The sequence below is a fragment of the Aristolochia californica genome, unplaced genomic scaffold, assembly GCF_029961685.1.
Source record: "Aristolochia californica isolate CCGP_79_NKW_82.1479 unplaced genomic scaffold, dmAriCali1.0.hap1 SCAF_15, whole genome shotgun sequence".
NCBI classification, from domain to species: Eukaryota; Viridiplantae; Streptophyta; class Magnoliopsida; order Piperales; family Aristolochiaceae; genus Aristolochia; species Aristolochia californica.
Genome location: NW_027181826.1, coordinates 24,740,417 through 24,801,661, shown reverse-complemented (window position 1 = coordinate 24,801,661; position 61,245 = coordinate 24,740,417). Strand labels below are relative to the sequence as shown.

The following is a 61,245-nucleotide window of genomic DNA, read 5'->3' as shown; positions in this document are numbered from 1 at the left end:
ATATCATCTGCCACGTCATTAAATAACCCAAAAGTTAGTTTAAAATATTACGTGGTAAACCATGGCAGCATCCATGTAAGCTTTGCCTCACTGCAGTAATAGAGCAAAGCAGTGAGCCAAAGATACCAATTAGAGCATACGCAATGGCACAAATGGGAAGGGCCTCAGGTTCCTTCACTGATAAGGCTGTTGTTCCCGATCCGTTGGCACTGAGACGAAGTTCACAAAACTGACCTTCAGAAACAGATTAACTGATCAAGCACTAAAACTCCAGAATTTAGTTGGATTAGACTATACCTAGAAGTTGTTGCTATTCGACGAGTGATTGGGTCAAATAAACAAAGCCTGTGAAGCATTGCTTGCACAAAGTTTGCTACAACTAGACCAATTAGCACAACCACAACCGCAATTAGAGATGCATTGGCACTTGAAGCCCTCAGAAAAAAAAGAGAAGACTTCAAGATGGAATCCAATGTTAAATTTAGGACCCCATGATTGAAACTTCAAGCAAGATGATAGAGGGAGAAGAAAAAAGGGTAAAGAGAGAGAGAGAAAACTCAGGTAGAAAGAAGATAAGAGAAAAGAGAGAAAAATATTTTAGGTTAGAAAGAGGTTATTCCACAAGTTGAAAAGTGGAGAGCATGATTGAACCCTTCAGCCAAGATCCCTATTTATATTATATCCATTAGAGATTTAAGAAAACTTCAGAGATAAGTTATGATCCCTAATATCCTAATTACATCAATCATGATTATCCAAATCTACATAAATCAAGGGAAGATAAATCAATTACATTAATCATGGAAGATTGCCAAATCTTCCAACTCACGTGATAAGGATTCCAGCTTGTGTGATGACTCATCATGCCACTTCACGTGGTCATAGTGGGTTTGGTCCCACCTTTTAACACTTAAGAACCGACAAATTCCCAGTCACTATCGAATGTAAGACTATAAATATTTTAAATCGTTAATAATAGGTATTACATGGATGATGACGTGGTTTGCCACGTAATATTTTAAATTAACCTTGAGGGTTTTTGGATCATTCAATGATGTGGCAGATGACATTTTGACGTGTTGTTCGACTCATCGATGTAATTGAACAAAGCCTACGTGTCACTTTTGACTGTACACATGTAATATTGACCGGTGAGAGTTGGGTATTTTTGGAAATAAGTTAAAAAGTTTGTCATTTGTCTAATTATATTTAAAAAGTTGGGTAATATCCTAAAAGTCCCTTTAGAAAATATGCTCTGGCTGAAGAAAGCTGGATATGACTACTATCCGTGAATAAGATTATTTCTGGATTCTGCTAAGATTATGCTATGTCATGTTTAATTATGAGATAAAATTAGGAGAGGGGTCCATTCTGGTGTGACTCAAAGCCCTTTGTAATAATATAAGAAGGAACCATTGTTGTGCATTTTGATCCTAGCATTCAGTCCTGTATACTAAAAATAAAGAAGCAATATGGGATTTTGAGTTTCTTGAATAATCAAGAAATGGTAGGAGGGTCATCATCCATTCAAGGTTTGGCAAAGGGAAGAGTTTTAATCTGGACACGAACCTGTCTAACATCCGAAACCACTAAACCTACAAGAAGCAGGAAAGTTTCTTCCCGAAACGGCTCTGCAACTCTTTTCTTAAACTGGAAGGGCCTCCATCTGCTTTCTTTCCTTTAAACTGGAGGTCATCAGTGACCAATGCAGCAGTTAATTTCTCATGGAGGATGAGCTGTGGCACGATTTCACGATCAATTCGATTGCTATTCTAGCATCTGAAAATTTTGGAATTGGGGTTTCTGAGCTGCATTCAAATATAAAACAGAATGATGGCTATTGATTCCATCCATTCGATTTGACATGAATAGATGAATGGTTTTTGACAGCTTCGAATTGCTTGTGGATAATAAATTTCGTTTTCTACATGCATATGAATCCTGCTGCTGGTGCTTGTCTAAAGTTTCTGATGAGAGGTCAGAAAGAAATTCGAGTCGATCCATCAAACTCAGTAAATCAATCCAAATTCATCGTATTGGTGGCAATGGAAATTGTCCATAAGCAGAAATTGCAGAATACACCAAAAAAATCTTCAGAAGATAAAATGAAACTGCATTATGGCGTCCGAGAACAAATTTCCGAATTTAAGAACAGAAAACTGGAGCTTCATCTTAAGCAACAAATTTTCTACGAATACGAACATAATAATAAATCACGGAGGAGAGATTAAGCATCTCGTTTCCTCATGAAACTGGGGACTTTATCTAAATAAACAGACCCTTGGCTTTCTGAACCGCTGCAATGTTGCACTCGACAGCACATTACCCCACCCCTGCCACAGAAAGAGACAATTAATCAACTGGGTTTTGTAGTTCATGGTGACATATTACTGGAGCAGGCCGAGGTAGAAGATAAACATGTAAAGTCGAAGACTAGGAACTTTTCACTGTTTCTTAGTTCCAAGTCAATGTAAATCTCTCTCCAAATTCAGGGAAATATGATCTTCTTATAAAGCCATTGCCACGTTCATAGTTTCAGGTTATAAGAGCCAAGATTTGTCTATTTAACCATGGCCTATCTTGAGGGAGCATTGTAAGAGATTATCTTCACTTAAGTTCAGAAGATAAAATCTCTTATTTTCCTTTTGATTTAGGCGATAAGATTTCCATGATTGTATTTATCTTTTTCATTCTAAATTATATAAATATAACTCTTAATCAATGTAAAGATATGGCTCAGTTCAGTATTTCATAAGATATCCGGGGTTTAAAAGTGTAAAAGGCTTTCTATAGGCAAAGAATAGTTCCAGGTTCTCGATCAAAGATGCCAAATCCAAAGTAAACCCAATTAAACAATCAATTTTAATTCACAAAAATCGTAAATTCTTCTCTTTGATGTTTTTCATGATTTACAAAATTCTGAATGAAATCAGGCCATCAAAATTCTCAGTCTCGTTGGTGATGTGAGAGACCACAACACACAAAGGGTAAAAAGAGAGTATGGTCCTGTGTTCAGTAAAGTAGAGCTACTCAATCCCCAGTTTACATTTTCGGTTGCCTGATTAAGATTTTTATACATGAGCAATCACCATGACATGACAGTCCACCATTTGAACAGCCTTTTGAAATTTATATTCAGTTATGTCACCGTCATCCCACGTGCTGTTCAACCCAGAAATCACAAAATCTGTCCTCAACTCTTTCACAGAAAGAAACAGAAGTCTCCCTTCCCCCCTTTAGTCACAATCTGACTCAGTTACAGAGCTTTTCACTGTTTTAATGGAGGTGTTTGCCTCTTTACATGACGGTTTAAGTGGGATTGATGTACAGGTATAGTTAAAAGCAAAACACTATTAATGGTGGGCAGAAACAACAGTGGGGAGCAAACACCAGCAAAAATGGTTAGCGTATTGGTTCAAGAGAAATATTTTTGATTGTTCAGTCACTGCCCATCATGTCCCAGAGGTTCCCATCTGAAAGCAGACCTTCTAAGTCTACGAACGAGTCACCTTCACCAAGGGCGGTGTCGCTGGATCCATCTCTGGAGCTCTTCTTTGCCTCTTCCTCCACCTCAAACAGTAGGCTCTTCCAGAATGAATTCTCTTCTTCATCTACAGGGTTTTGCTCTGTAGGACCAGAGCCAGTGAGCGCTTCTTCTGCCTGTTGCAGGGTTACGTCTACTCTGGTGTCCGTGGCAGGACCCATTGACCAACCAGGGCTTGGACAAGATGCTTCAGAGTTGGGTAATTTCATGGCGGGTATTGTGCTGCTGTTCTCGGAATTCAACTTCTTGCTCAAGTGAGAATTCCAAAAGTTCTTTATGTCGTTTGCTGTTCTTCCAGGAATCCTTCCTGCAATAAGAGACCATCTGCACAAAAGTATCATTTCAGTCATGAATTCACAGTAGTTTCATTTGTAAAAAAGTTTACAGAAGCTATACTAATATCAGATTATGAAAACTAATAAGAGCGCTCTTGCAAGCTTGCAGGAGACGATGGTTTCTGAATTTACAGGAGAGCTATCTAGGTAAGGCATTTTCATGGTTAGCAATGCAATTCTCAAAGAAGATTTCAGAAAGACTATTGTTTTGCTGATGCTTCTCTTATTCTGAAAATGAGAGTAAGTTAGAATTGACAATCAGCTTAGCTTGATCCTGAAATTCCCTCGAACCCATCAAAACAGTCTCATAAATGGATTTCTAGGATTTCCTGTGCTTGAGAATCTGTGCTTTTATTTATTGACTGGTAATCTTGGACTTGCCTGTTGCCCAGAAGCTTATGGAGTCTGATGATGAGGTCAACTTCATCGACTGCAAAGTCTCCTCTCTTGATGTTTGGACGAAGATAGTTGAGCCATCTCAACCTACAGCTTTTGCGGCACCTATTGAGACCTGCAAAATTTGCAATCGTACGTCCAAATTAGAATTAGAGCAGGAAGAAGAAGAAGATGATGATAATGATGACGATGACGATGACGAAGAAGATATAGAAGACCGGAAACTCTAAACCGAGCTAGCGGCTTTCAGAATGACCCGGATTAATCTACAATCATATGAACTTCACGGAAAACTGATTGACTTCAAGATATAACAAAATTCAACTCCACAACAAGAAAAACGAAACCAGAATTACTCTAAACTGAAAGCTGGGTTTTCTTTTGAAACACAAGATACTTCATAGATGATTACTATATCCTTGGGCCATGAAAGCCACTTACCAGCTCTCGCTGGAACGTGCCTCCACTTCCCTTCTCCATACTTGTCTATGCATTTTCTAAGGAGGAGGTCTTCTTCTTCCGTCCATGACCCTTTTTTTCTCACACTTTGGAGCCTACCCATTTTCAAGAAGGAAGAAGAGGGCAGAGTGGCAGAGGAGGTGAAGCTATGTGGGTGTGTGAGAGTTGCTGTCTAAGGGAAGATGGAGGCGACTCGGGTGCAGGTATGTATGCAAGGAAGTCTCATTTGAATGAGAGACCATTGGCATTTTGTTAAACAAACAGCATACTTTTCTATTGCCCCCTTAACCATCTACCGGTCCATCTACTTTTGGAATCTCTTAGACCATAAGGTGCTGAGGGCTCCCTCTCTTCTTCTTCGTTCATAGCAAAAACCCCAAAGGGTCTGTTTGGAACCTTAGAAAAGAAAAAAAAATAAAATAATTTAATCATTATTATTTCAAAAAATAGTTAGTGAAAAAAAGATAATGATTAAATTATCTTTTTCAGTAACTATTTTTGGGAATAATAATGGTCAAATTTTTATTTTATTTTCTTTTCTGTAGGGGTTCCAAACAGACCCCATAGATAGTGCATCCTCCTGGTATGGTTGCAACCATATTTGTAATTTATAATTTTTGTGCGGGACTTTTTACTTGTCGGTCTTGTCATAATTTTTTTTCTGTGCCTATAGGAAACAATAGAACAACTAATATGTGGTATTTATGTCTATTTAAAAAAAAACGATTTTTTTAAAAATAATGGTAATTCTTTGAAAATAAAGCAATTTAATTAGAGCATCATCGACTAAATATCCATCTCCATCTACAACTCAAGAAGTATATTAAGGGTATTCTATTATCATTGTACTCTTGGATGTTGTAATCGATATCAATATCATGTCTCAAAAGATTTTCTATAAGAATGACAGTCAGAGCTAGCATAAACATATTTTGTCATCTTCACCGGTTTGGTTAAATATAAATATATATAACAAGGATGACTATATATATTTTTTTAGTGCAAGTGTTGTTTTTGTTATTCAACAACACTATACAATTTGTTTGTTAGAATTTTTTTAAATTTTCAGTTTTAACTTTTAAAAATAGATAAATCGTTTCAATTATTTTAAGTGAACTCTATATTTGTGGCCAATTCCATCGACCAATACCGATTTTTCTCCTTGAAAAAGTAAAATACTAAAATTTCTATCTATACTTTGTCTACCTCATTGGTACAAACACACCCTTAATCTTTATCAAAGCCTCGAGCTAAGAATCCATGTATAAAACAAATGAACAAGACCAAAACATGCACTAGTGTTGGGACCCATAACATGAGAATCATACTACCAAAACCTCAAATTATTTACATCCTCTTAATGGTGACACAATCAATTGGGAGTGATAACTTTGACCTTGAATGGCAGGTATGACCTCTGTCTACTCTACGTTATCCTGGTCTTCTTCCTCAGCAGATAAGGTATAAAAAAACAGGAGAAGAAATCTCTGTACTGCTGGACAAAGAGCTGTTGGCGGCTAGAATGAGAGCATGGGGCACACAGCCACTCCACTAGAGCGGAAATTTAACAAACATTTGGCGTGCATATGATAATGTCTTTTTGAAATCATCAACAACTATGGGAGGATATATTTATTCATTTGGCGTCGGGCTGGGAAGATTACTGGTGAATGGATTCAAGCACGTGAAAGTGGGAATAGAAATCTGCCTGCACTGGCCATGCTCATTGGATAAGGTTTCAAAATCTCAGTTCTGGTGCAACGGCACCAGGGATTTACTAGTTCTGAAAAACAATTTCTAGACCGAAGCATGTCGTAATTTTTATAAAACGACCAACCCACTGATCGTTCTATGATCGAAGCAACTCGTCTTCGTCCTTTTTAAATACACCCAGCTGGTTGCTTTTTTATGTCTTCTGTCAGCATGGAAAGAGTAGGGAAGAGAAGAAGACAGGCTCCGTTCAACGTTGGTTTCTGTTGCATGCGTTGAGGCCGAGAATACGTGCAATAAAGAGGTCCAGAAAGACGGCGAAAGCTCTCGTTTGGAATTCCAAAAGTCGAACCCAAAAAAGCTACTTTAACTCTTAAAGGTTTACTCACTCAGCCGCCTCTCTGCGACAACCTGTAAACCCAAACTAGAAAAGAGTGAAACGAAAGAGGGCAATATCGGGTGGGTGGAAGACAGAGAGCAACAACCAAAGAGGTGTGTACTGCCTTTCAAATAGACTAAAAAGAGTGTGTGTAATGGGAAGTACAAAGATTTTTTATTAATAAAATATTCTGATAAATTTTACTTAAACTTTTAACTTGTGATAAATTAATAAATAATTAAAATAAAAATAAAAATTATTTAATTAATTATATATAATAATAAATAATAAAAAAGTCTTATAAGATAGTTGTACTTAAATTTTTATTAATAAACTAAGATAGATTTTAACTTGTGATAAATTAATAAATAATTTAAAATAATTTAATCTTAATTAATTAATTAATTATATAATAATAAAATATTTAAAAAATACTTACTTTAATAATATCAAAATAGTTAGTCAAAATTTTATTTTTCAGTATCTAAATTCTCACTCTTAAATTAGTAATTAAATATAATATTAAGTATATTTAATTTATATAAAAAGGGTATTTTATTATATAAAATTATTCTATAACTCTTATAAGATAGTTGTACATATATTTTTATTAATAAACTAAGATATATTTTAACTTTTGATAAATTAATAATTAATTAAAATTAAATAAATATTTTAATTGATAAAATATTAGAATAAAATAATAAAAATGCCTAAAAACTGGGTTATGAGAAAATTTTTATGGTAATGATAAATTTAGGACTTAGGTTAGCGAAATTAAGAGAAATTTTAGGCTGAGAGTTCAAGATTGGGGGGACCACGATGAGATGAGGGACGATGGGAAAAGAAGTCAGTTGAAGCAAAGAGGAAGATAGACGGTTGCAAACACGAAGAGAAGCTAAGGAGGGACAAGGATGCAGAGGAGAACCAGAGAAAGGGTTAGCAGGAATATGAGAGGCTTTCGATGGTGGGCAAATGGACGACGAGCACAGATAGAAGAGAGTGGAGAGCCAAAGCCAAAAAGAGAGAAAAATCAAGCATTGACTGTGAGTGAAATGAAAAGTGAAAGTGATTTCACTTATCTCATGGAGTGGATTTACTTTTACTCGTTTTTCACTTAAATGAGTGAAAGTGAATTATCGACATAATTCACTTTCACTCCCCACTTACACAACACACTAACGATTTTGGAGTCACTTTCCCCAGTGAAAGTGAAATTCACTTACATAGTGCACTAACAGGGCCTTTGGGTACGCCAAACACTTCATAAATGAGTTTGAACACCTCTTAAGCAGTCAAAATACTGATATCTACACCAAATGTTTTGGGGAATGAAATGCAAGATATATAATGTATTTTCAACCATGTTACTAAAGATGTAGTGTAAATTGTAAAGTCAAGTACCACTTGTAGCACTTTGTTTATAGGTTTGGTTATTACATAAGGGATACAATTAAAATTACATGCCCTGCTTGTTTATATTGGCATCAAATTAGATGAGGACGAGTTTGTGGCTAGGTCACTCTCGTCTTAATCTAACTAAACACAACCTTATTTTTGTTGCAAGGAAATAGAATAATGGCTGCACTTGATCTATCTTCGTGTATATTAACGGATCATGTTTTGGTTGGCTATGGAATTTTTTGGACCCTTTCAAAAGTTATGACGACAGTATATGAAACATTTTGTTACAAGGTAGGATTCACCATGATCACACGAGCTAACATGATGAGTCACCACGTGAAGTAGCATAATGAGTTTTCACACGAGCTGGAATCTTTATCTATCACATGAGTTGAAAGATTTGGTAATCTTATTTGATTAATGTAATTGATTTGTTTTCTTTTGATTTATGTAGATTTGGATAATCATGATTGATGTCATTAGGGATATTATGGATCCTAACTTATCTATGAAGTTTTCCTAAATATGTAATGAAAATAATATAAATAGGGGTCTTGGTTGAAGGGATCAATCAAGTTCTCCACTTCTCAACTCGTGGTAGATTCTCTCTCTAGCCTAAAGTCTTTTTATCTCTTTTCTCTTCTCTCCTCTCTACCCGAGCTCTCTCTCTCTCTCTCTCTCTCTTTGCTCTTTTTTCTCCCTCTCTCATCTTGCTCAAGGTTTCAATCATGGGGTCCTAAATTCAACATGGTATCAGAGCATCAAATTTAGGATCCCCACGTCAAAAGAATGCTCTAAGAAGTTATGATCAAAGCTACTTGTAGAAGGTTTTGTGTGAAGCAAGATTGAAGCTTGTGAAATAAGTTTTTTATTCTTGTTATTATTACTTCATGCTCTTGGTTTTCAGATCTTTAGAAGATGGTTCAGAGATGATCTTATTGTTGTCTTCATCTTATGAAATTATTGAGATTTATGCATCTCGGATTAGAAGAAGTTTACCAAGGCAGTTTTATTGGTTTGTAAGTTCTTGGCTGAAAATCTGTTTATATTGAGATTTTCTACATAAAAAGTTATAATTTTGTGGGATCAAGATTTTCTTGATGAAAAAAATGTTCTAGAGCCTATTATGAGTGGTTTTTTATCCATTGGATTTTAGAAATCTAATTACTTAACTTGTATGCTAAGCTTCTCCATTAACCGAGTTGTTTGAAGAACTTTACTCGATTTTGTGAGTTTTTAGAGAATTTTTTGAAAGCCACTATTTGGCTGATTGTTCTTGGAAGATCAAGAATATACTATTATGTTTTACATAAAAGGAATCAAACACAAAATAAAAAAGGAAGCGGTCCTTTGAAAGTCTAGTTGATGCCAATCCATTTGAAGAAAGATTGTTGTTTTTGAAGATCTCACAATATCTTCTTGATTAGGCCTGATTTTGTTTGATTTTCGATTAATCATTTCTTGCCTAATTCATGAGGAACTGAATCTAGACTGATTTATCTCAAACTACAGTCAAATATATTTTTGGAATGATCTTGGAAAGATCTAATTCAGAAGTGCTAACTTACCTTGATCTAATACTTATATCACACTATGACCACACGAGTTGGCATGATGAGTCATCACACGAGCTAGAATCCTTATCATATGAGTTGGAAAATTTGGTTATCTTCCTTGATTAATGTAATTGATGAATCTTCCCTTGATTTATATAGATTTGGATAATCATGGTTGATGTAATTAGGGATATTAGGGATCCTAACTTATCTCTGAAGTTTCCCTAAATGTGTAATAGAAATAGTATAAATAGGGGTCTTAGTTGAAGGGTTCAATCAAGCTCTCCACTTCTCAACTCGTGGAAGAATCTCTCTCTAGCCTAAAGTTTTTTTTATCTTTTTCTCTTCTTTCCTCTCTACCTGAGCTTTCTCTCTTTCTTTGCTCTTTTTTTTCCCTCTCTCATCTTGCTCGAGGTTTCAATCATGGGGTCCTAAATTGAACACATTTGAATGATTTGCTATACTTTTTCGTTATAAGGACACTTTTGTGATTGGTTCAATTTAGGGTGAACCCCACTTTCACATAGATTGTGAGTCTTAATCAGACAAACTTGTGTAAGCTAGGATTATATTGTCTTCCTTTAGATTGTGTTTGAAATCCTTAGGAAAAAAAAATAAGAATTTGACAATTATTATTTTCAAAAATAGTTATAGAAAATTATCAGATGCTCCTTTTCACTAACTATTTTTATAAATAATAATGATTAATTTTATATTTTATTTTATTTTATTTTTCATGGGGTTCCAAACAGACGTTAAAGAATTGTTTTGGAGATTTTTCAAACGTTTGAACTACTTATCTAAGTATTTTGGGCGTCCAAAAAAGTATTGTGACATACCTAACACCATACTTTGAAAAAGTCTGAAGCTTTAATCAAAATAAACACAATGAAGGTAGATGGTCATTTAAACATTTGACATAGCAAGTTTTTGATAAGAAAAAATTAGTATCTTGGGAACTTTGCAAGCCCTTGAAACACTTAGGTTATGAATTTAAACACAATACGAGGCTAAGCAGTCAAACAAACTAATGCACCGGTTGAAGTGTAACACAATGCAACTTCAAACATGTTGTTGGGGATTTTGTGTAAAATGTAAATCTAATCAAATACCGGACGAACCCATTTCCATTATAGGCTTCCTCCCCCATTCCAACCCCCAGAGTAGTCAACTTTTTTTTAAAGAAAATGATAATTAATCTCAATATGGTTGGTACAATTATGTAAAATTAGATTATTTTTCAAAGGTAGATATTGCAACATAAAGTAGAGCAAAGTATCATTTGATAAAAGTGGTGCAATTGTCATAACTAAATCAACTCTATGCTAGTAATTGATACATCTTAGTACTATACGACAATGTTAGATAGGGGTATCAATTTTATATGATTATCTGATTTTTTTATATTTATTAAATAAAATATATATGAAATAAATGTTTTTACTCATATATGTAATTGGATAATTTTACCCATTTACCCGTTTACTAAACAAAATAGAATCAGAAAATACCTATTTCATACCCCACTTATCTGATTATCGATTATATAAAATTATTAATATAATTTTTACATACCTCTGTTGGAGAACTTCACTATGCATGTTATTATATGATTTTTTTACTATTTTTATATGTTATTATATGCATTATAAACATATTGTAATGTTTTTTAAATTTTAAAAAACTTTTATCTGTATTATTATTTTTTGTTCAATTACCCATTTACCTTTTTTTTGGGCCAATAACCAGGTAAAAAAATAGAACTGTAATATCTTTAAAAATAATTGGATGGAATGGATGTAAAATACTGAAATGGTAATTATAACTATATACAAAATAACTTATTCTTTTTCAACAATATATTGTTTTACATCTATAGTAGTGTAATAATCTAGTAGCTTGTAACTTTTCCAATAAATAAAGTTATTATTTAAAAGATAAATTCAAATCCACTAAATGATCATTGGCTTAGTTGGATAAGAATAACTCACCCAATGTTTGGGATCAATGAGCTATGGTCAACATGTATAAATATTGATTAAACAACTGCTAGAGCCTTTGGCATAACCTGAAATATATTTTCAGGGCTTCCAAATGCTTCTAAAACTCCTGTAATGCATAAATGTCATCAAAGATTCATCCTTGAAATGCAACATAATGGGCTAATTCAGACAGAGCATAAAAAAATTGAAGTGGGGGTGGGGGGCATGTTTAGTTTAGATCAGATTTTTGAGAACCTACAGAAATTCGTCACGGTTTTGTAAATTTAATCCCATCACCATCTTATGGGATGAGTTTCTGGTTTGGTTAAGTTCATGGGTAAAGCTAAAAAAGTTTTAACTATTAAATAACACAGAATCTACAATAATTTATTCTAACAATTTAAGTAAATAAATCTCACGGGATTTTTTTTCCCACCAAAATCTAATTAGACCCCTCCAACCGATCATTCCCTGTTCACTTCGTATTTTTCTCTTTCCTCTGGATGTTGTGGTGGACTTGCCTTCCTTTTGCATCTCTATTTGAGGGTGAAGTTGAGTGTCTTGTGCAGAAAGACAGAAATGCCGGTTGCCCGACCCCAGACCCATGAAGCTCGCGTTATAGCTCACGTCGACATGGACTGCTTCTATGTTCAAGGTTATGATTCGTGATCTCCATCTTCACTGATTTTCCATTATTCTCCCCATACCTGTTATCTGCACTATATTTCTCCTAAAAGTCCAGTCTTCGCCAAGTTGGCTTTGTCGTCGTCTATGAGTTCTTGACCTAGAATGAAATTGTAATTTCTTTCATCTAATTGTCTGTGCTGGCTTCAATTCCATGACTACGCATGTGATCTTTTGAATATTATGTAGTGGTATTACTTAATTGCTGAGTGCATAATTTTGGGCTGTTTTGACACATACCCACAGTTGCCAATGCGTTTTACTCGTTAAATTTGTCACTTGATAATTCAATCAAGTGTTCTATGAATGGGTTATCTTTACTTTATGCCTAACTTGATTCGCATGCTGTGAGCAGCAACTTCGTTTAGACGGGGTTCTTAGTGACTGTTCAGTAGTCAAGCTCTATTTGATGTTTTCAGATTTGGTTTAATTCATCTAGATTGCCTTTCAGGAACATTCTTTTTAAGTGCATTCTTTCTAAGCATATTTTTAAATCACAATTTGCAGTTTTGAGAAAGTATAGTTGTTTATGCTGCCTCACCATCATCATTTTGGAAAAGAAATAAGGAAGCAAATCTTGAGAGTAAAGTGAAGGGAACTGCTCATGTTGCAAGGTCTTTTGTATTGCTTTGATAGATCCATGAAACATTGGCTGCTCCAGACAGTGGTCGGTGGGTTTGGTAAATGCAGTGAACTCCATGTCAGTGTCCTTCATGTCAGAAAATTTCAGCCAAAATGAATCTTGTAGCTTCAAATAAATTTCCCATCAAAGATAGCTGTGGGTGTTTGCTCGCCACAAAGCATCAGTAGTGTAAATACTACCTGCCCTGTAAACTTTACAGCTTTTTAAACTTCTACTCATTTTCAAATGATTACAATTTTGTTCAAAACTACGACTAACCGCCTGGTCTTACCGCCTAAAATAGTTAAAATCATCAAGACTGCAAGGGGCTATTACTTATTTACACCCAATGTGAACAGGCCCTTATTGCACATGATTAATGAATACGATGCTCTTCTTTTTTACTTTAGCTGTCTATGTATTACTACAACTGGATAAATCTTAAGTATATTTTTTGAGAAATAGAAAAAAAAGGTTCACTTTTGTTTCGAGAGCATGCATATAGAGATTGTTTCTGAACACAACCTTCTTGAGTGTCTGGCACTTTGTTGAGTTTGAAGTAGCCTAGCTACAAAGTTTTCACAAAGTCATTTGAAATATTATGTGATCAATTGTAGAAGTTTCTGTAGCAGGTAACGTATATACAGAGTGCAAAAGCAGCCCAAACAAGTGAGTTATGGGCCCAACCCTTGAATGGGCCTGTATATACCTAGTTTGGGTCGCTTTCTCATGATGAAGAAGTATCCCCTGTTTTCAAATTATGAGAAAGCTTATGGTTATCACACTATATTTAAGCCTTCATATATTTGCCCATGGACTCATGCAACCTGAAAGTACTTGTAATGGCTATCCAATTATGCCCATTTGGACTAATGTCTAGAAAACCTTTTGGTTTCTGGTTCTTGCAGTGGAGCAAAGGAAACAGCCAGAATTAAGGGGTCTACCAACTGCTGTTGTGCAGTATAATTCCTGGAAGGGTGGCGGCCTGATTGCTGTTAGCTATGAAGCTCGTAAGCATGGTGTGAAGCGGTGTGTAAAGAATTTTTTGGAGTAACCTTTGGTCTTAGCATTGAAAATTTGTAAGGTTTGTAATAAATGTGGTCTCCTTTTTCAGTTCAATGAGAGGAGATGAGGCCAAGGAAATATGTCCTAGTATCCAGTTGATCCAGGTTCCAGTGGCCCATGGTAAAGCTGACCTGAATTCATACCGACATGCTGGTTCTGAGGTTAGTAGTGGAGAAAGATCATTTCTGTGGTGTATTATGATGTACGTAGTTTCTAATTGTAGCTTTGTGATGGATTTTAATTTTGAAGGTAGTCTCTGTGCTTGCAAGGAAGGGAAAGTGTGAGAGAGCATCAATAGATGAAGTTTATCTTGATCTTACTGATGCAGTGGAATCTATGCTTTCTGTAACTCCCCCAGAAACATTAGAAGAAATCCATGAAGAGGCCCTCAAGTCACATGTTTTAGGGATCAACTCTGTAAGGGACCATTTGCAATCTGTATACAAGTAAATCTAGAAAATTAATGATGGAATTCTCTAGTCACATGTTTAAGGGTATATTCTTGTTAGAACTGCTTGAATATATCTGACAACAAGAGTTTTAACTTCTGAAGAAACTTCAATTCTTGCCAACTGTCATTTTACGGCTTCAAAATTTAAAAATTCCTTTATTCAAAAACATTTTTAATTGCCTTTGTTGATTATGACATGTTTAAGTTCTCATTCAACACTTGAATTTCATATTCTCCGCAGGAAGACAGTGCTAAGGAAAATTATGTTAAGGACTGGTTTTGTAGGAACGATGCTGATCATCGAGATAAGCTGCTAGCTTGTGGGGCCATTATTGTGGCACAACTTCGAATGGATGTTTTAAGGGAGACTCAGTTTACTTGTTCTGCTGGAATAGCTCATAACAAGGTTGTCAAAGTTACTTGAGAGGGAACTCCGTGCCTTTTGATTTACTGTATTACTTCTTGGACTAATACTAAATGAGCAACTCTATTTTTCACACTTTATGCAGATGCTAGCAAAACATGCAAGTGCCATGCATAAACCAGCACAGCAAACTGTTGTGCCTGCGTCATCTGTAAAAGACCTGCTTGCTTCCTTGCCAATAAAAAAAATGTAAGCTTTGATGAGATCATAGACATAAAGTTGCTGCTTGACATTTACTGGACTCATACTCCCTACGAAGCCAAACAGTTGGCTGGTGCACTTGTGAGAGATTGGCTCCTTGACAACACCTTGTTGTTTGAAATTCCTACCCTCTTACACATACTTAGTATCTTGGTATTTTTTGACTTCTGTTACTTTTGTTATGTATTTCAGCTTCTTTTTCATTTGTATTTTTTGTTTGCTTTCTTTATTTTTCGAACAGATAGAATAATCTTTGTTGGTCTAAGTCAGTTTATATCTACATTAAGGCCAAAAGAAAGTCAAAATCATTAGAGACGATCCACCAATTCTTATTATAGATGATTGTGAAGCAGAGGACAGCTAGCTCAGTTGCTTGCCTCAAATGACATTCCATCACTTTCTATAGCCTTTAACAAAGTTTTGCGTACAAAGACAACAATTATATCCAAGGAAAGTAAAGAAGTTAGAGGTGTTAATATAGCTACACTTAATAATCTTGGTCCATCAGAATTGTTAGAAGTCGAGGTGGAAGGGTCAGAGGCAGAAGCTGGGATAGCTTAAGTAGAGGACGAGGTCGAAGTGAATGTAAAGATGACAAATGTGTGTTCATTGTGAATCCGCAAATCATTTTTCTGATAATTGCTTGAGTAATTTTTGCTAGCCCGCATGGGCCAATTCCTTGGTTCATGAAACCTCTGATTCCTTTGTTGGATCTATGGTAGGTATTTTGCTAGGTGCTCCTGATGAGTTGTAGTAGCTTGCCCAGCGCATTGCTTACTTGACTTCAACTTCCTCCTCCTTAGCATTTGTAGCTCAACTTACACTTCCTTTAACAACCCTTGTCACTTCAGCTATGTCTGCCTTCCACGTGCGTTCTATATCTTCCTGGGTTATTAACTCAGGAGCCTCCTCCTATATGTCAGGTATGTCATCTTTGTTTACTAATTTGAGGGAGTCTTCAGTTGTTACATGTTACACTTGTTGATGGGTCCATGTCTTCTGTTGAAGGGGTGGGCAATATTGCGCCTACTCCATTCATGTCACATAAATATGTGTTGTTTGTTCCTAAATTTTCGCTTAATTTGTTGTCGATTAGTTAACTTACAAAGTCTATGAATTGTTCAAACTTTTTATCCCTCTCGTTGTGTGTTTCAAGATCTCATGATGAAGAGGATAATTGGTTCCACGCATGAGAGAGTAGTTGTCTTCACCTGCCTTTCATGTTGTTGTTTTACCCTTCTAGTGGCATTTACAATTAGGCCATCCTTCTGCAACGAAGTTGGTCCAACTATTTCCTTCTTTTCCTTCAAGTTTGTCGTTTAAGTATGAATCATGTCAACTAGGTAAACATCATCAGACTATCTTTCCTTTGAGTCAAACTAAAGGAGTAGTTTGTTTGAGATTGTTCATTCTAATATATGGGGACATTTTATGTCTCTAGAAATTTTGGATATAAGTGCTTTCTTTTCGTTATTGATGACTTTAGTCGTACTACTATGATGTATCTCCTATGGGAGAAATTAGAAGTATTTGGTGTAATTTAAATTTTTTATAATGATATCAAAACCCAGTTGGATGCCTCTCTTCGTACCTTCCGTACTGACAATGGATTGGAATTTTATGAATCAAAGGTTTGATATCTTTTGTCAGAATCATGGCATAATTCATTAGTCTTCACGTGTCTTTTCTCCACAACAAAATGGAGTAGCCAAGCATAAAAATCATCATCTTTTAGAAGTTGCACGCACAATGCTTATTCATATGCATTTTCCCAAGTCGTACTGGGGTGATGTGGTGCATACCACATGTTTTCTTATCAACAGGATGTCTTCTTATTTGAAGGTAAAATTCCCCTCCAAAGATTGACTCCGTTGGTTGCTTCGTTTCCTCTATCCCCTCATATTTTTGGGTGTGTTTGTTTTGCACGTGTTTGGTTATTCTATGGATAAAATATCCCCTCGTGCAGTCGAGTATGTTTTTCCTTGGGTACTCTTGGATATAGAAGGGATACAAATGATTTTGTCCCTCCACTAGAAAGACATGTACATCTGCTGATGTGACATGTTTTAAAAGATGTTCTTTTCTTCTCTACCTCCGATACAAAGTTTATTCTGTCCTTCACAGATATAGGAATAGTTGCTCCTGCTCCTAGTGGAAGATCTCCCTAGTCCGCCATAGCCTACTACTGCAGAAAAGCCCTTACAGGTGTATCACCAACAACAACCCACTAAGCAACGAGCCAAGGTTCCTTCTCTCTTGCTTGTACTTGAATCCTCTTCGCCTACAAATCTTGTAGTAATTGATTTACATCTCCCTATTGCCATTCGTAAGGGTGTACATATGTCCACTCGATATCTGTTGTCCAATTATGTGTTGTCTAATTCATTATCTACTCTACACAAATAGTTTGCTTTGTCTTTGTCTTCCTGTACTATTCCTTCTTTTGTGTATGATGCTCTCTTGTTTCCTTAGTGGAAACATGCTATGGCTGTTGAGATGGAGGTATTATGTGATAAAGATGCATGGAGCTTATGTGATGCCCTTTCAGGAGCTATAATTGTGGGCTGTTGTTGGCTATAGGCTGTTAAATATAGAGCCGATGGTTCCATCGAAAGATACAAAACTTGTTTGGTTACTAAGGGGTATACTCAAACCTATGGTATTGATGTTTTTGAGACATTCTCACTTGTTGCTAGATTGACTTATGTCCATATTTTTGTTTTTGTTGCAATTAACCAAGTTTGACCCTTATTTAAATTAGGCATTAAAATGCCTTCTTATATGGCGATTTAGAAGAAGAAGTATATATAGAGCAACCTCCTAGGTATGTTGTTCAGGGGGAAATTGGAAAATTTTAGACGCTAAAGAAGGCAATTTATGGACTTAAACAGAGTCCTCGGGTATGGTTTGAGAAGTTTTGCCAAGTAGTAATGTCTTTTGGGTTTTCTCAAAGCTGTTGTGATCACTCTCTTTTTGTTATGAAGTGGTTGTCTAGAATTGTAGTGCTACTTGTTTATGTTGATGATATCGTTCTATTATGGAGTAATATGAAGGAGTTGAAGAAGTTAAGGAGCACCTTGCTAAACATTTCTAGACCAAAAATCTGGGTTCCTTAGAATACTTTATTGGAATAGAACTAGAGGCAAGACAGAGATTGTATTAACATAGAAGAAGTATGTTGTGGATATGTTAAAAGAGTATGTCTTGTTAGGTGTAAAACCTGTAGAGACACATGGAAGTTGGCAATGATATTCATGATGAAAGCAGTGATGAACTCAAGGACAAAATAGCGTATTGAAGATTAGTCGAAAACCTGATTTATGCCATAGTCACTTGTCCTGATATATCCTTTTCTGTAAGTGGGTTAAGCTAATTCATGAAACTTCCACGCAAGGTTCGGGTTTGTGGAAACCCGACCTGTGCCCACCCTTACCAAAAATATAGAAGTTGACTACCACTTTCTTTGAGATGCAGTAATATGGAAAGAAGCTTACCCCCTATGTTTAGTCTAGTGATCAAGTTGGGGGTATTTTTATTAAAACCTTGAGTAGACATGAATTTGGGGCGTTTTGTAACAAATTGAGGTTTTTAGACATACATACTCCAGCTCGAGGGGAGTGTTAAATGTTGTATAAAGGGCAGTTTGGTTATTTTACATGATCTATATATTTTAGTGAGAGTACCGTCATGTTTAGAATATTTTGGTGTGTTTATGGTCCAGTTTTTATGTTGTTTAGAGGTGCGTTTTGAGAGTTATAAAGAGTATGTGTAAGAGGGGTAAATATATAATTATCTCTCAAATTAATAAGAAGGAAGAGGAATCAATTTCTGACCCCAACGAGAGCTCTTCTCAATGCTCTCTTTCAGCATCTCTTTCCTCCTTTTCTTCTTTCTCTCCTCTCATTCTCCTATTTTTCATTTCTTCTCATTTCTCATCATAAAAAAAAAAGTGTAGACCTTTTTGGAAATCACATGCAGCTCCTGTAGTTTTCTTTGTAATTCATGTTGCAGATTCAATTTATTCTTTCAAATTCCATTTCTTGTATTTTTTCCTGAAGAGGAAATAAATGCGCAGGAAACAACTTGGAGGAAAGCTTGGGAACTCCTTGCAAACAGATCTTGGAGTGAACACTGTTGGAGATCTATTGCAGTTTCCTGAAGAAAAACTACAGGAGAGATATGGCGTGAATACAGGGTATGCCATCTAAGAACCCAGTTTGTTATATCACCTAAAGGGATGCCTTGAAAAGAATACCATTCCAATGACGTTATCGTTTGTTGTTTTATCTTTGCATTTGTTATGAAAAGTTATCTTTGTGATTACAAATTCTAGAGCTTGCATTTTCATTCTCAATTCAGTGGTTGATTTGTCTTCATCTATTTTACTTTTTTGGTGTGTCATTGCATGTTTCATTCATCAATTTTCACCTGCAAAGCTATTTTGGCTATTGCACATTAGTCTGTCCGGATTAGTGACTTTATTTCACTATGGCTAACAAAAGTTAAATCAACTGTCCTCTTATTTCATTTTTAGAGATTTTCTCTGTTAAACAATAATGGAACAAGAGAAAAATAATATGGCAAGATAAAACTGTCAAGCTAATACCTGATATTTGATATTCATGGTGATATTTTGCTTATCTTCTGTTGATCCGCTTCAGTACATGGTTGTGGAATATCTCAAGGGGCATCAGTGGAGAGGAAGTTGTAGACCGTCTACTTCCTAAAAGCCATGGTTCTGGGAAAACCTTTCCAGGCCCACAAGCATTAAAGACAATTGCTTCAGTATGATCTTCCTCCCTTGCAAATGGGTACCATTTATCTTGAGTACAGATATGGCTGGGATTTCTGTGCCTGCTCCCTCTTAATTGGATTAAGCAATGTTTTAAAAGATTTCTTTAACAGTCATTGAAGTATAACTCTTGTTTTCTTCAACTGTTTTGTCACCTTCATTTAGGTTCATCACTGGCTTAATGAACTCTGTGAGGAACTGAGTGAAAGAATCCAGACCGACTTAGAACAAAATAAACGAGTTGCTCATACATTAACCCTTCATGCAAGAGCTTTTAAGGTAAAAATTACTAGTCATTATTATCGCTGTTATTGTTAATATGTTTAGTCTCCTTGATTTGGTAATGATCCTTGACTTACATATTGATTTTTTGAATCACCATATAGCCCAGCGACTCAGAATCAGCCAAGTTCCCCTCTAAGTCATGCCCATTACGATATGGAACTGAAAAAATTCAAGAAGATGCTTTGAAACTCTTTGAATCTGGTCTACGTGATTTTCTTGGATGCCAATCTGAAACACAAGAAGGTCGGAACGGTTCATGGGGAGTAACAGGTCTTTCTGTTTCAGCCAGTAAAATATATGCTACACCAGCTGTGAGTAGTAGTTCAAGATATGTTTTTATCATGTACCTCTAATACATGCCTGTGGAGCTCCGTTCGATTTAAAGCTGGTCTTCTTTGTCCTTCTGTTGTTTTAGAAACAGAATGGTAATGTGTGTTTTATTTGCCAATTGCATGAGGTATTTAGGGTTTAGGAGCAATCTAGTTGTCAAATGGTTTTCAGATTTTTTGTCAAATTGAGGTTTACTTTTTTTTCTTTTTTAAATTTCTTTTTGTTCCCTATCACTTGTTCAAACCTGTTCTTTCTAATTCTTTTTGTTTCTTTATGAAAAATTTGATCTCGTCTTCAGCTTTTTCTTGTAAATTTTGCGTTGTTCTCTTTGAACGGACCCTTAATCTATCCAATATAACACAATTTGTAGTGGACATTTACTTGGACAAAGTTATTTGTGAAGTCAATACAAGGAATCCCTAGTCTTCTTTTTGTGGATAGATTAACATGATGTGAGCATTAAAGTTGTAGTAGAAGACGAGAAAATATTTCTAGCTGTTTATTTCAAATTATGATTGACCTTTTTTATGTTAATCTCGAATGTATAATAGGATGCGTGTACTTATTCTCCCATGAATATAATAGGGTGCATGTTCTTAATTTCCCATGAATATGGCAGGGAACGTCTTCTATTCTGAGATTCTTTCAAAGTGGCAATCCTTCTACTTCTTCATCAAAGCAGGAATCTGACCAGTTCACGGAGGGAACTATTCCACTATCACCCTCAGGTAGTGAGAGCCATTTGGGCCAAGATCAAGTTGAGCAAACAAATAGAGCATCTTCTATTCTGAGATTCTTTGAAAGTGGTAATCCTTCAAGTTCTTCGTCAAAGCAGGAATGTGACCATTTCACAAAGGCAACTCTTCCACTATCACCCTCTGGCAGTGGGAACCATTTATGCCAAGATCAAGTTGAGCAAACGAATCGACCAGCTTCTATTCTGAGATTCTTTGAAAGTGGTAATCCTTCGAGTTCTTCATCAAAGCAGGAATATGTCCATTTCGCAAAGGCAACTTTTCCACTATCACCCTCTGGCAATGAGAGCCATTTGGGCCAAGATCAAGTTGAGCAAACAAATCGACCTGCTCCTGAAGAAAACACCAGAGCGAATACCACTCCTAGAGTTGGTCAAGTTGAGCAGAGAACCCAAGAATGGGAATACAAGCCTGAAGATATTGATCCCAATGTGATTGATGAACTCCCACCTGAAATCCAACGAGAAGTTAGGGGGTGGCTTCGTCCATCTAAGCGCCCAAATACATCAAAGCGTGGTTCTAGTATTGCTCATTATTTTTCTCCAATCAAAAAAGGTTAAAGATGCTTGTGTTTCCAGAATTAATCCAACTTGGTCCTCTGTACAAGATTGGCAAACTTGAAAGCTCTCGGCCATATATAGATGAAGGTTGTAGTGCAACGTTAAAGAAAGAGATCCATACCGAGCTCACCCATTATGAGAACCAGAAGCAAATGGTGAGGACTAATTTAACGAGCTTGATGGTGATTCTATCGTCTGCTGGGAGAAACGAGGTACCCATATGCCAGTTGTGTACAAGATGTCTGATGGGAGCAAGTGCTCGACTGTGTACTAGTTTGTTCATGTACCGATTTTCAATATTGTTTGACTTCGTTTTTCATGAGAGAGAAAAAGAAGAAAAATTATTTGCAATTCTCGTTTATGTATGAACGATTGTATCATATTTATTTCCAGATCAAATTATCAACATAGCTATTCACGCGACAAGCAATCTGAAAGAGCAGCTCGAGACATTGTTGCGCATACACCTGCGGAAAAATCTACCCTACAATGCACCGAATGATGTTTGAACCGTGTAGCCATTCGATCTCTTAATTGATTTCCTTCTGTTCTCATACTTGCTTAGTCTCAGCCACCATTTAGAAGTCAAATCCACCTCATGGCCACAGAAAACAGATATCTTTCAAGGTTCAAACTACAAGCGTTAAATATAATGGGTGGTGGAAAACTAATCCTTGAACACTAGGCAGTAAAAACAATATGAATCATTGGGTAGATGCCAGATCTATCATATTAATCAGAATATTCCTACCACTGCAGCCAATTCTTCAACAAGTTGATAGTACAAGTCTGTAATTCCCAGATAGCTGATCAATAAAAACATGCAACAAAATACCCAACATACTGGAATGTGAAATGCATCAAACTAAGTGTAAAGCAGTCCACAATCAAGTAGCCTCTTCAACAGGTTGTGTAACACCAGACTTCACCAACAACTTACTAAGCGCATCTGGTGAGCAAACCTGGTACTTCACCTCACCAGAAGGAGCCAAGAACACCTCAGCTAATTCAAGCTTATCAGAAGTTAGGCTTGTACTGTCCATGGTCTTACTTAAAACTTTCAAAGCTAGCTCAACGGCCTCTTCCCTTGTGATATCGTCCTTATAATCCTGTTTAAGCATAGATTGTGCAGCCTGGTTATTTGCGCCAATTGCTGCAGCCTTCCATCCACCATAGTTCCCACTTGGATCACTCATACAAAGCTGAAACCCAAAGTTTTTGTCCCAACCTGCAAATAAAAATGAGACACCAAAAGGGCGGAGGCCACCAAATTGGGTATAACCTTGTTTTGTGTCACACAGAGATTGAACCAACTGTTCCACTGGCATGGGTTCTTGGTAGGAAAAGGTATATCTTTGGGCTTGAACACGAGCAGTATTTATCAGTATGTTGGCATCAGACATGATTCCAGCAACAGCACAGGCCAGATGGTCATCAATCTTGTACATTTTTTCCGTTGTCTTGGAGGTCTGGAGGAGTTTGGAGGTTACCTTTTTCTCACCAACTAGCACAACCCCATTCTTTGCTAATACGCCAATGGCAGTTCCTGCATTGCCAATGGCCTCCATAGCATATTCAACTTGGTAGAGGCGGCCCTCTGGGGAGAATATTGTGGTTCGGCTATCATATCTTCGTGACATCTTGAAGGTTACTGAAAACCAAAAGCAAATCAAAACTCACTGCATTGATAAACAAGTTTTTTCCCCCTCTTTTTTAAAAGAGATGATGAACAGTTGTTGGCAGCTTATATATTAAGCTGAGAACAGTGATCAAGCTCTGATTTCTAACTATGTAAATAATTTCATCTACCGATTCAGAAATTGCAATAAGATTCAATCACATAAGAGAAAACATAGATCGTGGTCAGATGGGTTCTGTAACATTCATTGATTTGCACCGGAGCTTTGAAACATTTATCCCACTAATAAAATTCTACACTGCTGTAACGAGCAACATACGGTTTAGATGTTTCACTTACCGGTATAAATTCTAAAATATGGATTCAAAAAGAAAAAAAAAAAACAGTCTTTTTCATCACTGGTGGTTTCTTAAAAATTAAGCTAACACTACAGCATAGAACATAAGAAAATTCATAATGTGATGGCTAGCAGCATATAACACAGGAAATTCAGAATGTCATGGCGATAATACATCGTAACTTAGTGACATGGTCGCTGAATTAACCGTCAGATAGATTCGTTCAGGGTGACATCAAATAACACCTACCGCAACAACAGTCAAAGACAACTGAAAAGGAAAAACAATCAAATCCCAGTATTTCCAAACGAGAACAGAGGAAGAAAACCTGGTAAGTAAAAAATTCAAAAGAATAATATCTCTACAGAGAAAGATGGTTACTTGCACATAGAAAGTTCAGTAATCCAGTTGCCTATATTCATTTCTTTTCGACGGAAACCATTCAATTGAAATTACGAACTAGTTTTCAGTTCATGATCTTAAATCATCACTGGCACTCTGCGACTAGTAAAGATTGAACACAAGAAAACAGATTTGCGGCAAAAAGAAAAAAGGATTAACAGACACGTACCTCAACGACAGAAAAAGGATTCAGGAGGGGCAATACCTTGCAAGAGTGAATGTCCCAAATCGAAGACAAATGCTACTAGATCGATTTTCCCAAGCCAAAGGGTCTTCCTATCTCAGACTTCGATCTCAGTAAATGCCTCTATTCCAATTATCTAAATAGTTCGACAGTTGGACAGGTTTTAGGGAAAGCGCGACGAGATTTTACTTGCGGCCGAAGAAGGAGAAGTGCGTCAATTAGACTCACGCCCCTCAAAATTTAGAAATTACAATCTTTCTTTCAGAATTTCTTTAATTACAATAACTTTCTTAAAATATAGATAATTATAATACACTCCTTAATTTGAAGTAATCATCTGAAATTATTAATATCACCTTCAATTTTTAAAGTTTTATCCGATATTTCTAATATTAATAATTTTTATATATTTAAAAACCTTTAAAAAATAATGAAGGACACATCCACCCTTCTTTCTTCTATGAAATAGGGAAAAAAAAGGTAAAAACCAGTAAATCATAAGGAGAAAATAGGTCATCTTTTTTAAATCATATTCTAGATTTAATTGAAAGGAAATCAAAATGAATAAATTTGGCCATATTTATAAAATTAAATAAACAATATTTGACTCCTTGTGAATCTTTAAGGATTTAAGTCATTTTTCAAGGAATTAAGGGCATCTCAGCAATTAATCTAGAGAATCCACATCGAACCGCCTTGGTTCGGGCTGCTTGTTTTGAGATCTGATTTTAGTTATTGGACCATGAGATGACAAATGAACCGGACTGCGCAGCAGTTCTGTAGTGGACCTTTTTTTATTACCAAACAGAAGCTTGCCGGTTCCTCCATTGCTACAGGGCTCTTTACAGATTCGAAACCAAAATCCCGAGCTCCGTCTCTCCGTCTCGTGATTCATCATGTCGGCTCCGGATCACCTCTTCAACCTCCGCAACAGTTTCTACCTGGGGTCGTATCAGGCTGCCATCAACAACAGCGATGTCGCCAATCTCTCCGAGGAAGAATCCATCGAAAGGGATACTCTCGTTTACCGATCTTACATTGCTCTCGGATCTCATCAGGTTACCCATTTTTTTCGCCTTTCTCGCTCAAGAGGTTTGGGATGGTAAGACGATGTCTGACTTTGGTACTTAATTTGGTTTAGCTTGTCATCAACGAGGTAGATTCGTCGGCGCCGACGCCTCTTCAGGCGGCCAAGTTGCTCGCTATTTATCTCTCTGGGACGGATGACAAGGTATGTTTTTTTTTTCCAGTTTTCGTTGATCGATTTTCTTTGAGATCTTGATCATTGGGTGTAATTCGAATGAATTGTCTGAAGTGCGTATTGGAAAAGAGTTGCCCGGTATTTGGATCTGGAGTTCTGTGACCTAAAACTGATATATGCTTTTTTGAAGTTGGAAATGAATCAGCTTTGACTTGCACTTGTCGAAAGTGTTTTTGGTAGGATTATCTGACTTCATTTGAATTGGCTGGCCCCATTTACCTTTTTCTTCTTGTAATTGAGTTATTGATGTTACTGTAAATAGTATTTTTTTTTCAATAAGATAGAGAGATTGATATGTTAAAACAAGGCTCCAATCCTAGAACCATGATGGATCCTTGAAAGAGGTGACAAGGAGGTTTATCTCTGCTGAAATAGATTGGTTTGGCTTTGTGATTGTTTTATTTATTTCTTCCTTCGTATTATGCATAGTGCTAATATGGCACTTGTTTCTGATTCTTCACATCCTCCTGCTAACCCACTAGGTTCAGTATTTTGGTTCAAAATTTTTATGCAAGAGAAGTAAATCTTCTGAGTATGTTATGCGAGCACCCTGCCACCTTTTCAAATAGCACCACTTGGTGTTGTGCTTTGGGATTCTAGTGTTCATTATTAGTGCATGATTCTAGTGCTCATTATTAGTGCTTTGGTTCAAATTTTAGCTGATGGGAAGATATGAAGTTTGGTTAGATGTTGAATGATGGTTAGCTTCCAAAATTGCTGGTAACCTAATGAATGGGCCTGCTTTCTCACTGGTATAATTTTAAGTTGAAACAGATGCTTTTGGATAGGGTCTTTGGCTCAATAGCCACATGGGAATCTCACTATGGTATGCTGTATTCTGCGTGCATATGTAGTCAACAATTTTTTTTTTTTGAAAAAGATGTATTAATAAAATGAGATAAATTACAAAATTTGAGGGAGCAAGTCCCTTACAACCAGCAATTGTAGGGTAGCTCTCTGCCTGGCAAACACATCTGCTACTAAATTAGCGGATCTCGGAATGTGAATTCAAATACAAGATACAATTGAGGTAATTTCTAAAATTTCCCGAAAGGTATCCCAATGCCGCCACGGGGGAGGGGATGCACTCTCACATCATCCAATAACCACTTTTGAGTTTCCTTCGATATGAAGAGGACCGCTGCATTTGTCTCTGAAGACGCGGAGACCAGAGAGAAGTCCGTGAAGCTTTGCAGACGTAGAGTCGGATATGCCTAGAGGGCCGGCATAAGAGAAAAGCTGATTGCCGGAATGATCTGAAATAACTCTTCCGAAACTAGAAATCCTAGGATTACCAAGAGACTAGTGATCAAAGTTTAACTTAAGGTAACCGGGTTCAGGAGGAGTCCATTCTTGCAAATTCGGGATCTTCGTCCCCGAGTGCATCATAGCCAAATTTCTCCAGTTTTCATGGATAGGGGTGCCCAAAAAAGAAGAGAAGGCTTTCTTAGTCAGAAGCCAAGTAGATATATGACCCACTACTCGGTCCGCAACCCGATCTGTAGATTCACTTTTTGCATCAAATTTGGCTCATTCCAAATCCCCCACGGGATGAAACTAACACAAGCAGAGAACTTCATTTTTTCGAGGCCAGGCAGAGGGGTACCAGTGAGTGACTTACTGAAAGAGAATAGATCAGCCGCCATGTAAAATTGTAACCCAAATTTACTAAGAATGAAGGTCCACACATTCCAAGAGAATATGCATTGAAGCAGAATGTGGCTTGTGGTTTCAGCATCAGAGTTGCAGAATGGGCACATGGGGTCAATTGAGGGGTGACCTCTTCTTCTAAGCACGTTTGTCGAGAGAATCTTGCCTTGACAGGCGCTCCACATGAAGAATTTTATTTTTGGAGGGGCACATAGATGCCATACGAAATTGATTCCATTCTCCCTCCAAGACGAATTCCAACCATTTAAGAAGCCATATGTAGATGATACAGTGAATGTGACCCTTTTGTCTGGCCACCAATGAGTTTGTCTGCTTCCGAAGGACGAATTTTAACCGAGGCAACAGAGTCCATCAAACGACTGGCCTCCAGAGTCTCACTATCCGAAAGACCCCTACTAGGATGAAGGCTCATACCATCCCCTTCAAAAGCTTCGGCTACTTGTCTCTACGAGATGTGAGGAGAAAAAGACTTCTGAAGGCAACTTGCAGTGGCACCTGCCCCATCCACAAATCTTTCCAAAACTTGAGCCATCTGCCGTTGCCAACATAGAATCTACTCGCGAAAGAAAATTTTGGAAGCAAAAGGTATAATGCTCTCCATATTGTGGATAGACCTCTTCGATTACCACTTGACATCCACCAATGAGTGTCCCACCAAGCTTAGCAAGAACCATTTCCTTCCAAAGATTTGAAGAATGGGTGTTGAACTTCCATAGCCATTTTAGAAGTAGCACTTGATTCATATCCTTAGATTTCCGAATTACCAAGCCACCCATATTCTTTGGCAAACAAACATCATCCCATCTAACCAAGCTAACCAAATGATACTTAAAGGCATCACTTGATCCCCTCCATAGGAATCTTCTTTTGAGCCTATCCATAGCATATGTAGTTAACAATAAAAAAAAGAAGAAGTCTAAACAGGTAATTACATATGCATGTTTGGCTTGGCTTTTGTGCATATTATGTGGTTTTTGGGTTTGTTAATATTTATAGACCATTAGAGAGTCATTTGAGATAGTATCAACCTCTACATATGGTATGACTTAAAGTAATTAACAAAAATTTAAGGAAAATGGAAAGTAGTTTGGGTGGAAGTGAGGATTGGTGCATCAAGACTTGAAGAAGGATAATCTAGCAATGAGTGAGCCAAATTGGTAAGCTAAAGACTGGGAGGGCAGTTGTGCAAGTATATTCATCTGAGACATATAGTAATTAGAGGTGTACTTTTGTCCTAAAAGAGATATATTTGACATAGCGCAGCTATGGGTTTGCAAACAATGTTCCGTAACAGGAATGATAAGAGCATTGTTTGAGGATCACTCATCTGTGATGGGTTGGAATCCTGGCAATCAAGAGATGAACACTTCTCTTTCAACCAGACATGTTAAACAAGTCTAGGCCAAAAGGAGAGGCTTAACATTTTTAGGAACTCCTAAAAACTATTTAGGTGCTTTAGAGAAAGGTAAGGAAACTACGTGGACCATGGTCCTAGCTCAACTGACTAGACAAGGAGCATGCATCATATTTGTGAATGTTCGAGGCTTCTAACTGACTTTGATTGTGAATTTTCACTATAATATGTGCTTGATTCACTAAAAAAATTAGAGGTTCCTTTGTTTAGAAATAGTGGAAGGCTTTATTACTCAGAAAACTTAGAACAAATGCAGAAAAAGGTAGCTTAAGCTACAATTTGGAAACGTTGAAGAGCAGGTACGAAAGAGTCTTACATGACTCTCATAGCAAGAAGTTTCACAGAGCCAGAATTAATATGGTAGAGTCTAAGAGGAGTCTAACAGAGGAGGTTTCACTGAAGATTCTCAGTTAAAGGTGTTTTAGTTATGTTAGTCTTCTATTTATGTTCATTGGTTCAATTGATCTAGGACTTATTTTTTAGTGTTTAACTTTGGGTATAACTGGGATTAGGGTGGTTTAATTTTAATTGGACTCTATATGTTTCCTCAATTATAAATATAAGCTCCCTGTACTTAAGTTTCAACAAGTTAGTGAGTATTTCTCTTTTCCAAAAATTCAACATGGTTCCAGAGTGAGTTTTGTGAGTTGACTCGGTCAACCAACAAAGATAAAGTGATTTTTTCTAAGCTATCATGTCTAGTAGTTTAAGTTCATGTTCTTTCTTTTTTCTTCCTTTCCTATCCCGGTACCCGTTACTTCCATGGTGTTCACAACTTCGTACTGACGGTTTCATAATGCAAATTATATATCGACGAAAAGATCTTTGAGTCTACTTTCCAATGCAAAAAGAATTTTATCAATCGAAGTTTTCTACAAAAAAGAAATCCATATTTAAAGTAGCAGAGGTCAGACAACAAGAGAGGTTCGATTAGCAAGAAAGAGTATGCAAGAACAATATTTTATATAGAGAGTTATATGTCAAAAGAAAGATCTGTAAGTGTATTTTCTGACCTATCAAACCAATTCTAAATATGAGTTTCTAGAGGGAGATATCAATATTGAAAGGGTCAATGGTCATTCTGGCCAAAGAAGAAAGAGTACTCAATTTAGCCAGATTGCAGAATCCAAAATCTATCAGATTCTTTCTTTCAAAGAAGTATATTTGGTGAATGAATACTATGCTTGAATGAAATATATCGAAGTCTAGTTTCAAAAGGATCAACTTTCATATCAATTTGATCTATATGGAAGGAGATATTCTCATTGATGTCGACAGGGTTTATGCTACATAATGAAGTAAATCAAGTAGCCATAACAGATTCGAGAACAATTTTTTTTATGTCAAATTAGGTATGAAATGGAAGTTCTTTGAGTCTAGTTTCTGTAGAAACAAACTTTTTGTGATTCTGAGATATATTTGAGAGATATGAATATCGGAAGTACCAAAGCCAGTTCTGTTGAATATCTCTTATTTTCCTTTTTTCCCCTATTATCTCTCTATGCATTAACATGAATTGAGTTTCCTTTTTTCCTCGAATCCTAGTTTTTTAGCCAAATTTCTCTTCTAATCAAAGGGTTTTGGTTAGACTTAATCACCCCATGATGTGATTGTTCAAGGTATGCAATATCTTGGTTCGATGTTGTTTTCAAGTTTTGCGTTTTTGTTACTTGGTTGTGTATCTTTTGCATCATCAACTCCAAAAAATTGTGGTCACTCCAAAAAGTGTCATACTTGGTCAAATTTGCTAAGTTATTTTAGTTCTACCGTCATAGTCTCCCTTAGTTCTTAAAAAAGGGGTTACATTCTAGATTCATATGAGTGTTGCATAGTCGCCTCCTTTCGATTAAAGTTATTTTCCTCTAGTATTTCTTCAGTTTATCATCTTGTGTTTTCATCACTTCAAAGCAATGCCTAGATCCACCACCTCAAAGTGTAGGAGTGTGCCCAACATCCAGCTCGAGTCAAGTATTTTCTTCTTCACCCAAGAGGTGATTTGTGTTTGAGCTACCATTAAAAAGTGAATAGTCTCTTTGTTGTGCCCTAAAGTTGGGTCGTTTTTTTGCCTTCAAAATTGAGCGGAGTGATTTTTAGACTATGACCGTTTTGACTAGTGTATGGAGCTTTGTCGTACGACTAGGAGTGATTTACTTCTCCCACAATGCGTTTGTCAAAGCTGGATCTCTATGTCCTTTTTATAGCTAGCTTGAAGGGAAAAAGTAGAAGAAGTACAAGGAAGAGGTATTTTGTTCCACACATTGTGGTAATTTTTATGTGACAAATATATTCAAGAAAGGGGGAGAACAAAAATGAAGATTTTGCATCTATGAAGAATTTTTTCAACAAAAGAAGATTGATGACCAAAAATCTTTTTCCTTGTAAGCTGAAGTTATAAACTCGAGCTTGAGGGGAGTATTGAAAAACAGGTATGAAAGAGTCTTACATGATTCTCATATCAAAAAGTTTTACAGAGCCACAATTAATATAGCAGAGTCCAAGAGGAATCTCACAAAGGAGGTCTCAGTTAAAGGTCTTTTTTAGTTATGTTAATCTTCTATTTATGTTTAGTTGCTCAATTGTTCTAGGACTTATCTTTTAGTGTTTAACTTTGGGTGTAATTGGGACTAAGGTAGTTTAATTTTAATTGGATTTTAGTTGTTTCCTCTATTATAAATAGAGGCTCATTGTACTCAAATTACAATAAGTTAGTGAAGTATTTATCTTTTTTATAAATTTAAAAGGAAAGAGCTTCCAACCAACGATGAAGGCTTGGAGACACCTTCTTTAGCAAGAACATCCGAGATTTTATTCACAGGTCGGAGTGAATGTTGCTATGATACAACTTGAGAAGTACACAATGCATTGATTTCATCTAAGACATTGGGGGTGGGGGGTCAAAAGCATAATAACAGTTATTAATTTTGATGTGTTCTTCATTCTTCACGAAAGGAAAAAAGAAAGGACAGGCTCTATGGAAGTATAGATTTGAATATAACATGTGACTTCCATGTGCTTGTCCCTCAATTTATGCATCAAGCCTATGGAAACAAAATTTGCAAGCTTCAGGGTCACTTTGATGGAAATCTAGAATACTTGTCAGAAGGGGAGACCTAACTTTCTTTTGGAATGACCCATGGATTAGGGATGTGAATTTGGCAACTACTTTTCCAAGGGACCAACCTGTTTCTGTCAACAACTCGTACACCAAAATTAATATTGATTGTCCCTGCGATTTGAATCTAAGGAGCGCAATGATGAAGAAACATTTGAAGCTCTGGGGATACTCCATTCTGGATGACATTGACAGTCATGGTAAGGGAGTTGACACAATGATTTGGAACTGTGACCCATTAGGATCTTATACTGTGATTTCCTAATACTCTTACATCTGTGGCTATAACTTTGACGATGACGCTATTGTTGGAGCACTTTGGTGCATTAAAATGCCCCGAAAGTCATTCATTTCCTGTGGTACACCTTGAAAGATAAAATTCTGTCTACTGATCACTTGCAAAAGAGGGGGAAAGTTCTTGAAGACCAAAACTGTAAATCCTGTGCTGTTCATTCTGAATCATAAACGATCTCTTCATGCAGTGTTCCCTTGCTAAACAGGTTTAATAAGCATTCACTTTAAAGTTGGTCTTTGTTTTTGTTTTCCCCCCTTCCTGCAATCATTTTTTTTTCTTCCATTGTTCCTTGGAGTAAGTAGGGAAAACATTCTGGAACCTTAGGTTTGCTGCCATTTTTTGGAGTTTACAGAAAGAGTGTAACTGGAGATTTTTTGAAATAATTTCAAAAAACTCTAGAATTTTTGTCTGAGTCCCTTGCAAGGGAAGGAACCTTTCTCGAGCTCAGCATTTCATTGCCCTTGTGAATTATTTGTGAAACTTTGCTAACGTCATAGCATATCATTTTGTTCTTCTTTGAGCCCTCTTAATGAATTATGATTCTCATTGCTTTAGAAAAAAGGCTGTCCTATGCAGCTGTCCCTTGTGGATTACCATTCTTTGATAATTAAAGATGGAATAGAAGGCTCCTTTTATTCTAAGCAGTTGGTGTCTCATGTCGTTTCTTGCTTTCAGGAGCATTTGTCTTACTTTTTTCCTCTGGTGTGTATAAAACAGGAAACTGCACTCTCAAGCATCAAGGAGTGGTTGGATGATGCGGCAATTGCAAACAATCCTGTTCTACGATTGATTGCTGGTATCATATACATGCATGAGCAGGATTACAGTGAAGCTCTCAAGCACACCAATTCTGGAGGGACCATGGAACTGTGAGTCCAACCTGGTGTTAGTTATCTTATTATTTCCTGCTCTTAGTGATATGATCTTTTAGTTATTACTCTGTGTTATTACTCCTTGTGTTATTACTCTGCGTATTCATTCACCCTACCAAAATAAGCATTTTCAGAATTCTTCCTTAGTGCATGCTGTCTACCAAAATATTCATTTTCGCTGCTCTTTTACAGCATCTTCTCTATCGTTTTATTGTTATTTGTTTTATCGTTTTATCTTGTTGACTTGAATTCTTTGGACGGTGTCAAGGCATATATTCCTGAACTGAACTTAAAGTACCACAGTTCATAAAATGTAAAGATCTGTATTATTTTGGCTAAAATTGTGCTCTGCTTTTGTCATTCTGATATTCTGGTTTATGTCTCCCACATTAGAACTGCATAGTGCAATTTGTGGTGTGATAAATCCTTTTCTTTTAGATGCATAACTTTTTTAACTTCCTTCAATTAAATGATAAAGTAACCTGTCAGTTATAGGGTAAAATGACATGGATGGAATTAGTTAGGAAAGACTGAAGAAAAGGTTGACCTAGGAAGGGACCTAGTATACAATTTGATCATGAAGAAGGAAAAAGCAGACAGCTAACTCAAATATTTGAGGCCATGTCTTGATGATGATGGTAACCATAATAAAATTGTGAAATAAAAAACAGTGTAAAAAAAAGTTTCTGGATGTAGGACTCATCACATGCAGGGTGGGACAACACAAGAACAACAGAATAGACCTTCTAGTCGGAGGTAGAGTGTTACTGAAAGATAGGGTGTTACTATGTCATGATTGTTGCATAAAATTGCATGTTATAGGTGTGTATATAAACTTGGTTACACAAAAACAAGTGTATATAAATTTACAGTATTAATATTGTGCCATTTTTGTTATATGTGCCTATGTGCTAAACAACTTTAACAATGTGCCAAAAGCTAATTGTTTAATCTTTTCAGACATGCTTTGAATGTACAAATCTACCTTAAGATGCATAGGTCAGACTATGCAGAGAAACAACTGAAGATCATGCAACAGATCGATGAAGACCACACGCTTACACAGCTTGCGAATGCATGGCTAAACTTGGCTGTAGTAAGTGTGACTTATGATTTTATGTATAAGACTAGTAGAAAATGAAAAAAAATTGAAGTGAAGATGTTAATGTTCAATTCTATTGTTTCATTGATCTCAGGGAGGTTCAAAGATACAAGAGGCGAATCTTATCTTCCAAGATTTCTCCGAAAAGTATCAGACAACTGGCATGATCCTGAATGGCAAGGCTGTTTGCTGCATGCAGACGGGAAGATTTGATGAAGCTGAATCACTGTTGCTTGAATCCCTGAACAAGGCAAGTTCAAGTAGTAAAAAAGTTATAACATGTGGAATCCACTAAATAATTTTGCGTTGATCCTATCCTGAGATTGTTCAAGGAACTATGTAACAAATAAAAGAAAAAGATTTTTTGAAGAAGACTAACTGAGTAATTGCTTCATTCAGGATGCAAAGGATGCAGAAACTCTTGCAAATCTAGTTGTGTGCAGCCTTCACCTTGCCAAACCCTGTTCTCGTTATCTCAGGTAAATGATGAAAGTGTCCCAACCTTAAAATCCTTCAATGTAAACTGCGAAGGATTGAAAGGAACCCTATAAAGCATCATCTCCTTTCGAAATGTGATGTTTTCATTGCATTTAGAAAATGCTGCTTATGCCAAGTACTCTCTGAAGAAATACTTCTTGCTTGATACGTTGGATGTGTTGCTTTTTCTACAGCCAGTTGAAGTTGTCTCATCCTGACCACATGCTTGTCAAGCGCACCTCTGCTGCCGAAGAGAGCTTTGACAGAGCAATTCAAGCTATGGCATGAGAGAGCATGGGCCTTAGTGTCAATCACTATACATGGTGTAATTTCTTTGATGGTCAAGGAAGTCCTTTTGTAGCAATTTTTTCTGTTTCAGTTGTTCCAAACCCTATATCACATGAACAAAGTCATCACTGAAAAATGAGTTTAATGTCACTTTAGGGATCCATTTTTTTTCCATTAAGAGTGTATATTATCTTAGTATATCCCCTGTTGCAGATGTAAAAGCCGTGAATGCCATTTTTGTATCTCATCATGTAGACCTGAAAATTGCTAATAGTATTTGCCATTTTCTACGTGCTACTTAATCCTTTGTTTGTTAATAGTTCTCGCAGGGATAATTCCAAATCTCCTTGGCAACAAAGCCTTGTCATTGGAGGTCCATAATGGGGATTTCTTGACCTGCATACCCAGGTCTTGGCACCTATCTTTTAATCACGAGTACACAGACCGTGCCTCTGCAGCAGAAGCGAGCTCACAATGCTGATGACAAGCTGATATTTTCTCTGCAGAGTCCAGGAAACCGCCCAAGAAATGGCAGAGAGTTTGAGCCAATGCTGCTTTCTTGCGACTTACAGAACACATCAATTCCTGCAAAATGGAAATTGAAATGGACGCTACCTGCCAAAATTTTGTCCGGTATTTGAAAAGAACACATCAATTCCTGCAAAATGGAAATTGAAATGGACGCTACCTGCCAAAATTTTGTCCGGTATTTGAAAATACGCTGTGTGGAAGCTTTCTTGTGACTAATGGTACACGTCAGTTCTGGAAAATGACGCTCTGCCGGCCCCGGAAATGACTTCCTCATACGTTTTCGTAGAGTCTTGATAGAAACTCGTCTATGGGGGGGGGGGGTTTTAGTCAATAAACTGGGAATTTAATCTTCATCTTCATCTCATGCATCTACTTGATTTTCATCTTCGAAATGGGTGTTAGTTTGGACAAGTTCATGTTCGAAATCTTCGAAATATGGTGTTAGTGTGGACAAGTTCATCTTCGAAATCGAAATAGGGAAATCAAACGAAATCGGAAGGTATTTTGGGGGAAAATAGAATAGCCAGAGAGAGAAGGGAGTGGGAGGCTGAAAGGGAGAAGAGAGAGAAGAAAGGGAGGTCGAGGGGGTACGAGAGAGAGGGCGAGTCCGAGAGAAGACCGAGAGACAGAGGCCGAAGACGAGAGGGAGCAGAGACGGAGGCCGGAGATGAGAGTCCAAGAGAAGAGAGGGAGCAGCGATGTCGGGGGCGTAGGGAGAGAGAGAGAGGGTGTGAGAGAGAGGGAGGAAAAAAGGGAAATGAGGATGCACGAGAGAGGGGGGTGCAAGGAGAGAGGGGAAAAAAAAACCAAGCCGCGCGCGTCCTTCATTTCGAAGAAGATAAAAAATGGTGTTCAATGAGATGAAGGATTTTAAAACGTGGAGATGAAGGACAACTTCATCCCCAACATCCAGATAAAATGTCACTTGTGTTCCACTAACGACTTCAACTGATGAAGGGTGTCATGCGGTTGATCTTCATCTCGGACTTCAAGATGACTAACCCCCCTCAGAAAAGTTTGCACGTCTCAAAGCCATTTCAAGGTTGGTAGCTCTAGCCACTAAATTTTTTATGAAGAGACAGAAGAGGTCTCTTCTACTCAGATATATCAATGCGGTTTTCAAGCACATTGATATGGATTTCTGAACAGGAGCTCACCCATTTCCCAGATTAGTATGAAATGGAATCAGTGACTTTTATGTGCCTCAGTTGGATTATCAGAAAGAAACCCAGAAAGGAGAAGGAGCAGACGACTGTGAAGTGCGAACAGACAGTAAACAGCTTTTCCTTTCCTCTTCCTCGTCGCCTCCGTTCTTTACTTTCAGCTTTTATTGGAAATTTTGACATATTAAGAAGTTGAGTCTGTCTTCTATTGTTTTTTCATCCATCTTCTTCCTGTATCAACAACCAAAAGGGTCCTACTTCCCGCAGTTTTTTGTCTAAGACTTCGCTCGGAGAAATAATTTTACAGTTGCTTTTCTTCACGCGCCTACTTCCTCTTCAGGGATTTAAAATCAAAGCAGGAAATATCAAACTGATATTTCTCTATACGTGCAGCTATCCCTATCACCCTATGGAATCTGATAAGAATATGGCTTTGACAGAGAGCAGATGATGACATTTGTAGTGAGATTTCCTACTGAAAAATGAATTTTCAAGCCACCGACATGGGAACGGCAGGTTATCAATAAACTGTAAATTAGAGAGTTTTAAGTTGATTGAAATCTCAGCCTTTCAAAAAACATCACGTCTGGTTGTCAGTGCATCTAATCTCAGTCTGGGTCGTTTCTGATTTGTAAGCCACTGAGCCTTACACCATGGCATGGGAAGCTTGAGAATTTTACTTTAGAGCTTCAACCCTTATTTTAATTTCTGAAAGTCACCATAAAGATTACATATAACAAAGAAAACATTTTATTTTTCTTACGACAAAAAAAAAAAACTCCATTCCAGTAATTCCTTCATACACTCTAAAATGGGTGTTTCATAGCGAAATCTAGAAGCCGTTCCATGTACGAGGAGCTCTCAAGCACACTGGAACCCTGGTGGCGGCGTCTTCCCACAGTCGATGAGGACTTCGAGCGCGACGGGGATGATAAGATTGATGTTCAAAAGCTTGGCTTTGATGGTGGTGCAAAGGCAGACAGCAGCATCCAGGTCGACGAGGCCCTGCAGCAGTGGGCAGCAAGTGTCCTTAGCGCTGCTTCCTATTCCAATGTGCACAAGACCTCCCAAGAGGTCCACACAGGCTCCGAGCTTGAGAGTGTCAATGGGGCATGTCTCCTGTTTTGGAGGTGGAGGTGGACATGGTACATTTGTGGGAGGAGGGTTATAAACCGGAGAAGGAACAAACGGTGGGCTGCCCTTGGGTGGAGAAGGAACGACTACTGGAGGGCTCCTCTTGGGAGGAGAAGGCACCACCACTGGAGGACTCCTCTTGGGTGGAGAAGGAACCACTACTGGAGGACTCCTCTTGGGTGGAGAAGGAACCACTACTGGAGGGCTACCCTTTGGCGGGGAAGGGTAGACATGAATAGGTGAGGGTGGCTTGGGCGGTATCTTTGTTGGGGGAGGTGGGCATGGTTTGACATGGGTAGGGGGGGATGGCTTCACCTTGGGTGGGTGTTTGGGTGGCAGTACCACTGGAGGCCTGTGGTGCTGAGTCGGGGGAGATGGGTACTCACAGTTAAGACAAGCAAGAGCTCCAAAATTGAGACTGAGGAGCAAAAGGGCAGCCAAAACAAGCCCCGCCATTGTACAGAGAGACAGGAGAGAGCTTCTGTGCTTTCTCTTACTAGTGACTGAAACCCAACATGCCTACCTTATATAGATTTCGGAGAAATCTAAAAGGACTGGTCACCCTTATCACTTCCATCTCTGGAACATCCTAGCGAATGCCGGGTACCCCTTTCTGGGCTTCATTTTTCCTGCTTCTGATCCCATCACACCCATACTTCCAAGACACCCATATAGTAATTCCCATCGAGAATCACCATCAAACAGCTTGATCTCTATATTTTAACAGACAGATCAATGAACCCATAAGGAAATCTTCACCAAAACCCACGATTAACCAATGAAATCGAGTCTCATGCCGCGTCTCAGAGGCCATGGCTCATGCCCCCTAAGGCCCCAGTTGATTCTCAATATTTGCATTGACTTGAGAGCCACAAAATAAGGGTCTAAATGCTCTTCAGTTTTTTCTTAGCAGCCAGCTTCACTCTCTTGGAGTCTAGCAGAGCTGTAACTTTCTAAGGAGGGAGAGAGACGCGGTTTGTCATTTAACCTGTAATGGCAGTGCAAACCCGGGACCATGGTGCCAAATTCAACACTCCTAGCCATGAATACCTCTCTTTTGCAAGTGGGACTCCACAGAGATGTTTTCAGCCACTTTAAGAGAAAACGGACATGTGGGATGGATCATGATCGAGATGGCTGAGATGTTACCTTGTCGGCAAGGAATGTGCATTAGTCGATAATGCCATTGGAGTTGATCAAATTGCTTCACTTAATCCCTCAGAAAAACATTGAACAGGTGGAGACGCAGAGATATTCACTACATTGTTTATGTTCCACTTGTGAATGAAGACATTTTAGTGTTCCTATGTAGATCTATAAGAGATGTAAAGGACAAAGAATACCTTATCTTGCATTATCCTTTCAGCATTACAATTCAATGTATGTAAGTTCACAACTTTCGCATCTTCAATCTAGTTTTGTCCTTCAAAATAGCATAATATAAAGAGTTGTTTATGTTAATCATTTAACAGAATGTTTACATTAAGGCCTGTTAAATTCACTTTCACTGGGAAGAGTGGCCTTAAAAGTGTTTGTGTCTCGTGTAAGTGGGGATTGAAAGTGAATTACACACTCATTCTAGTGAAAAAATGAGTGTGTAAATTCAACAAGTGATTTGACCGACTCCAGAGCTCTCTTGATGCCTTCCTCTTGACCTCGACATGGTTTTTTGGTCGTTGAAGTGACCTCTCTCTGCGTTGCGTTGCGCTTCTTTTCTCATCCATGTTGTCACTGGAGATTTCATCTGGGATAAGCACCAAAAAGAATGGTCGTGTTGTCACTGCGCTCCTTAAATGGATAAAAGTATTAAGCTCAAGAAGAAGAAAAGCCAAGAAGAACAGAGAAGAAGAAAATTATCTTCATTGATTCATCGAACTATTTTACAAAAGAGGGAAAAAACTGATATAAATAGCAGGGAAGAAAAAAACTGTCTACAACTATACCAGCAATGAACAAATGACACCTGTACAAATCTCACAAACTCTAAAATACAATTTTTACACCCTAATACTCCCCCTCAAGGTGGTTTGTAAATGTTCTTTACAACCATTTTGGACAACAAAGAAAAAAGTTGAGTTGAAGGGAGAGGTTTAGGAAACATGTCAGCTAACTGGTATTGAGATCGAATGAGAAGCAATTTGAGAACTCCCGAAGTAACTCTTTCACGAACAAAATGGCAATCTATCTCGATATGCTTAGTGCGCTAATAAAATGTTGGATTAGAAGCAATATGTATCGCAACTTGATTGTCACAATATAGCAAAGTAGGAAAATCAACCTTGACTTAAAAATCTTTAAGAAATTGTTGCAACCAAATAAGCTCGCTGGCAGTAGAGGAAAGAGCTTTATACTCAGCCTCAGCTGAGGATCGAGAGGCGGTGGTCTGCTTTTTGGCCTTCCAAGAGACTAAAGAGTCGCCAATAAAGATGCAACAATCTGTTGTAGAGCGTCGAGAATCAGGGCATGATCCCCAGTCAGCATAAGAAAAAGCGTGCAAACGAACTGGAGCACAAGCATCAGAGTAAGCTCTAAGCTGCAAGGAAGAATTAGAAGAAAACAACAACCCTTGACCAGGACTTTTCTTGAGATGAGGGAGTCGAGGCTGAGCTAAGAATTGAGTGAGCTTGTGAACTACAAAAGTAATATCTGGGCGAGATAAAGTGAGATAAAGAAGTTTTCCAACCAGCTGCCGATAGTGTGTTATATTAGGAAGCAGGTCACCTTCAGTGGCAGTTAAACGAAGTTTTGGATCCATTGGAACAACAGTTGGTTTACAAGCCAAGTAACCTGTGTCCTCAAGAAATTGTAAGGTGTAAAGGCATTGAGAAAACACAATACCTTGCTTGGACTGAGCAATCTCAAGACTAAGGAAGTGCTTGAGACAACTAAGATCCTCGAGCTTAAACTGTGTATGCAGAAACTGTTTGATCTCAGCAATAGCTTGAGATGAAGGACTAGGAAAAATGATATCATCCACATAAACTAGAAGAGCAACAAAAGAGGATCCATGACCTTTTGTGAAGAGACAGTAATCATATTTTGACTGAAGAAAGCCAAACTTGATCAAAACTTGAGAAAATTCTAAATACCATTGCCTCGAAGCTTGTTTGAGACCATAAATTGACTTGTGAAGCTTGCATACTAGTTTTCTTTGAGATGAAGAGGACTCCCCCTGTCTAAGATAGCTGAGAGAGAGATCCATATAGATTTCCTAAAAAAGATCACCGTTTAAAAAAATGTTGTTGACATCAAGTTGGGCTAGATGCCAATTATGTGAGGCAGCAAGAGCAAGAAGAACCTTCACAATTACTAATTTTGCCATTGGAGAAAAAAGGTTCAACAAAATCCAAACCTTCTTGTTGTGTATAGCCTTTAACTACCAAACGAGCCTTATGTTGCTCAATAGATCCATCCGATTTAAGTTTGATCTAGTAAATCCATTTGCATCCAATGGTATGCTTGTCATGAGGAAGAGAAGTGACAGTCCAGGTGTTGTTTGCTTCCGTAGCTTTCAACTCTTCATGCATAGCCAATCTCCATTCAGGAAACTTCACTGCTTGGTGATAGTATTTAGGCTCAACCTGAGAGGATACATTGAGCACAAACTGTTTGTGTGAATCAGAAAAGCCATGATAAGAGATGTAGTTAGAGATTGGGTAAGATGTGTTAGTAGAAGCATGAGTAGAAGAACCAGCTAGTAAATTGCAATGAAAATCCTTCAAGTAATTAGGTTGATGAATCACTTTGGTAGATTTTCAAAGAATAACACCACCAGATGTAGAAGGAACAATAACTGGAATATCATCAACTGGAACAATAGCTGGAATATCATCAGCTGGAACATCAAAAGTAACAAGTGGATCATGAATATGTAAAGAAGCAAGATCTGGAATAAAATGAGCTTGTATTGAGGAATGGGGCAGAACCAAATCTGGAAATGGATCAGTAACTTGATTTGAACGTGTAATAGTATGAAAAGGAAACACTTCCTCATGAATGATAAACCTATTTTGTCTCCACATCATAAAACTTATAACTTTTCACAGTAGCCGGATAACCAAGAAAAGCACAAACTCAAGCACGAGGTTGGAACTTGGTTCCATGAGCAGCTAAGGTGGAAACAAATGCTAAACAGCCAAAAACTCGAAAAAGAGTATAATCAGGAGCTGTTTTGTATAGTAAATGAAAAAGGTGTGTTGTTCCGCAAAAGAGGAGAAGGAGTTCTGTTAATCAAGAAAGTCGCAGTAAGAACACAATCAGTCCAAAAAGAAATTGGAATCTTGGATTGAAAAAATAATGACCGAGCCACATTCAAGAGGTGTTGATGTTTTCGCTCCACAACCGATTTTTGTTGAAGCCTTTCAATACAGGAAAACTGATGCAAAACTCCCTTATCTTGGAAAAACTCAGCAAAAGATAACTCAGGTGCATTATCAGATCGAAAAACCTTAATTGTGGTATTAAACTAAGTGAAAACTATATTAAAAAACTTCGGTATCACAGAGATAGCATCAGATTTATTCCTCAATAGATAAACCCAAGTCAATCAAGTACAATCATCAACAAGAGTCAAGAAAAATCGATGACTAGTATAATAAACAGTTTGATATGGCCCCCAAATATCATAGTGCACAAGATCAAAAGGAAATTTGGATAAATGATTATTGGATTCAAAAGACAGTCTTCTTTGCTTAGCAAGAAGACAAATATAACAAGGATCTGACTTATGTAATCTAGTTACATCACATTTCAACTGAGCTAGACAAATATAACAAGGATCTAACTTATGTAATCTACTTACATCACATTTCAACTGAGCTTTCAAAGAATCAAGTCACTTAAAAGAAACGTGACCTAGCCTATTATGCCAAATATGAACAGAAATATTATTGACAAAGGCATTGGAAATAGAATTCAAACATTGAACATTAAGAACATAGAGATCTTGGACTTTGTCACCCCTGCCAATCATCCTCTTGGTAAAAAGATATTGGATAACAAAGCAATCAGGAAGGAAACTTACTGTATGGCCAGATCCAGTAACTGAAGTACTAACTGAGATCAAGTTGAATTTGAATTGAGGGAGAAACAATAGTTGGAAGATGGGCTCAAACCCCCGAGCTCAAGACAAGAAGCCCACACGTCAAAGGAGTGACATATGTGTAAAATATGGTACTTTCAATAAAGATGGCATAGAAGTGTAAATATGTGTTCTTTTTATGTATTTTGTTTTATCAAGTTGTAGCCCTAAGGGCATTGTAAAACTATAAATAAAGGCATTGGCTAAGAGGTAGGTCATTGAAGCACTCTCCTCTCTTTCCACAAATTCGTCCAACCCCCATTTTTCTTTTTGACGTAACCCTCTTCTCCCTTAATCCAAACTCTCTCCTTCTTCTTCTTCTTTCTCGTTGATCTAAAGTTCCTTTCATGAGATTCTAAATTTTACATGATATCAAAGCAAGGAGTTTAGGATCTCTCTTCATGGAGTTATTATGAAATCTGTTCAAGAAGTTGTAAAAGGAGTTCAATCATGAAGAGATAAGTTCATGCATTTCTTATTTACGTTTTTTTTTGTTTCCTTTTCTTATTTACATACTCGTTTTTACTGTTTTTCTTTACTTCTTGAATTTTGAGTCACATCAAGTCAAGATAAATCTTTATATGTTGTAAAGATTTATTTCTATGACTAAATTGATGTTATAATCTTGACTCCTTGTAAATCAATTACAAGAGTGATCAAGATCATTTGCTATTTGCATCTTATTAAGATTGATGGGTGAAATTCAATTACTTTTATGTAATTTAGATCCTTCTCATTTGAGGTAGAATTCCAGCACATGTTGCTGTATCTTCTCCTACTTAAGGTTTCTCATGAGTTTGTGTTATGTTGTTGGATGCCCATTATATGTTTGATGAAATTCAAGCAGTCATTTACCATTTTTAGTTCCCTTTTTTTTAACTTCAACAATTGAATTTTTTTTACATTGAAGTCTCCCATGAGCTGAAGATAAATCTCTTCCAAGTGTCTTGGTTTGCCGTTAAATCTTCTCTAAATATTTGTCTATTACTCGTTTGTGTTGGAGTTTGGATTAAGGCCTAGTCGGTTGAGTGATGGTTGGATGTTATTATCACTTTCTAAAGGCACAAATTTGTGGATAATTTGGTGTTTGCCCTCGTGAAAAAAATTGGTCCTTGTTCTCTTTTGTTGGTGACTGATTTGGTCTACGGCTTCTTCCAATTACATTGAGTAATTGTTCTTTGAAGAAGGTCTTTTCCCTTGACCTCCATATTTTACTTGCCTCATCATGGAGATTGGATACAATAGTAATAAGAGTGATATAGTCCGTATTACTACAATTCCACTTAGAGGTCTCTCCAATTACATGAGCTGGTCACAATTGGTTCGGATGGTTCTTATTACTTGTGACCTCTTGAGCCACACTGTTAACTTTCCTCCTCTGATTGATGAAGAAGATGCGTCGTACCACAAGTGGGTTAAGGATGATAACATGGTGATAAGTTGTCTCATTAATAGCTTGGAAGAGCAAGTGGCCAACAATGTGGTCCACTTGGAAACCGCCAAGAATATATGGGACACTTGTGCCAAGCTTTACTCAAGCACTGTTTCATTACAAAAAATATATAATGTCTTACAAAACATGCTGCATACGAAACAGGGAGATAATATTCACAAATTCTTGGCACGATTTCGAGGTCTTCTTCAAGAATGGAAACTAGCTCAGCCATATTCCACTGATATTGCCGTTCAAGAACGACAAAGAGAAGCTTTGGCAGCAGCCATTTGCTTATCGAATATTAAACCATACCTTGAGGTGGCCAAAACTCAGCTTCTAAGTTCTTCTGTTCTTCCATCCTTCGATGATATTAGTGCTACATTACTTCAGATACCGGATCTATCCCCTCCTTCTCCTATTGACGCTCCATCGGCAATGTTCTCTGGCAATCGGGGAACATCTTCCTCATGCCGAGGACAGGGCAGAAATATGAGAGGGGGTCGAACTATGAGAGGGGCTGAAAATAGAGGTGGTAGAACGGGTTAGAATTCTTTCCGTACTGAGCCTCAACTTTGCACTTATTGTGGCCGTCAGAACCACCTTGTGGCATCATGCTGGAAACTTCATGGCAAACTTGATTGGGCCACAAATAACCCAATCTCGGTTAACGTTGAGAAAAATGAAGATAAGGCTGAATCATCATCCGGAAATATGACTCTTATGGTTGAGGACTATGCTGCATTTCAGAAAATGAAGTCCTTCATGGAATCATCTATTCCCTCATCATCTACTGTTGCCACTACTATTGCCTCAGGTATGCTTTCTTCCTCTTCTTCCTCTTCTTCATCTTCCTCTTGGATCATCGATTCCGGGGCCTCCGAACATCTATCGGGTAACAAACACTTGTTGTAGTCCTTATCTCCTTGTTATCCTCATAAATTCGTTACTATTGTTGATGGTACCCAAACCAAGGTCCTTGGCAAAGGTTCCTCTTATCTTACTTCATCTATTCCCCTTCAAGATGTTTTGTTTGTTCCTCAATTTCACCTTCTCACCGTCTTCTTGTGTCTTTCAGGATCTCACTATGAAGTGGGTGATTGGTGGCGGCCATGAAAAGGGGGGTTGGTACTACTTCACTCTTCCACTATTAGCTACATTATCATCCACTACATTTGAGGCCCAACTTTGGCACAACCGACTTGGTCATCCATCACATAATGTTTGTTTATTTGCCTTACTACTTTTCTTTTGTAGTTTTTGGGCTTCACAAAGATTTGCCAACATGTCTTGTACAAATCTATGTCTTCTTCCTAACGTATCAATGTTTAGGAAAATATCCATGGTTAAAGTACCAAGTTCTGGATTGTTATGCCAATACTTTGCAATGTAGTCTTTTTCTGCTACATGTGCAAATGGTTCTGGCAATTTTGCATAAAAGATAGACAGATAAGGTTTCTGGTCTTCTTTTTGCAGTTTATAGAAGTAACTTGCAAACTCGCAGTACTACTTCTCATAAAAACAAATGTTACAGATTTGTAACTTGTTTAATTTCTGAAGAGTTTCTAAATGCTTTCTTTGTTTAGTACTCTCATTGTAGGCTTCTAGGGTTGGATGTATTCCTAGAAATTCCTTTAAAACAAATGTTACAGATTTGTAACTTGTTTAATTTCTGAAGAGTTTCTAAACGTTTTCTTTGTTTAGTACTCTCATTGTCGGCTTCTAGGGTTGGATGTATTCCTAGAAATTCCTTTGATATCTTAGCCACTAATCCTTTCAAGATATTGGCTATCGATATTGAGGTATTAGCTCGTTTTTGGTCTTCGGGAAGGTTGTCCCACCAAAGAGCTACATTACCCTGTAAAGCATGGGTAAAGAAATTAAATGTTGATTCTTGGTTCCAAGATTCATGCATATTTGCAGCATTGCTCATGCTTCTTTCCCAATATTTAAGGACTTTTTCTCCATCCTTGGGGCAATCCAAGTTCAGGTAAAATCCAAAAGGGTTTATGCTATCTATGGTTCGGTGTCCCTTAGTAGCATTGGAAGGATCAACATTTGTGTATTTTGTCGAATACCTTTGTCCTCCCAGGGATATTTTGGAGTGGGAGAAACTTTCTCGTTCTTGCGGATGAACCGCAGTACGGTTTCGGAAGTTATCTTGAAAGCTATCTTCCATGTGGGTATCTCGTACCCTTGAAGTTTCGGCTTCAAAATGGTCACTACCACGAAGCATTTGAAACCTTTTACCAAGATCATCTGCCTTTTTGTCTTTAGCAGAGTAGTCTGTTTTCTTGGTTTTTTCTTCTGCAACTTCATCAGATTCCCAGGCTTCTGGTTCACTGTCGTGTTGCTCCTGTTGTTTACTCGAAGAAGGTTTTTCTTCTTGAACATAATAAATCGGTTGACGACCGAAGGTATTATATTCTGCGTAAACTTCATCATCGGTGGAGGATGATGCTTTTGAAGCGATCCTAAAAGCAGGTGGTGCTGGATCTTTTCTTTTAGGTGCTATGCAAGGGGTTGCAAATTACACTAAGTTTTTAAGCCATCCGGTGATGTCAGGAAGACCTAATGGTAATGGAATTTCCATATCCATTAAATAGAAAAACTCATTCATTTTTACAAAGCTAGGAGGTTTAGCTTTTGTTTGATTTTGTCGATTTTGCATCGAAATAGATGGATGCGATTCGTATACCTTTCCCAATGGAAATTGTACCATTCCCTGGCTAAGGTAGTATCATCTTCTAGTTGAAGCATGTTTCTTAGCAAAGAGTGAAGGCTAAACCTTCTCTCTTTTGTTGCAAACGATCTAAAAGTTTTTGCCGATAGATCATTTATTTCGGGATGCTGTCCAGGCTTGTTCAGCATCGTCCTTTGTCCGGAATTTTCTGTGAGAATTTCCAGGAAGTCCTATGACTTAAGCTTGGGCTTCTTCCCAGCTGTCATATATTCCTGTTGCTCTCCCTATGAAGACAACATACCAGTATTTTGTTTTTTCTGGTTTTCCGTATGTACTTGTAGAGGCTTCTCCTGTTGAAGCGGTGTCTACAGGTTGAGATACGGTTTCTTCATGGGTCATTCTATAGATTTCTCTTTGCAGAATGATTACCAAATCTTCTAAGATTTGCTTAGATAGCATATTCTTGAAGTTCAAGTTGTTCAATCCTGATTTGATGTTTCAGGTTTTTGATAACTTGCTTTAATCCTACTGGACCGAGTCCTAAGAATCGTCCATCTCGGATTATTCTTCTTCCTTCGTTGTTATAATCTACAACTAAAGGATTTTCTTCGAGCTCTTTGAGTTTGGCTTGAACTCGTGCGAGTCGATCTTTTAACTGTCGAATCCAGACCCTCTGGAATTCGATTTGATTATCATACCTTCTGGTCATGATATATTCTCGCAGTCGCGAATAATTTATAAGTCTTATCTCTGGATTAGACCTATTTTGTTCCATAATGGACTTTTGGTTTTGTACATTTGTTCCTTACAAATGTTACTTGGGATGTGACCGGTATGGGTCGTAACTGTTTGGGAGTATGTATACCTAAACAGAAAGAATCAAAGGTAAGCTTTGACTTCTTTGACACATACAAAACCAAGTCTAATACTCGGCTCTGATACCATTTTAAAGACGGGGAGAGTCTCTAGCAGACTCTGACAGCGGAATACTGATACCAAAGCACTATTGCTATGATATCGACACAAAGTCTCTAATAGACTTGTACACACAGCGGAAGACAACCTAGGGAAGAGGGCAGCGGAACTAAAATCCTAGGGACTTCTATCTGCCAGTCTCGAGCTACGGGCAGAGGATGACATCTAAGGGCAGCGAAAAACAACAATGACTCACACACTACTATTCCTATAGTCACACTTCGTCCGTCCTATCAGTTTACCATTAGGCTACTTTCCTGTTTCCTACCACATGTCACCGTTATGTACTCGTTTGTGTCTATTTCATAGCTATCTAGTAGGCCCAACATGACTTCTGCTGCTACCTAGAACTTCTTCGGGGTTTGACCCTATTCCTGCCGGCTTACCACCACGTGGGCAATTCCGTCGATGCGGTCCTCACGGTCTTCAGAGGGCCCCGAGCAATTCCTATTAACCGTTGCGGCTCCATGGCTGCTTCAGCAGGGTAGAGCACAGCTCCGTTTCGTTTTCTACCTCGGAGCGTAGCCGAATAATTCTAAGTCTCTAGCGTCTGTCCTATTTGGCACTATTTCGATACTATTTCTTCTTGACGAGTGAACAGTAAACATGAATAGTAATCGTGAATAGTAACCATGAATAGTAAAAATGAACAATACTTTTGAACAGTAACTTTGGAACAGTAAAAACAAACACTGTGGAGATCAATACATAGATGCGGAACATGAACAGTGATAACAACTACTGTGGAGATCATATTTATAAATGCAGAACATGAACAGTAAAAACAATTACTGTACAAATCATAATATTACAACATGCGGAAATAAATATAAAAACATTGTCATAAAATATAAAATACATACCCTTAAAAAAGGAAAAGAAAAAACTACTTATCTACATAACTCCCGAAGTTACCGACCGTGGCACCAGTCGGTTCCCTCTTTTCTACTCAGCCATTACGGCTATTTAAGCACATACCATGCTTGAGGAACTTGCCGGAGAAAGGTCGCCGAAAATCGCCTTCTTCTTCGAAACTAATGCTCGTCTATTGGTGAGTTGCTCCAAGTTTTCGATGATCTTTCCTCTGGAGGAGCATCGTATTTATAGCTGAAGATTTTTCAGCTTTTCCACCTTTACCCTTGATTGTAAGGTGTGCGTTTAAAGACAAAGGGTAACTTTTGTCTTTTTGGCATGTCTCTTTTGCCCTTGCATTATTACCTTTCGGCGCCGAAAGCAGGGGTAGAAATGTCTTTTCTGCTTGTGATGTCATGATGATGACGTGCAGGAATCTTTTTTAGCCATCTTTGTTGACTTGGTGTGGCCGTCATTGATGACTTTTGTAGCCGTTATTGCGGACTTTTGAGCCGCCTTTGCTGACTTTGTTTTCGTCGTGGGCCTAGTCTGCTGACGTGGCTGCTGTCTAGTTGGTTGACGTAGTTGCTGACTGCTCATTCGGACAGCTGCCTTTCTGTGCACAGTTTATAGGTGTGCTCCTTAGAAAAAGTCTTCTGAGCCATCTGGCAGAAGCTTTCCTTTGTTGTTTTGCTGAAGGGGATATTTCCTCCAAGGAGTTTCTTCAGCGTAACTTCAAGACTGGTCTCGACGGAGGCCGGAGTCTCTTTATAGCTTTTAGAGATGATCGTCAATGGGACGGAGGTCTTGTAGACGAAGCTTCTCTTTTTCTGAATCAGCTGCTTCATGAGCTGTATCAGGTGTTTGAGCCCGTGGATACGTCTGGTTGGCCAGACTGCTTCTGGGCAAGGCTTGGCTTTTAGAACATGTCTGGGATCATATTCCATGTTGGCGTCACCTTCTTTGATGCCTTCAATAGTCACGACGGAAATGCTTGGAAACATTTTGGTGTCAGTAACAATTTCAGCAATACAGGAAACGAAATACAGTCGAATCCCTTTACTCTTCGTTATGGAGATAAAGCTTTTGCAAGCCTCCATAATTTCCTTTGGCATTTTCTCCAATACTGATAAGTCGGTGGAGGGCAATACCAGTTGTTTTATGAATCCATAGGCATAAAGTATGGATGCATATTTTGAGTCTATTTCATGACTCAGCTTCACTTGATTCCAACTGTTGCTGGGCTCAGTGGTGAAGAAGGGAGTGTTCATCCCTTGTCCAATTTGTTCATTCCATCTCTGGAATTGAACAGTATGATCGGATTCGATCTTTGAACGAACGCTGTCCACCTGTTGAGGGCGTAGCGAGGGTTCCTCAGACATAATGTCCGAAAGTTTTAAAGGTTTAAATTTCTTTAAAAACTCAAACTCATTAAAACTAGTTTTCTCTGGTTTATTTAGGCTTTTCAACCTTGTAAACTCAGAAGGGGTAACCAATTTTGTCTTGAATGATTTCTCATTCCTAGACAAGTCCGTTTCCATCAGGGATGGATCCGTTAAGACTTCCTTCTCAGCTCTAGACAGACAGGTAGAAGTCCCTGATTCCGATTTCAAAGAAATCGTTAAGGTTTCCTTTCCAGCTCTTGACTGGCAGGTAGAAATCCCTGATTCCCCTATCTTCAGAGAAGATTGGGTTGTGATTTCCTTCTCATGCCTGGCATGACCGGTAGAAATCCCGGGTCGACCTGTGTTTATTAAAACACTAAAGTCATCTGTCTGCTGATTAGCTGACGTTGTGGCTTCCTTTCCTCGCGATGGAGATCCGGTAGAAGTCCCGGAGGAGCTTGGCATTTCATGCCGTAGGGTGAGTTCTTTTAACTCTTCGGTTAATTCTTTAACCTTGAGTTGTAAGAGTTGTCCACTTAACCCGTAACGGGCACAATTCTCATAAATGTCTTCTCGTTATGAGAGAACTAAAAGATTGTCGAATAGTGACTGTAGGGTTGAGAGCAATACCGTGAGTGCGGCAATTGCTGCTGCTAGGTCCGTCAGGGTGCTGCTGAGGGGATCCATTTTACCTGTCTATAACACAAGAAAATTCTCGAGTAAGAGTGTCAGGTAAATAGTTTTTATCTCCTTTAATGTGTTCAACAGTAAAAGAGAATTGAAAGAACCATTGCTGCCAACGGAGTAACCTACCGCGACAAAGTGAATCTTCTAAATTTCTTGTCATAAAACCGACAAAATTTTTACAGTCAGTTCTTACCAGAAATTCTTTGGGAGCGAGATAAATATAAAACTTTTTTATCCCATTCTTTACTGCTAAAATTTCTTTTTCATAAGAATGATAGTTTGTTTCAGCAGATGAAAATGTTCCTGATGTATATTTGCATATTCTTTTAGAATCATTGATTTTGCATTTTAGGACTGCTGCCCAAGTGTGATCAGAGGCGTCAGTTTCTAAAATCAGATTTGCATCTAGATCGGGTAGAGTTAACACCGGGAGGTGTTTCATTATTTGTTTGATCCGGATTACTTCAAGACTATCAGTGGGTGTCCATTCCCATTTGACGTCTTTTTTTAGTTTCTTTTGAAGGGGTTTCCTAATTTCTGCTAAATTCTGTATGAATTGTTCAGCATATATTAGGCATCCTAAGAAACGTTGAAGTTGTTTTATATCTTCAATTTCATTCGAAAAAGCAGCTAGTTTTTCCAGAATATGATTTTGAAGAATGATTTCTCCTTTTGAGATGTTTAGACCTAAGAAATCTATCTTGGTTTTAAACAACTCTAATTTCTTTTTGCTGAGTGCTATCCCAGCATTTTTTAAGGCATTTAAGACCTTCAATAATTGCTCTTTATGTTGATCCTTGGTTTCTGAAAAGACTAGGATATCATCAACATAACTAAGCAAAATTTAAAGAATGGTTTGAGGATATCATCCATTCTTCTTTGAAATATGTTGGGTGCTTGTTTTAACCCAAAGGGCATTATAAGCCACTCATAATGTCCTGAAGGACAACTGAATGCAGTTAGGGGAATAGCTCTTTCGGTTAGACGAATTTGCCAAAACCCAGATTTGCAATCAAATTTAGAAAACCATTGTTTTCCTCTTATGGCAGCTATCAATCTTTCTTTGTTAGGAAGATAGTAGCCATCCATTTTTGTGGCTTCATTAACCTTTTTATAGTTAATGACCATTCGAGCTTTACCTCGTTTTATCTTTGCGTGATTCCTTACCAGGAAAGCAGGAGATGTATGTGGAGAATGACTTGCGTGGATTAAACCTTGAGCCAGCAAATCATTTATCTGTGTTGAGAATTCTTCAACATCAGAAGGAGTATAAACCATAGGTTTTTCTCGGATTTCTTTTTCAGGATCAAGAAGTTCGAGATTTGCATATGGTTTTTGTTTATGCCACCATTCTAAGGGTTTCTCAGAACAAGTGGATTCTAGAAGTTGCTGAACTTCAGATTCACAGGACTCAGCGAGGAGTAGAGTTTCTAAGGGAGGAATCTCATCACCACGCTTGCTGCGTTTTTTGAAGACCTGATGGAGGACAGCTCCATTGCCAGAAATGGCATAGGCTTTAGTAGGTTTTACTGCGTAGACAAAGATAGCAGTATTGTCGATTTCACGTCGAGTGCGACATCAAAGTTTATAGTAGGCTGGTGTTTGCTCTACAGGGGCATGAAACATGAGCCATTCATTTCCTAGGACTAAATATGGTCCTGAATTTATGTTTGATCCTAAACTAATGAGTTTTGGAATCATAAACTTTTCACCTCCAATGTCGAGATGAATGTTTCGGGCTTCGACAGGAAGAGAGATAGTTTCTCCGGAGCCAACTGTTACTTGAAGGGGCGCTTCAAGTGGTTTCCATAGATCTGTGGGAAGTAGATTTTGTCTAGCTAGACAATATGAACTTCCTGTATCTACGAGAGCGTGTATATGGAATTTGATATATCCTGGTAGTTTAAGCATGACCGTGATATAAGAATTTCCAGATGCAACATGCTCTGCGTTTATGCGGATACTCATTCAGAGAAGGAGCCTGAAGAGTCTGACATGTTCTCTGAGTTTTTCGAGGAGGACTCAGTTTCGAGATGAAGTTCATACACTTCATCTTCTGACTGGATGTCATCGTAATGGATGATTTCCAATCCATTTTCTTCGGCTAGTAACATGTATGTACTGTACCGCCGTTGTTGTTTATCATTTGGACAATCTCTGGCGAAATGTCCTTCTTTCTAGCATATCCAGCATTTGCATTTGCTTGGGGTTTTCCCCTTAGGGCAGTATGCATTTGACCCTTTACTGGATGTGGTGGGGCCAGAATTTGTTCCAGAATTTTTTCTTTTCCGAAAGTATCTCTTTTTAGGAGTATACCTTGTTGTAGAACTTTTTGTACCCTAAATTTTTTCTGTTGAAATTTCTTAGGATATTTTCGTTGCTTATGGGAGGTGGTTTTGCAACCATAAGCTCCTACATTCAAGACGGGGAGAGTCTCTAGCAGACTCTGACAGCGGAATACTGATACCAAAGCACTATTGCTATGATATCGACACAAAGTCTCTAATAGACTTGTACACACAGCGGAAGACAACCTAGGGAAGAGGGCAGCGGAACTAAAATCCTAGGGACTTCTATCTGCCAGTCTCGAGCTACGGGCAGAGGATGACATCTAAGGGCAGCGAAAAACAACAATGACTCACACACTACTATTCCTATAGTCACACTTCATCCGTCCTATCAGTTTACCATTAGGCTACTTTCCTGCTTCCTACCACATGTCACCGTTATGTACTCGTTTGTGTCTATTTCATAGCTATCTAGTAGGCCCAACATGACTTCTGCTGCTACCTAGAACTTCTTCGGGGTTTGACCCTATTCCTGTCGGCTTACCACCACGTGGGCAATTCCGTCGATGCGGTCCTCACGGTCTTCAGAGGGCCCCGAGCCGTTCCTATTAACCGTTGCGGCTCCATGGCTGCTTCAGCAGGGTAGAGCACAGCTCCGTTTCGTTTTCTACCTCGGAGCGTAGCCGAATAATTCTAAGTCTCTAGCGTCTGTCCTATTTGGCACTATTTCGATACTATTTCTTCTTGACGAGTGAACAGTAAACCTGAATAGTAACCATGAATAGTAAAAATGAACAGTACTTTTGAACAGTAACTTTGGAACAGTAAAAACAAACACTGTGGAGATCAATACATAGATGGGGAACATGAACAGTGATAACAACTACTGTGGAGATCATATTTATAAATGCGGAACATGAACAGTAAAAACAATTACTGTACGAATCATAATATTACAAACATGCAAAAATAAATATAAAAACATTGTCATAAAATATAAAATACATACCCTTAAAAAAGGAAAAGAAAAAACTACTTATCTACATAACTCCCGAAGTTACCGATCGTGGCACCGGTCGGTTCCCTCTTTTCTACTCAGCCATTACGGCTGTTTAAGCACATACCGTGCTTGAGGAACTTGCCGGAGAAAGGTCGCCGGAAATCGCCTTCTTCTTCGGAACTAATGCTCGTCTATTGGTGAGTTGCTCCAAGTTTTCGATGATCTTTCCTCTGGAGGAGCATCATATTTATAGCTGAAGATTTTTCAGCTTTTCCACCTTTACCCTTGATTGTAAGGTGTGCGTTTAAAGACAAAGGGTAACTTTTGTCTTTTTGGCATGTCCCTTTTGCCCTTGCATTATTACCTTTCGACGCCGAAAGCAGGGGTAGAAATATCTTTTCTGCTTGTGACGTCATGATGATGACGTGCAGGAATCTTTTTTAGCCATCTTTGTTGACTGAGAGTAGCCGTCATTGGTGACTTTTTGTAGCCGTTATTGCGGACTTTTGAGCCGCCTTTGCTGACTTTGTTTTCGTCGTGGGCCTAGTCTGCTGACGTGGTTGCTGACTAGTTGTTTGACGTGGCTGCTGACTCCTCATTCGGACAACTGCCTTTCTGTGCACAGTTTACAGGTGTGCTCCTTAGAAAAAGTCTTCTGGGCCATCTGACAGAAGCTTTCCTTTGTTGTTTTGCTGAAGGGGATATTTCCTCCAAGGAGTTTCTTCAGCGTAACTTCAAGACTGGTCTCGACGGAGGCCGGAGTCTCTTTATAGCTTTTAGAGATGATCGTCAATGGGACGGAGGTCTTGTAGACGAAGCTTCTCTTTTTCTGAATCAGCTGCTTCATGAGCTGTATCAGGTGTTTAAGCCCGTGGATACGCCTGGTTGGCCAGACTGCTTCTGGGCAAGGCTTGGCTTTTGGAACATGTCTGGGATCATATTCCATGTTGGCGTCACCTTCTTTGATGCCTTCAATAGTCACGACGGAAATGCTTGGAAACATTTTGGTGTCAGTAACAATTTCAGCAATACAGGAAACGAAATGCAGTCGAATTCCTTTACTCTTCGTTATTGAGATAAAGCTTTTGCAAGCCTCCATAATTTCCTTTGGCATTTTCTCCAATACTGATAAGTCGGTGGAGGGCAATACCAGTTGTTTTATGAATCCATATGCATAAAGCATGGATGCATATTTTGAGTCTATTTCATGACTCAGCTTCACTTGATTCCAACTGTTGCTGGGCTCAGTGGTGAAGAAGGGAGTGTTCATCCCTTGTCCAATTTGTTCATTCCATCTCTGGAATTGAATAGTATGATCGGATTCGATCTTTGTACGAACGTTGTCCACCTGTTGAGGGCGTAGCGAGGGTTCCTCAGACATAATGTCCGAAAGTTTTAAAGGTTTAAATTTCTTTAAAAACTCAAACTCATTAAAACTAGTTTTATCTGGTTTATTTAGGCTTTTCAACCTTAACCAGGGAATGGTACAATTTCCATTGGGAAAGGTATACGAATCGCATCCATCTATTTCGATGCAAAATCGACAAAATCAAACAAAAGCTAAACCTCCTAGCTTTGTAAAAATGAATGAGTTTTTCTATTTAATGGATATGGAAACTCCATTACCATTAGGCCTTCCTGACATCACCGGATGGCTTAAAAACCTAGTGTACTTTGCAACACCTTGCATAGCACCTAGAAGAAAGGATCCAGCACCACCTGCTTTTAGGATCGCTTCAAAAGCATCATCCTCCACCGATGATGAAGTTTACGCAGAATATAATACCTTCGGTCGTCAACCGATTTATTATGTTCAAGAAGAAAAACCTTCTTCTAGTAAACAACAAGAGCAACACGACAGTGAACCAGAAGCCTGGGAATCTGATGAAGTTGCAGAAGAAAATACCAAGAAAACAGACTACTCTGCTAAAGACAAAAAGGCAGATGATCTTGGTAAAAGGTTTCGAATGCTTCGTGGTAGTGACCATTTTGAAGCAGAAACTTCAAGGGTACGAGATACCCACATGGAAGATAGCTTTCAAGATAACTTCCGAAACCGTACTGCGGTTCATCCGCAAGAACGAGAAAGTTTCTCCCACTCCAAAATATCCCTGGGAGGACAAAGGTATTCGACAAAATACACAAATGTCGATCCTTCAAATGCTACTAAGGGACACCGAACCATAGATAGCATAAACCCTTTTGGATTTTACCTCAACTTGGATTGCCCCAAGGATGGAGAAAAAGTCCTTAAAGATTGGGAAAGAAGCATGAGCAATGCTGCAAATGAATCTTGGAACCAAGAATCAGCATTTAATTTCTTTACCCATGCTTTACAGGGTAATGTAGCTCTTTGGTGGGACAACCTTCCCGAAGACCAAAAACGAGCTAATACCTCAATATCGATAGCCAATATCTTGAAAGGATTAGTGGCTAAGATATCAAAGGAATTTCTAGGAATACATCCAACCCTAGAAGCCTACAATGAGAGTACTAAACAAAGAAAACGTTTAGAAACTCTTCAGAAATTAAATAAGTTACAAATCTGTAACATTTGTTTTTATGAGAAGTATTACTGCGAGTTTGCAAGTTACTTCTATAAACTGCAAAAAGAAGACCAGAAACCTTATCTGTCTATCTTTTATGCAAAATTGCCAGAACCATTTGCACATGTAGCAGAAAAAGACTACATTACAAAGTATTGGCAAAACAATCCAGAACTTGGTACTTTAACCATGGATATTTTCCTAAACATTGATACGTTAGGAAGAAGACATAGATTTGTACAAGACATGTTGGCAAATCTTTGTGAAGCCCAAAAACTACAAAAGAAAAGTAGTAAGGCAAATAAACAAACATTATGTTGTTCAAACTAGAACAAAAATGTAGGAGCTTATGGTTGCAAAACCACCTCCCATAAGCAACGAAAATATCCTAAGAAATTTCAACAGAAAAAATTTAGGATACAAAAAAGTTCTACAACAAGGTATACTCCTAAAAAGAGATACTTTCGGAAAAGAACAAATTCTGGAACAAATCCTGGCCCCACCACATCCAGTAAAGGGTCAAATGCATACTGCCCAAAGGGGAAAACCCCAAGCAAATGCAAATGCTAGATATGCCAGAAAGAAGGACATTTCGCCAAAGATTGTCCAAATGATAAACAGCAACGGCGGTACAGTACATACATGTTACTCGCCAAAGAAAATGGATTGGAAATCATCCATTACGATGACATCCAGTCAGCAGATGACGTATATGAACTTCATCTCAAACCTGAGTCTTCCTCCTCGGAAAACTCAGAAAATATGAGTGACTCTTCAGGCACAACTTTTGCCTAAAATTCGGTTATGCTTTTGCTTGCCCGTTATACAAATGGCAGCTAGCGTGGTGATTCGATTTATCTCCCACTATTGTCATAAAATACTTTCTCTACTCCTGCATCATGCATTATAGAGAATTTTATAATTAACTGATACTCTTACCACTCGAGAATTTTCTTGTGTTACAAACAGGTAAAATGGATCCCCTCAGCAGCACCCTGACGGACCTAGCAGCAGCAATTGCCACACTCACGGTATTGCTCTCAACCCTACAGTCACTATTCGACAGTCTTTTAGTTCTCTCAGAACGAGGAGACATTTATGAGAATTGTGCCCGTTACGGGTTAAGTGGAGAACTCTTACAACTCAAGGTTAAAGAATTAACCGAAGAGTTAAAAGAACTCACTCAACGGCATGAAATGCCAAGCTCCTCCGGGACTTCTACCGGATCTCCATTGCGAGAAAAGGAAGCCACAACGTCAGCTAATCAGCAGACGAATGACTTTAGTGTTTTGATAAACACAGGTCGACCCGGGATTTCTACCGGTCATGCCAGGCATGAGAAGGAAATCACAACCCAATCTTCTCTGAAGATAGGGGAATCAGGGATTTCTACCTGCCAGTCAAGAGCTGGAAAGGAAACCTTAACGATTTCGTTGAAATCGGAATCAGGGACTTCTACCTGTCAGTCTAGAACTGAAAAGGAAGTCTTAACGGATCCATCCCTGATGGAAACGGACTTGTCTAGGAATGAGAAATCATTCAAGACAAAATTGGTTACCCCGTCAGAGTTTACAAGGTTGAAAAGCCTAAATAAACCAGATAAAACTAGTTTTAATGAGTTTGAGTTTTTAAAGAAATTTAAACCTTTAAAACTTTCGGACATTATGTCTGAGGAACCCTCGCTACGCCCTCAACAGGTGGACAGCGTTCGTTCAAAGATCGAATCCGATCATACTGTTCAATTCCAGAGATGGAATGAACAAATTGGACAAGGGATGAACACTTCCTTCTTCACCACTGAGCCCAACAACAGTTGGAATCAAGTGAAGTTGAGTCATGAAATAGACTCAAAATATGCATCCATGCTTTATGCATATGGATTCATAAAACAAATTGTATCTGTAGCCGACAAACCCGAGACCTAGTCGGGTATTGCATCCATTGGGAACTCTCGCTTGTGATATGTGTAGCGAAGCAGGACTCTCCGCCCTTGGGTGTTGGCATCCCTTAGGTAAGGATGGCCGGTCGGTGCAGGTAGGTACCACTCGCTGCTACGCTGCTGTGCCCTCCTTTGCTAACATCATTGGAGCATTTTAATGGCGTCCCAACCCATGACGTGGCATTTAGTGGTATCTAGGTGAATGTTTGGTTCCATCTTTAAAAGGACTTTCTAATTTCAGTTGTGAGGTTTGTCAATTAAGTAAACATGTCAGGAGTACATATTCTCCTCGTCTTACAACTACAAGTACTGCTCCGTTTGAGCTAATACATTCCGATGTATGGGGCCCTTTACGTGTCTCAAATATTTTTCAAGTTAACTATTTTGTCATTTTTGCTGATGATTTTACTCGAGTGACTTGGTTATATCTATTTAAAGAGCATTCCGAAATTCTTCATTTGTTTAAAAATTTTCATGTTATGGTCTTGACATATTTTGGGAAGTAAATTCAAACCCTTAGATCTGATAATGCTAAGGAATACATGTCTCATGACTTCAAATCATTTTGTGAGAGTAATGGGCTTATTCATCAAATATCATGTGCCTATACTCCTCAACCAAATGGTGTTGCTGAAAGGAAGAATCGTCATCTTCTTGAAGTTGCTCGGGGCCTCCTCTACTCCATGAAGGTACCCTATTCCTATTGGCCTCATGCTATACTTACAACATGTTTTCTCATTAATAGGTTACCTTCATCAGTCCTTCATCATAAAACTCCTTACTCTATATTATTTAATTGTGAAGATATTTTTTCTCTTCCTTTGAAAGTGTTTGGATGTATGTGTTTTGTTCATGTTACATCCCCACATAAAAATAAACCTGATCCTCGGTCTATGAGGTGCATTTTTTTGGGGTACTCTCGCACCTAGAAAGGTTATGTTTGTTACAATCCTACCCTTCGGAGGATGTTTATCTCTAGGGATGTGACTTTCTTTGAGGACACCCCTTTCTACTCCTCCCATGATGCTCCTCCAGGATGGACTTGTCCTTCTACTACTCTTTGTCTGCTTGTGCCGTTCAATCTTGAAGTAGATCCATCCCCTGATGCACCGGCCGTACCTTCACCTGTGGAGTTGTCAAATCCACCCGAGGTAAGTCCTCCTCCTATGTATGGGCCTGAATTTGATACTCGGCCTATTGCTTTAAGAAAAGAACGTCGCTCTTATACTACTTCGCATCCTATCTCAAATTTTATGTCCCACCATCGCTTGTCTTCCAAGTGTTTTCAGTTTCTTGCGTCCCTTTCTTCTACTTTTGTTCCACAGTAGTTTCAGGAGGCCCTGAGACATTCAGGATGGAAGGTGGCTATGGATGAAGAAATGCACGCCTTATACGAAAACCAAACCTGGTACTTGACATCACTCCCGAAAGGTAAAAGACAAGTTGGTTGTCGATGGGTTTTTTCGGTGAAACATAATCCGGATGGATCGGTTGCTCATCTTAAAGCTTGACTGGTTGCTAAAGGCTATACACATTGTTATGGGATAGATTATGAGGAGACCTTCTCTCCTGTTGCAAAATTGAATTCGGTACGCATCATCTTATCTATTGCTGCTAACTCCTCATGGCCCGTCTATCAGTTGGATGTTAAAAATGTTTTTTTAAATGGTGATATCAGTGAGGAAATTTATATGGTTCAACCACCTGGTTATGTGGTTGAGGGGGAGTCAGTATGCTGGTTAAAAAATCTTTATATGGGCTTAAGCAATCACCTCGGGCTTGGTTTAATAAATTTAGTCAAACACTCCTACGGTTTGGTTTTCATCGGTGCTCAGTTGATCATTTTGTATATTATAAAGATACAGTCAAAAGGAAAATATTATTGGCCGTATACGTGGATGATATTATCTTAACTGGTGATGATGCTTTGAGCATACAAGAGGTGAAACAGATGATATGTCAGGAATTCAAGACTAAAGACCTTGGTATGCTTAAATATTTTTTGGGTATAGAAGTTCTTTAATCCAAACATGGGATAATATTGTCTCAAAGGAAATATGTCTTGGATCTCCTTGAAGAAATAGGAATGAAGGGTTGTAGACCAGTTTATACACCTATGGATACAAATGTAAAATTATGTGCCACAAATGAAAAAGTTATTGATATTGGCAAATATCAAAGACTCGTGGGAAAACTGATTTATCTCACGGTAACTAGGCCAGACATATCATATGATGTAAGTGTGGTGAGTCAATTCATGCACAAACCACAAATTACCCACTGGTAGGCTTTAGAGAGAATATTACGTTATCTAAAAGGAGCTCCAGGAAGAGGATTGTTGTATACAAAACATGGGTACTTCAACATAGAAGGCTTCTCAGATGCAGATTGGGCTGGATCTCCTGATGATAGAAAATCTACATCAGGATATTGTACTCTGGTTGGGAGAAACTTGGTTTCATGGAAAAGTAAGAAGCAAAATGTGGTTGCAAGATATAGCGCCGTAGCAGAATACAGAGCTATGGCCCATACCGTGAGTGAACTTTTATGGGTCAAGACCC

The 61,245-nt window shown here is 38.2% G+C and overlaps 6 protein-coding genes across 7 annotated transcripts; 2 read left to right on the top strand and 4 right to left on the bottom strand.

Moving 5' to 3' along the window:
* Positions 1-3,438: 3,438 nt before the first annotated feature.
* Positions 3,439-4,837, bottom strand: LOC137952346 (transcription factor MYB1-like). Its single transcript, XM_068799487.1, has 3 exons — positions 4,717-4,837; positions 4,261-4,390; positions 3,439-3,868 (listed from the first exon to the last, which is right to left on the bottom strand). The coding sequence occupies exons 1-3, from the start codon at positions 4,835-4,837 to the stop codon at positions 3,439-3,441; spliced, it is 681 nt and encodes a 226-aa protein (XP_068655588.1).
* A 7,447-nt stretch (positions 4,838-12,284) lies between these two features.
* LOC137951656 (DNA polymerase eta) lies at positions 12,285-22,321 on the top strand. The gene is made up of 11 exons (XM_068798479.1): positions 12,285-12,420; positions 13,980-14,100; positions 14,186-14,297; positions 14,386-14,553; positions 14,829-14,993; positions 15,097-15,200; positions 19,288-19,407; positions 19,874-19,997; positions 20,170-20,283; positions 20,391-20,600; positions 21,239-22,321. Exons 1-11 carry the CDS (start codon positions 12,345-12,347, stop codon positions 21,932-21,934), a joined length of 2,010 nt encoding a protein of 669 aa, XP_068654580.1. The 5' UTR covers positions 12,285-12,344; the 3' UTR covers positions 21,935-22,321.
* Positions 22,322-22,628: 307 nt separating this feature from the next.
* On the bottom strand, positions 22,629-24,688 carry LOC137951633 (proteasome subunit alpha type-4-like). Of its 2 annotated transcripts, none has more exons than XM_068798431.1 (2): positions 24,483-24,688; positions 22,629-23,585 (listed from the first exon to the last, which is right to left on the bottom strand). In XM_068798431.1, the coding sequence occupies exon 2, from the start codon at positions 23,572-23,574 to the stop codon at positions 22,822-22,824; it is 753 nt and encodes a 250-aa protein (XP_068654532.1). In that variant the 5' UTR covers positions 23,575-23,585; positions 24,483-24,688; the 3' UTR covers positions 22,629-22,821. The 2 variants fall into 2 exon arrangements, with proteins under 2 accessions (XP_068654532.1, XP_068654531.1); XM_068798430.1 differs by having other exon boundaries at positions 24,519-24,687.
* Positions 24,689-25,294: 606 nt separating this feature from the next.
* On the top strand, positions 25,295-35,291 carry LOC137951604 (coatomer subunit epsilon-1-like). Its single transcript, XM_068798375.1, has 7 exons — positions 25,295-25,555; positions 25,639-25,728; positions 32,968-33,119; positions 34,083-34,218; positions 34,319-34,474; positions 34,624-34,703; positions 34,896-35,291. The coding sequence occupies exons 1-7, from the start codon at positions 25,394-25,396 to the stop codon at positions 34,987-34,989; spliced, it is 870 nt and encodes a 289-aa protein (XP_068654476.1). The 5' UTR covers positions 25,295-25,393; the 3' UTR covers positions 34,990-35,291.
* Positions 35,292-37,357: 2,066 nt separating this feature from the next.
* Positions 37,358-38,328, bottom strand: LOC137951581 (36.4 kDa proline-rich protein-like). The gene has a single exon (XM_068798342.1). The coding sequence runs from the start codon at positions 38,271-38,273 to the stop codon at positions 37,545-37,547; it is 729 nt and encodes a 242-aa protein (XP_068654443.1). The 5' UTR covers positions 38,274-38,328; the 3' UTR covers positions 37,358-37,544.
* A 1,773-nt stretch (positions 38,329-40,101) lies between these two features.
* On the bottom strand, positions 40,102-41,019 carry LOC137951297 (uncharacterized mitochondrial protein AtMg00810-like). Its single transcript, XM_068797881.1, has one exon. It carries the CDS (start codon positions 41,017-41,019, stop codon positions 40,102-40,104), a length of 918 nt encoding a protein of 305 aa, XP_068653982.1.
* Positions 41,020-61,245: the final 20,226 nt, after the last annotated feature.

Excerpts from the sequence above, each read along its gene's own strand:
- LOC137951604 (XM_068798375.1), top strand. The coding sequence starts at position 25,394 with ATGTCGGCTCCGGATCACCTCTTCAACCTCCGCAACAGTTTCTACCTG. Across the intron at positions 25,729-32,967 it reads TCTCTGGGACGGATGACAAG|GAAACTGCACTCTCAAGCAT; the intron begins GTATGTTTTTTT and ends TGTATAAAACAG. Across the intron at positions 34,475-34,623 it reads TGCTTGAATCCCTGAACAAG|GATGCAAAGGATGCAGAAAC; the intron begins GCAAGTTCAAGT and ends TGCTTCATTCAG.
- LOC137951581 (XM_068798342.1), bottom strand. The coding sequence starts at position 38,273 with ATGGCGGGGCTTGTTTTGGCTGCCCTTTTGCTCCTCAGTCTCAATTTT.
- LOC137951656 (XM_068798479.1), top strand. The coding sequence starts at position 12,345 with ATGCCGGTTGCCCGACCCCAGACCCATGAAGCTCGCGTTATAGCTCAC. Across the intron at positions 19,408-19,873 it reads AGATATGGCGTGAATACAGG|TACATGGTTGTGGAATATCT; the intron begins GTATGCCATCTA and ends GATCCGCTTCAG. Across the intron at positions 20,284-20,390 it reads TTCATGCAAGAGCTTTTAAG|CCCAGCGACTCAGAATCAGC; the intron begins GTAAAAATTACT and ends ATCACCATATAG.
- LOC137951297 (XM_068797881.1), bottom strand. The coding sequence starts at position 41,019 with ATGGATCTCTCTCTCAGCTATCTTAGACAGGGGGAGTCCTCTTCATCT.
- LOC137951633 (XM_068798431.1), bottom strand. The coding sequence starts at position 23,574 with ATGTCACGAAGATATGATAGCCGAACCACAATATTCTCCCCAGAGGGC.
- LOC137952346 (XM_068799487.1), bottom strand. The coding sequence starts at position 4,837 with ATGGGTAGGCTCCAAAGTGTGAGAAAAAAAGGGTCATGGACGGAAGAA. Across the intron at positions 4,391-4,716 it reads GCACGTTCCAGCGAGAGCTG|GTCTCAATAGGTGCCGCAAA; the intron begins GTAAGTGGCTTT and ends CAAATTTTGCAG. Across the intron at positions 3,869-4,260 it reads CATAAGCTTCTGGGCAACAG|ATGGTCTCTTATTGCAGGAA; the intron begins GCAAGTCCAAGA and ends ACTTTTGTGCAG.